General features: G+C 33.7%; 6 protein-coding genes and 1 long non-coding RNA gene across 9 annotated transcripts; 4 read left to right on the top strand and 3 right to left on the bottom strand.

The window, feature by feature from the left end:
- Positions 1–18,495: 18,495 nt before the first annotated feature.
- On the bottom strand, positions 18,496–22,446 carry LOC112765868 (RNA polymerase sigma factor sigC). The gene is made up of 7 exons (XM_025811728.3): positions 21,963–22,446; positions 21,475–21,638; positions 20,620–21,180; positions 20,029–20,259; positions 19,525–19,665; positions 19,210–19,410; positions 18,496–19,010 (listed from the first exon to the last, which is right to left on the bottom strand). The coding sequence occupies exons 1-7, from the start codon at positions 22,060–22,062 to the stop codon at positions 18,720–18,722; spliced, it is 1,689 nt and encodes a 562-aa protein (XP_025667513.1). The 5' UTR covers positions 22,063–22,446; the 3' UTR covers positions 18,496–18,719.
- A 3,377-nt stretch (positions 22,447–25,823) lies between these two features.
- On the bottom strand, positions 25,824–26,945 carry LOC140180782 (uncharacterized). The gene is made up of 2 exons (XM_072222078.1): positions 26,478–26,945; positions 25,824–26,378 (listed from the first exon to the last, which is right to left on the bottom strand). Exons 1-2 carry the CDS (start codon positions 26,943–26,945, stop codon positions 25,824–25,826), a joined length of 1,023 nt encoding a protein of 340 aa, XP_072078179.1.
- Positions 26,946–31,481: 4,536 nt separating this feature from the next.
- On the top strand, positions 31,482–35,391 carry LOC112764983 (putative lipase YDR444W). 2 transcript variants are annotated; one of them, XM_025810842.2, is made up of 10 exons: positions 31,482–32,001; positions 32,099–32,166; positions 32,473–32,543; positions 32,652–32,879; positions 33,141–33,301; positions 33,378–33,433; positions 33,757–33,809; positions 33,918–34,053; positions 34,642–34,739; positions 35,032–35,391. In XM_025810842.2, exons 1-10 carry the CDS (start codon positions 31,727–31,729, stop codon positions 35,101–35,103), a joined length of 1,218 nt encoding a protein of 405 aa, XP_025666627.1. In that variant the 5' UTR covers positions 31,482–31,726; the 3' UTR covers positions 35,104–35,391. The 2 variants fall into 2 exon arrangements, with proteins under 2 accessions (XP_025666627.1, XP_025666628.1); XM_025810843.2 differs by having other exon boundaries at positions 31,488–32,001; positions 34,642–34,789.
- A 3,546-nt stretch (positions 35,392–38,937) lies between these two features.
- Positions 38,938–40,928, bottom strand: LOC140180781 (serine/threonine-protein phosphatase 7 long form homolog). Its single transcript, XM_072222077.1, has 4 exons — positions 40,863–40,928; positions 39,581–40,323; positions 39,414–39,501; positions 38,938–39,300 (listed from the first exon to the last, which is right to left on the bottom strand). Exons 1-4 carry the CDS (start codon positions 40,926–40,928, stop codon positions 38,938–38,940), a joined length of 1,260 nt encoding a protein of 419 aa, XP_072078178.1.
- Positions 40,929–42,696: 1,768 nt separating this feature from the next.
- LOC112764982 (putative lipase YDR444W) lies at positions 42,697–46,073 on the top strand. Its single transcript, XM_025810841.2, has 10 exons — positions 42,697–43,040; positions 43,190–43,257; positions 43,604–43,674; positions 43,763–44,041; positions 44,181–44,341; positions 44,445–44,500; positions 44,624–44,676; positions 44,800–44,923; positions 45,190–45,287; positions 45,609–46,073. The coding sequence occupies exons 1-10, from the start codon at positions 42,763–42,765 to the stop codon at positions 45,678–45,680; spliced, it is 1,260 nt and encodes a 419-aa protein (XP_025666626.1). The 5' UTR covers positions 42,697–42,762; the 3' UTR covers positions 45,681–46,073.
- A 3,256-nt stretch (positions 46,074–49,329) lies between these two features.
- LOC112765092 (EPIDERMAL PATTERNING FACTOR-like protein 2) lies at positions 49,330–50,396 on the top strand. 2 transcript variants are annotated; one of them, XM_025810960.2, is made up of 3 exons: positions 49,330–49,859; positions 49,930–49,964; positions 50,044–50,396. In XM_025810960.2, the coding sequence occupies exons 1-3, from the start codon at positions 49,754–49,756 to the stop codon at positions 50,251–50,253; spliced, it is 351 nt and encodes a 116-aa protein (XP_025666745.1). In that variant the 5' UTR covers positions 49,330–49,753; the 3' UTR covers positions 50,254–50,396. The 2 variants fall into 2 exon arrangements, with proteins under 2 accessions (XP_025666745.1, XP_025666744.1); XM_025810959.2 differs by having other exon boundaries at positions 49,340–49,859; positions 50,038–50,396.
- Positions 50,397–68,940: 18,544 nt separating this feature from the next.
- Positions 68,941–69,736, top strand: LOC112765317 (uncharacterized). Its single transcript, XR_003183637.2, has 3 exons — positions 68,941–69,109; positions 69,217–69,285; positions 69,386–69,736. It is a non-coding gene; the product is annotated as an uncharacterized lncRNA (long non-coding RNA).
- The last annotated feature ends 1,761 nt before the right edge of the window (positions 69,737–71,497 follow it).

The following is a 71,497-nucleotide window of genomic DNA, read 5'->3' as shown; positions in this document are numbered from 1 at the left end:
TTAAATAATGTCGACAAGAGGGGAGACTGTACTCTTTTTTCCTTGGTCAGGTTTTTTTCCATTGGGTTTTTCTTGACAAGATTTTTGATGAGGCAGTTCCCATCAAAAGATATTGTACTCTTTTTCCTTCACTAAAGTTTTTTTTCCATTGGATTTTTCTTTAGTAAGGTTTTAACGAGACATAATCCTGAATGAGCATCTAAAGGGGAGTGTTGTGATAAGATCAAAATGGTCAAGATGGATGCCCATTAATATGGACGGCTAATTTTTTCTCAATACTTAACTTCTCTAGGCAAACCAAATTAATGAAGTTGAAAAATGTAAAACTTCCTTACCTATAAATAGAGAAGCAACTGAGTAACACGATACACAACAATAAACAAATTAATTCTTTCTCTTTCTTTACGTTGTAATTTTACTGAATACTTCTCTCTCTTTATATATATATATATATATATATATATATATATATATATATATATATATATATATAATATTAGTAAATAAATATATGAATTATTATTATTGAGCTAATTATATTAATACTAGAGTCTTCTATTTACACATCTTTATTTTATATTTAGTATATCTTTATTTATTTTATTTCTATTATTATTAATTTGTTACCATCTTAATGTAACATTTTACAATAACCTATTTCACTTAAAATAAATAAAAAATAAAATAACCCATATACTATAGAAAAATTCAAGTACTGAACAAATTCTGATGTTCCAATAATTTTAGTTGTGAATATCATTATCACTGTTCTTATACTATATAATTTGTGACTAAAATTTGTTACATACGAATAATTTTAGTGTGAAACATGAGAATATTTGATTATTTAATTCTAATATTTTAACTTATTATGATGATAAAAAAATTAAATTATCAAAAGATAAAATTTTACTGATGTCTTGTAAAAAAATATTATTTTAATTATTAAAAATAAAATATCGCTGATATTTTGTAAAAAAATATTATTTTAATTATGAAAAGATAAAACATCATTTACATTTCGTAAAAACCCACAACTTATAACACATAATTAAGGTCATTTTTAAAAAATTCATCACTTATAATCCAATATACAAAAATAAAAATTCGTTGATTGTTTTTACTTACTAGCAATGGCTAATTATTAATAAGGGGGAAGAGCTCTTAACTACTAACAATATTCTTGTTCTTGTGAAGGTGAAGGTTGGCCGCTGTATAATTTGTCTATCAATGAGTAACTACAAATTTTTTTCGTCAGAATGAGTTATATTTTGGCAATGAGAGAACAAAGGATGGGTACCTGCAAAAGACACTCCGACGCTTAAATTAGTAAGTGAATAATAAGCTTTACAAATTGCAATATATCAAAATGATTTTTTTATCTTCCTTTTATATTTGAAATGAGATGTATTCTGTTACTCACTTGAATGAGGAATAATAATGTTTTAGAACATTATTATACGTTTTGATATTTTCATAACCGAGTTATAACGTTTTAACCGAGTTATAACGGTCATATCATAACCCCCAACATTGGCCTGGTGATATTTTGATAAACCAGATTGAGCTTTTTAAGTTATAACTCGGCGATATGAGTTATAAGTATGGAGTCCCCAAATCAATTTACTTTATTAAAATAAAATAATTTAAAAACGAGAGATGATTGAAGTTAACGTGTATGAGAAAGTGTAGTAGTCTTTTCATTGATTGTACTGTTTGCATTTTCCAATGCAATCTAATTTGTTGATGTAGAAGGGAAGTAACGGTCAAGAATTTTTTATGGAACTGAATAGTTTCATTAAATATGGTATTTTGAGTTGTTATTGGAATCCTGAAGGGATTCATAAAGACAATTTTACTTTCTTTGAAGTAGTTTGTAAAGTCATAAAATCATGAGTAAAAGAGGTTAGTTTGCTTTATTTATTTCTCTGTTCTATCGTGTCTTCTTTTTCTCCATTTTTCTTTCGAAAAAATTATGGTGAGAAAAAGAAAAATGAGAAACTAAAAGATGATGATGATGGATCTTACAAATGGGTTAGCGAGGATATTAAAATTCGAGGTTCTCTTTTTGTGGATACGGATAGTGTGGGTGAGATTGACGTTTCAAAAATAGTTAGGAGAGATTATGGAGTGAGGGTTGAGTTCCTGCCACGCGCCAGGGCTAATAGTGTTTTTCATAGAAAATTAGATTTTGAGTATTTTTACATGCATAGCCATGTTCTTAAAGAGTTTCGCATAAAATTGTTATTTACTGTTCTTGAATGTGATGTGTTGAAACAATTAAACTGTACGTCTTCTCAACTTCACCCAAATGGTTGGGCTTTTTTTAGATGTTTTGAAATTTTGATGGAGTTTTTGGAAATAAAGCCCTCTATTGAGTTGTTCTTTTTTGTTTCAAGCTAAAAGGGTTTGGAATGGAGTTTGGGTTAATCTGAATAGTGCTCTAGATTTTGCTGTTTTCAAACTCTATAAGTTATCATTTAAATATTTCAAGGAAATGTTTTTGAAAGTAAAGTCGGTCGACGAAGATTTTTCCTTCTATTTGGACGAGCACTTAGGTGAGAAGTTCTCTCTGTTTTGGTGTTCACAGTCACAACATATTTTGGGTCCAGAAGAGATAACTCCTTGGAATGAGTGTATAATAGGGTATTTGGTTGAGGTTGTTGATAGAGAAAACTTAATATCTATCTTTGATTTGCTTCCATGGGAGGAAGATAGAACGTCAGTGGTAAACTATCTCGGTGAGAGTTGATAAATTGTTTTTGAAGATGTGATAGTTGGCTATATTTTTGAAATTATTTAATTGTTTTATAGGTGAAAAGTATATAGGTGTATCTGCGGCGAGATTGAAAGCTCGTCTGAAGACGAGAAATTTTGAGAAAGAGGGGTCATCTTCAAATCCTGAAAAAAATTGATGGAGAGGGAGAGGTAAATCAACCGGCCACAAGAAGAAAAGCTTCATTTTCAAGAAAAGGAAGGTCGATATTATCAACTTAGGTGACGATATTGCTGAGAAAGAGAGGAAGATTCTTTTGGAAGAGATAACTATGTTTGTGAGCAAGCAGGAGAAGCTGCATAGTTTTTTCGAGGATGGGGACGGTTCCTCAGTGTGGGATAAAAAGTTTCCATTTATGGTCGTGGCGGACAAGGTATTGCAGGCGTCTTCTGACGTTTTACTGATTGATGAGGTTGGAGATATTGCGGTTGACCAGTATCTACAAGTATTAGATTGTATTTGTTTGTAGATGTTTGATAGTAATGAGTTATATATTGTATAACTTTGATGATTGTGTAGGTTTTGGGATTCCGTTTGGCTAGTATTAGTCGGAGCCAGGAGAGGAGGCATAAGAAACTACTACAGAAGAATGTAGGAAGATCTTGATTTAAAAGAAATTGTAATTGATGATTTGAGAAAGAAGTTGGCTGCAAATGAAGAAGAGTTGAAATCAGAGAAGAATAATCATGACAAAGTTATAGAATTGTTGAAGAAAAAGGAAAGTGATCTTTCTAATATGAATAATCAAATTGGGAAGTGACTATGAAGTTGAAGAATATGGAGAAGAGTCGGGAGACTGAAATTCTCAATGCTTTTGCTAAAGACTTTGAGCGTGCTATTACCCAATCAAAGCTATTAACTTCGGATAGTGACCTTTCGGCGATGGACCCAGGTAAAGTTGTTCGAGATGGAGTGTTAGTGGATGATGATGAAGCGAGGATAATGATGACAATCTGACAGATTAATATTTATTTATAATTTGGTTTTAGTACTTTTGATCATCAATGATTTGATAAATTTGAACTTAACTTTTGCCAATCTATTTTGGCTATTTTAGATTGTAATAAGTAGTTTTTTGAACTTATTTTGTTTGGATAATATCTAATGAGTGTTTGATATGTCATGAACTTTTGATTTGTGGATTGATTACTAGGAAATGACTATTTTAGATGGCAGGGAGTTGGTATCATATTATACCGAACTTTTAGTCCCTATTTATCATAGGTTTGATGTAAGTGCACTTAGATTTGACAAGAATATCTTGTTCGTTGAACTTTGTTTGATAATTGAGTATGATCGAGTTTGATTGCGCATGTTTAATCATTGCAATTTTGAATTTGAAGAGTTATCATTAGTGGATAAATCTTTTGGTATTTATTCAGTATGTGATTGAATGGTTTAGTTGACTGCAAATAGTCATAGGTCAGATTGATAGAGATCGGATGAAAGAAGATAATTGATATAGATCGGCCTTTCTTGAGCCATAATGGATTATCATATAACTTTTGTTTACAAAGGTTCAGGTAGGCTTGCCTCATTAAAACCTCTCCAAGCAAAACCCTCTTTGGGAAAAATCTTATGAGTAGAAAAAAGAGTGCAAACTTGTCCCTGTCTTTTAACTGTAGTATTGCTTTAAAGATGAAATATTCCAACTGTTAGGTAAAATTGTACCATCTAAAGATTGGAGTTTATATGCTCCATTTCCTAGGACATAGGCAATTTGCAATGGGCCATCCCATTTGGCTGCAAGTTTTCCATGAGATGGAGGTCGTCTGGCTTGCTCAGTTTTCCTGAGTACCAGGTCGCCGACTTGAAATGAGCGAAGATTGACCTTGAGGTTATATCGCCGAGCTATGTTGAGCTGCATTGTTCGATGACGAAGAGTGGCTATATCTCAGATCTCTTCAATTGAATCTAACTCAAGCCTCCGAACATCATTGTGATTGATTGCTTGCGTTCTTAGCAAGAATTCAGAGATCTCTAGAAGAATCATAGTATCAGATCCATAGACTAAACAGAACAAGGTTTCCTTAGTAGTAGAATGTGTAGTGGTGTTGTATCCCCAAAGGATCTCAGGAATCAGCTCAACCCAAAGTCCTTTTGCATCATCCAATTTATTTCAGAAAGCATGTAAGACGACTTTATTTGTGGCTTCAGCTAATCTGTTACTCTGCGGATGCTCCACTGAAGAGAAGTGTTGCTGGATTTTTAACTTCTGTAAAAACAATGTGAAATTATGATCGATAAACAAGCGATTATTGTCAGTGATAATATGTTGAGGTATACCAAATTTTCATATAATGTGTTTCTAACAAAGGAAATCATTTGTTGTGATGTGATTTTAGCTAATAGTTGTGCTTCAATCCATTTTAAAAAATAGTCAATAGCTACAACTAAAAAGTTTATCTGACCTGGTCCAATGGGGAATGGACCAAGAATATCAATTCCCCATTGATAGAAGGCCCAACTTACTTCAAAGTTATGTAATAATTTGGCTGGTACATGTATTATTGGAGCATGTTTTTAACAGTTTGTGCAGTCTTTCACCTTTTGATAATACTCTCTCTGTAAGCTTGGCCAAAAGAAGCTGGCACGGAGAATTTTTTAGGATAGACTTCGTGCCCCTACATGTGTACCACATATTCTTTCATGGGCCTCGGCTAGGGCGAGATCAGCCTCTGACCTGTTTAGACATTTTAATAAGGGATGAGTATATCCTTGCCTATATAAGTTATCATTTAACAATGTAAATAATGAAACTTGTCTCCTGAACTTCTTCAAATTATTAATTTCAGGCGAAATGTTTCCAGTTTTCAGATACTGGATATCAGGCCATCGTCACTCATTGTCTTTATGAATGTTGCAAATATCAATGAAATGGATGTTTGGTGTAATCAGAGTGGATTGCAAGAGAGTGGCAGTGTGTGATTGTGTATTGACAAGTTTTGACAGAATGTCAGCTCGGTGATTTTGTTCCCTTGGAATATGATAAATTTCAAATTTTAAAAAATAATATATGAGTGATTTGACAACATCTAAGTATTTTGTTAAGAGAGGATCTTTGACTTGAAAAGATTGATTTACCTGTTGTACTACTAATAAAGAGTCACGGTGTCTCTTTATTTCAAAAATATTTAACTCAATGGCTAACTTTAAGCCTGCAATTAGTACTTCATATTCGGCCTGATTGCTGTTGGCCTTGAAGGAGAAATGTAAAGAGTGTTCCAAAACAATTCCACTATCATCTTTAAGAAGAATTTCAGCTCCTGACCATTGGGAGTTAGAGGTGCCGTCAACGTATAGTGTCCATTCTGCTGGCATATCATCGAAATTGGGAGCAGTAAACTCGGCAAGGTATTGTGATTTGATGGATCCTCGGACTCGATATCTGATATCAAATTCGGATAGTTTGATGGACCATTTTATTAATCGCACAGCTAATTCTAGTTTTGTCAGTACTTGTCGTAGCGGTTGCTCAGTTCTAACATTAATGATATGACTCTGGAAATAAGGTCGGAGACGCCTAGCTGAGAATACTAAGGTAAGGGCGAGCTTTTCTATCTTTGGATAGCGAAGCTCAGTATTTTGCAAAGATTTGCTAATGAAGTAAATAGGCTTTTGCATATTTTCCCTTTCTATAACAAGAATAGAACTAATTGCCCAGTTAGTAATGGATAGATAAAGATAAAGTTCTTTTCCAATTTCATATTTTTGCAAAATGGTAGGTTTTGAAAGAATAGTTTTTTGATTTGAAAATCAGTTTCATATTTATCATCCCATTTGAAGTTATTTTTCTTTTTGAGTGATTGAAAAAAGCAAAAAGAGTTGGAAGCCAAATAAGGTAAAAATCTTGATAAAGCAGCAAGTCTCCCTATTGATCATTGGACCTCTTTTACTGTTTGAGGACTTTGCATTTCCATAACAGCTCGGCATTTTTTAGGATTTGCCTTTATACCTCGGCTCATAAGCAAAAAGTCGAGAAATTTACCTTCTTGAACACTAAAGACACATTTCTCAGGATTTAATCTCATGTTGTATTTTTTTACTTGTGTGAAAATCTCCATAAGGTCGTCTACGTGAGACTTGCCGATTTTGATTTTTGCGACCATGTCATCAACATAGACTTCCATCTTCCGACCAATTTGCTTGGCAAACATTTTATCATAAGTCGTTGGTAAGTAGCCCCTGTATTTTTAAGGCTAAAAGGCATAACTTTTTAGCAAAAATTACCATATTCAGCTATGAAAGTAGTTTTATCTTGGTCCGATTGATGCATTAGGATCTGGTTATAACCAGAATATGTATCCATAAAACTTAAAGTGCCAAAGCTAGATGAATTATCAACTAAAGCATCAATAAATGGTAAAGGGTATGCATCTTTAGGACATGCTTTATTTAAATCAGTGAAGTCAACGCACATGCGGCATTTAGCATTATGTTTCTTTATCATGACAACATTAGCTAACCATGTTGTGAACCTTATTTCTCAAATGAAATTGGCATCAATGAGCTTTTTTATCTCCTCCAAGGATGCTTGTTTCTTTTCCAAGCCGAGGTTGTACTTTTTCTGTGCTATAGGTTTGATTGATGAGTTAATTGCTAACTTATGAGATATTACAGAAAGATCGATGCCGGGCATGTCGACGGAAGTCCAAGTGAAGAGGTCGGCATTTTGTTGAAGAAATCGGTTGAGCTTCTCTTTCTCGTCTTCCTACATAGCTGAACCTACAAAAGTGAACTTGTTTGGATCGTTAGTTAAAGGCATTTTTCGTAACTCCTCCATTAGGGTGGGACGATTTTGAAACTCAGCTCGTGGGTCTAACTCGGCTAAGGATGGAAGCTCGAGTGAGTTGTAGACGACATCAATTTGTGCACCTATAATTCGGTTAGATATAGGCATTTTGAGACTAAAAACGTGAGATAGAATCTGTAGGCAAAGAGAAAAACTAATCAAGTGCAGAATATTTTAATATGCTTTTTTGGATCTCCCATGCCGTCATAAGGAGTTAGTGTCATCGGTAACGTAAAGTTCCTGGGCAATTTAAAATCCATGACCTCGGCGAATGGTCCAACTGCGTTGTCCGATTCATTGCCTTCATTGTTTTGTTAATCTTCCTCTGGTTGTTGAGTTTCAGAGCATCGTTGGATCAGAGTTTTCTTCCTCGTCATCTTATCATTCATTGTGATTATCATTATGAGCAATCCGAGCATTGGTTAGCTCTGAGCATTGGTTAGCTCGGCTATCTGATTTGCCATTCTTTGGTTTTCTTCTGCCATGTGCTTATTAGCCTGTTGTAACTCTGTTACCATCTGAAGAAGCTCGAAAGGTGTGGGAGGAGGTTAGTCAGCCATAGGCAGATCTGAAAATTTTAGGACCTAAAGGAAAAAAGGACTTTTGTTTCTGGTCCCCATGGTGGGCACCAATTATTCTTGTGGAGGTTGGCTGCTGTATAGCTTGTCCGCCGATGAGTAACTATATGCTTTTCGTCAAGATGATTTATACTTCGGTAATGAGAGAACAGAGGGGTGAGTTATACTTCGTTAGCTATAACATTTTCCAATTATACCTATAAATCAAAATCCGAATACAGTAAATAAAGTGTGACCTAATTTTTTTTTTAAATAAGATAGGATTGCAGTCATTGGGAAAATGAGTACAAAGAAGTCCTTACAGGACACGCACAAGGAATAGAAAGGGTCATCCCAAAAATCAGATAATAAAACAAACATTAAGAGAAAAAAGAAAACTTTAGTGCTACTGTATTAGCTTGGTTTTGAAACGATATTCTTCATTGAGTTCCACTTCTTCTTTCCATACTTCTTGATGTGCCATTTTTCTTTCTTCAAAAATTCATTTGTTTCTTGCTGCCCATATTCTCCATAGCAGAGTTGCTACTAAACTACTCCTCATCCGAGTATTAGATCTTCTGTTCGCCCCCTTATAACCTCCATCCACCATGTGCGAAAAGCCTCATTATCTTCCTCCCCAATTCCTCCATGCATGTCAGCAAGCTACCAAATAACCTTCGAGTGTGGGTAAGAGACGAAGCAGTGCATAATTAACTTTGGAGCTTGGTTGCAGCGAGGACATATTTCAGAGATTGTAGCTATTCTTCTGTGCAGTTTCAATCGGACAGAGCCCTCCATGGAGTGTTTTTCACATATGAACTTTCACCTTTTCTGGCGTCTCTAAGTCCCATACAGAATTCCATAGATCTTTGTTCTTAAATCTATCAGCAAGAAATTCAATTGGAGGATGGTATAACTGGAAAGCAATTCCATAACCTCCCTTTCTTTCCTTGCTCCATATCAATTTATCACCGTCTTCATATATGACTCTGTGAATTGACTGTGCAATTTCTAATGGGAAACAATTATTAATTAATTGAGAATTCCATTCTCATGAGTTTATCATCAATTGAGAAACCCAAATGAGGTTTGGCTGAATTTGAATGTGTAGTTTGCCTATTAAGGGCCCTTCGTTGTTAACCCAGTTTGCTTCCTAAATGTGTATTGAGCTCTGTCTCCCTACTTTCCAAATTGCTCATTGTTCAATGATTTTTCTCCCTTTCAGTAGACTTCTCCACACCTAAGAAGGATTATTCCCAACACCAGCTTTCAAGAAATCACAGTGTCTAAAATACTTGCTTTTAAAGACTCTTGCAACCAGTGAATAAGGTTTTGTAAGAAATCGCCACCCTTGCTTTCCCAACATCGCAAGATTGAAAGATTTGAGATCTTTAAAACACATACCTCCTTGACATTTTAGTCTACACAATGTGTCCCAACTGATCCACTATAATTTCCATTCATCATGTTTTTGACCCCACCAAAACTGCATTAATTGTCTTTGAATATCCTCTATGAGTTTTTCAGGCAGTTTAAAACATCCAAAGGTGTAGACTAGGATAGTAGCTCCAACAGCCTTTATCAGCACCTCCCGACCGCTTATTGATAGTCATGATCTTTTTCACTGTTGTAGTTTTTTTGTCACTTTCTCTTTTACATAACTAAATGTGGATGTTTTGGATCTTTGTACAGTTGTAGGCAGACCTAGATACTTGTCTTGTGCTCCCACATTTGGAACTTGTATCAAATTCGCCAGTCGTATCCTCTCTTGTTGCGGTGTGTTACGGCTAAAGAAAACTGCCGACTTGGCCAGGTTAATTTCTTGACCACTTAATCCTCCATATATCTGCAAAGTATTTAGTACATTCTGACAAGAAGTAGAATTTGCCTTTGTGAATATGATTGAGTCATCAGGAAAAAATAAGTGGCTTATAATAGGGCAATTACTGTTGATTTTTAAACCAACTAACTCATGATTCTATTCTCCTCTGTGGAGCAGATGGCTTAGCCCCTCTGTGCAAAGTATAAAAAGATAAGGAGAAAGAGGATCCCTTGGCGAAGACCTCTTGTAGGTTTAAACAAACCTTTAGATTGTCCATCCACAGTAACAGAATAGAAAACAGTCATCACACACTCTTTAAGCCAATTAATCCACCGGTTACAAAAACTCAGTTGTTCCATTACCTTCCACAAAAAACTCCATTCCACTTTGTCATAAGCTTTACTCATGTCTAGTTTAAGTGTCATATCCTAATCCCCATTTCTTTTATTCTTCAAAAAATGCATATATTCATGGAAAATTAGTACATTATCTGTAATAAGTCTGCCTTTAATGAAGGCACTTTGATTGTCACTAATCGCTTTATTCATAAGAAATTGCATACGATTCACCAATATCTTCAAAATAATTTTGTAAAGGACCAAACTTAGGCTAATCGATCGTACCTGGGTCATTGTCGTAGCATTTGGAATTTTTGAAATTAGATATATATGAGTATAATTGAAGGATTTGAGCATTCTTCCACCTGAGAAAAAACTTTGCACTGCTCTAACTGTCTATTCTCTAATAACACACCAGAAAAATTGAAAAAATTTTGCTGTAAATCCATCTTCTCCTGGAGCTGAAAATGGATTTATTGAGAATACTGCTTTCTTGATTTCAATTTCAATTACTGGTCTTATAAGCAACTGGTTATTTTGCCTTGTTACTTTTCTTCTCATAGTGGAAATAGCTGTTGTAGGATCATGTACACCTTACAAATTGAAAAGAGACTCAAAATAATGTTGAGCTACCTGTCTAATTCCTTCTGGGTCTGAATGCATTGCTCCATCTTCACCCTCCAGTTGCTGAATTCTATTATATCGGTTTCTGATATGCGCTTTTGAGTGGAAAAATGTTGTATTTTGATCTCCATAATTGAGCCATTGAACCCTTGCCTTTTCCCGCCAGAACCTTTCTTCTTTTAAGTATGCTTCTGCCAATTCCTCTTCTAAAACCAGAATCTGATGCTTGTCCGCCTGATTGCCTTTACCTTTCTCTTCATCAATTCACTATTTTAGATCATTAATTTGTTGCAGCGAGTTGCTGCCCTTAATCCGCTGCCACTCAACCAAGTGATGACAACATCTCTTGAGTTTGGTGAATAACTGAAACATTGGAGACCCTTGCACTGCTTCTTTCCATCATTCTCTAACTATCCATCCAACCTCTTCCTCCTTACACCATCTCTTCTGAAATCTAAATCATCTTTTGATCCTCCTCTACTCCTCCTCCGTAATCAACAGAATAGGCCTATGATCTGAACCTTGATAATTTAGGTGTACCACGGCAGATCTAGGGTAGGCCTCGCACCAATTTGGTGTAGCCAAACACCGATCAAGCCGCTCTCGGACAAGGTTGCCTCCATATTGCCTATTACTCCATATGAATCTACACCCTTCAAACCCCAAATCCACCATACCACCTGTGTTGATATAATTATTGAAACCTTCAATCGATGAGGTTGATTTTGATCTGCCCCCTTCCTTTTCATAATATGCCGTTATAGCATTAAAATCTCCGATTATCACATAATCACCTTCCAACATTGCTACTAGATTTATCAGCTCCTCATATTACTGATTTCATTGATTTTCATCACTATGAAGGTGAACTCCCACTATATGCCACTTCAAATTTCTTATTGAATCCTCCCACCTCCAATGAATGAAGTATTCTCCATTATTCATCACTGTAATATCAACAGTACTTTTCCAAGACAATGCCAAACCTCCTGCTATCCCTTATGGTTCTACACAATATACCTTTTCAAAGCCAAACTTCTTACAGTGCATAGTTACCATCGAGAAATTGTTTTTAGTTTCACACAAAAACAAAACCTCAGGGGAATGAGATCTTTGGATCTCTTGTATGTTGTGAACTATTAGGGGGTTCTCCAAACCCCGATAGTTCCACATTACTGTCTTCATTGTCCGTGGGGTGCCATTTTTGGGGTTGGCACCCACCCCGTATTCAGCATTCATTCTTCATCATTGCTCTGCTTCCTCGTTGTTACTCCTTTTCCTTCCTCCTCTTGCTTTCTTTTTTCTCCACTCAATCTGTTGCTACCTCCCTCTCCCATCTTTCTCGCCATATGTTTAATTTTAACAGTTTTGTGTTTCTAGTTTTCCACACCGGATGGTTTGCCAATGTGAAACCATGTTTGACAGCCTCTTCTATCTCTGGCCATTTATCCACTTGTTGTCCCTCTTTCTCTTCATAAAGCACGACTTCTTTACTGGTTATCTCCTTTTGAACACTAACTCTATCACATGTAACCCGCCTATCCCCATCCTCCGAGTTGCCTTTATCTTTCTCATTTTCCATCCCCCTTATTCGACCAGTTGATATATAATTATCTAACTCCTTTTCTCGACTACTCTCTTGCACGGACAGATTAGCAAATCCTTTGAGCAAACTCACTGGAGTTGGTTTGTGTGATTTTTCCCTCAGGCTTGTTTCAACTTTAGGCATATTGGGGTTACAGTTCTCCTTTTGCTCCAAGTTTTTCATTAGATCTGCTCTGCCTTTAGCCAATTTCCCCACCTTTCCTCCATAACATCTCTTGTCATCGAGTCCTCCAAAAAACGTCCACAGCTTCTAACCTCATGACCTAGGTGTCCGCAGTAGTTACAGAAGCACCCAATCTTTTCATATTTGATAGAGAGTTCAATGATCTTTTTGTTAGGACCAGCGATTCTCAATTATCTCCTTAGAGGCTTTGTGACATCCAATCTGATCTTCACTTTCAAAATATGATTCTCTTTGCTTTTCATCGAGAAAAAGTTCACATTAATCACTTCTCCCATATTACCTCCTATTTTTCTCTCAAGCTCCTTAGTTTTATAGTGTTCAGGAATCCCCCATAATTGCATCCATATCGAAACCAGATACAATTCATTATGTTCAGCATCAAAATCTTTAGACCACCTCTGTAGGTTGATTAAGTAGTTTTTAAACAACCAGGAAGCCCCTCTTTCAATTCTTATCAACTCAGTTTCTTTCTCAAAAAAAGAATTGGAAGACATTTCCTCCCAAATCTAACACCTTAAAGCCATCAGGTTGAGACCAAATTGATCTCAATGCTCCTTCCACTGTACCTTAGCTGAACGATCTGTCAGCAAGGATTCTGCCAACTAGACTTTTTGCACAGGTCTGCAAACTCTCTGCCACTACAGTTTTCATCAAAGAAAATAACTCCTTCCTCATCTTCTCTCCTAACCTCCTCTTCCCTCACATTCCTTTCTTCGCCTGGAGTATCCATTACTCTCTGATGGAGTACAATGCAACTTGAATTTTATTAGCCAATGTGAGATCAGCTGTGATAAGAGAATTCTGCCAAGCAAAAATTCTAGTAGAACAGTTTTAAAAATAGTTATTTGATTTGATGTGTTAGAGAGAATCTCGACTATAACATAATTATTTTAAAATAGATTGAAATTAGTTATTTGATTTGATGTGTTATATTTATTATTAATTTTAAAAAATGACATGATATATATTAATTGATGAAACAATGTCTAATATTAAATTATTCTTGGCTTGGTTTTCTGTTTTCATGTATTATATTAGGTTTATTTATGTGTTTTTTTTTATATTAAAATTAAATGCGATAATTATGAATTAATTAGGTTTTGTTTATAATTTTTATACGTATATAAAAATTAATGTTATTTGAATTTGGATCCTCTAAATTTTAAATTTGTATTTTAGAGGATAAAGTATAGTCTTTTATCCTTGAATGGTAGGGGTAAGCACGGATAGTGGTACCCGATTACCCGTCCAAATCCGAACCGAACCAATTAAATTGGTTCTGAAACCAACGGGTGATCGGGTACAACCCGATAGTTTTTGTTAGTGATTGGTTCGGATATCAGTTTTGGGGGTGCGGAACCGAACCAATCCGCAAACCCGATTATATATTAATTAAATAAAAAAAATATGACTTTTCCATTAGACAATGATTATTTATTATTAATATGTTTGGATTTTAATGAGTTTAATTTTTAATGTATTTGGTGTTTAATATGTTTGGATTATTTCTATTGATGTTACATGTTTATTGTACTTGTTGAATTTTTAAGATAAAAATTTGGTTTTTTTTTTATGAATTTCAAAGTCATCGGGTACCCAATTATCCAAATCGAACTAATCCATTCTTAATCGGTTTGGTTTGGTTCGGGTACATGTACAAAAAAATGTTAATCCGAACCAATTACATTTTGATAAGTTCGGTTCTAATTTTACCATAAATCCGAACCAAACCGACCCGTACTCACCCCTATTGAATGGTTTCTCTCTCATATTTATTCTTGGTCCTGCCTATAAAATAAATAGTAAGAGATCACACTTTATTTTCTAAAGTGAAATTCAAACTTTAGAGAATCCAAATCTACGTTATTTTATATCAAGTTTAATAACCATTAATTTCATATACAGTTAAGATCGGATTTCTACCATTAATTTCATGATGATATAGCATGTTCTTGGTAATGTTTCTTGATTAATCTAACTTAATTAATTAGGAATATATAATTAATTCTAGCAATAAATTCTAAAGATTATTTAATTTAATATAAATTAAAGGGACATACTAATAATAATACAAATTATTTTTAATTATATTAGATGTGATATTTTAGTGTAATTATTAAAAAAAATTAAAATTATTTTTATTGTTCATCAATCTCATTATTTTCTCTTTTGATATAAAATTGATTTGTTACATATTTTATTTTTAATTAAATTTCTCATTTTTCATTAAGTTTTTTATTTTAATTCATTATGCATTTTCTTAAATTTATTGTCAAATTATTTTCATCTTATTGATTGCACGTTATCTTTTGTTATTGCAGGTTAATGTGTATTTCTTTAATTCGAATAAAGACACATGCATCATTTGAAGTTATACTATGAGAAAATTAAACTTCCATTTTGATGAGTTCTATTATTTTATTAGAGGCCAAAAGACATTTTGTCTGAGAAATATACATTTAGGCCTTAGTTTTATAGAAATATGATGAAATTAGGAATGAATGAGGTAGAAATAATTATATGACTCTTATGTGTTAGCCAAAGAGAGAGGTTGGGCAGAGGTCATGATACCTGTTAACCTCTCTGATAAATAAGGTAATATTATTCTAATAAATAAGTCATTGTCAAATTGTCTGCTTTATAATTATTTTATAATATTTTTAAATTAAATCCTAGCTGATAGTAAAATAAATAGTAATAGTTATATCATATAATGGTAAAATACACATATTAGTTTTTTAGAAAAATAGTTATATAATGGTATGCAAAGCATAATGGAAATTTTGTCCTGAAAAAAAAAATTATATATGTATTCTTTTAGAGGATAACTTTGATATGCAAAAGTTAAATTATTAATAGTTAAAGAAAAAAAGTTAAATTAACAACAAAATTTAATTTGATTGTCATAAAAATTAATGTATGGAATGCATATGTAGGTACACGTGAGAAAATTAAAATAGCTGACCAATGAGAATGAAGATTAAGTGTGTTATAAGTTATTAATTACTAATAATTTTGAACCAACTTGAGTCATTTGAGTGGTTGATTCACTCATTTGTTTAAATAAATGTTAGAGGTTGGAATTTTATTTTGTGTATGCAGTAATTTATTAGCCAACGACAAATCCTTAAATGGAGCTAAGATCTACATCAGATTAGTTCTTTGCCTGTCGGGCTAAAAAATACAATGGATAACCATAGTTCAAATTTGTCTCTAAAGTTCAACTTAATTTTAAAATTGTCTTTTGGATCAAAATACCATTCTTTAATAACCCTTATCCAATAACATTCTTTACCAAACAGCAAACTGGAGGAGCCACCTACGCGACTCTGACTCCGCTATCTGATCTGCTTGCGTCGACGCCATCTCCACCACATTCACTCATGGATGTGCTGGTGCAGGAGCAAAAACGGCAACAGCAGCGCACGCTATCTCCCTCACCGACATCGTCGTCACCTTCCCCTTCTCTTATATCTCTCGCAAGCAAGAGCTCTCTCTCTCTTCATTCCTCTATCTCTCATCTTGGTCTCTCTCTCCATCGCTCTCTTGTTCCACGATGAGCATAACGAAAAGAGTGATAAGGAGGCTGCAGTGTCAGGAGATGCCTTTTTTTCTTCTTGTTCTTCTCCCATGCTTTTCTCTTTTCGGCTTCTCTCTTTTTCTTTGTTCTTTTTCTTCTTTTTTTTTTGTAATTTTATAATTTTTTGTTATGAGTAATTTGGTCTAAAATTTTAAGATTTAGGTAAAAAGAATAATTTTAAAATTAAGTTAAATTTTAGGGACAAATAAATTTAAATACAAAAAAAAATGAAAATGAATAAAATTTTCGATTTAAACCATAAGAACAAAAAAACGTACTTAATCCTATTTATTCAGTTATATTTTATTGATCATAAAAAAAATTATTTTTAAAAAGTTGTGTCTAAATAATTCTAAATTTGATGTCAATATGTATCAAACATAATTAAATAATAAAAGTTTATATACAGTGAATAAATATCAATACATTTATTTTACGAAATTTCTTATGCTAATAATGCATAAAATACAAAAGATTAAATAATAATTGAAGCAGCAAAAGAAAATGGCAACATGATTAGATAATTTTTAATTATAGGAGTAATAAAAGAACCACTTACTTCTTCTCGATCATTGTTATTATTTTATACTATTCAATTTTTTAGCCTCAATCTATTGCAACTAACTTTTAGTTTATCACTTGCATTTGATTCTAACAGGGACTCATTTTAATATGTCTACTCCTCTTTGTTAAATAATGGCGTAATTACTTCTGGTCTTACCTAAATTTTATATTTTTACTTTTTATTGATCATTATTATTATATTTTTTTTGGTGTACTTTAATTATTATTTATTTGTACGGTAGATTTATGTAACAACTATCACTTATAAAATTTGAACAAAAAATATATTATTTTTTTGGGTACAAAATTTATGGTTATTTTAGCCTTTTTTTTCTCTTTTAAAGCGAATATAAAGTGATTAAGAAAAATTAATTGCAATATTAAAAATTAATTATTTACATTGTCAAAATTGAATTATGTAATAGTAGCATTTCTGTTTCTTAAAGTTAATTATATTAAAAAGATGAGTTTATAAATTTGTAATACTTTAATAAAGGAAATCTATATAATTATGAATATGTATATGTACATAATTCTGTTAATGACTGAAATTATCCATTTATATTTATGCAACTTAAAATTTTGGAGAAGATTTACAATATATTATTAGATAGTGTTAGTCAAAAAACTTAATAATTTGGGATGATTTGATGTGGGTATTTGAACTGGATTTTTACTATTTGCGTCCTATTTAAAACAAAATTAGTAATTTTATCTATAGAAAGAATCAATTAGAGAATCAAATTGAGATATAATGGAAATCGAATCACGAGAATTGAAAAATTGAATAATAAGTAGGGTGGGACGAAAAATTTGATGATGTTTTTAAATTGATTTCCTCATATTTATCTTTTTAAAGGAATAATAATATAGGTATTTATTCTATTTATATTTATAGCATTACAATATAACATGTTAATTTTTATTAATCATATATGAATATTTAATATAACTTTATATATTTTTAGTAATTATTGAAGAATATTTATACAAAAATGTAATATAGAATAATAAAATATGAGTAATAATTAAGAGATATAATTCATCTTTTTAATTATCCTCCTAAGACAAATGAGTAAGAAGTTAAATATATTTTAAAAAAAAACCATTAAAAAGATAAAAGAATGAAAAAATTTCTTTATTTAAAAATTAGGAGGATAATTAGAACGATGAGTTAGAACTCTGAATTATTTTTATATAAGTTAAAAAGATTAATAAAAGTAAAATTAAAAAGTACTAATATAACATAAATTGAATAGACATTTTTTGTATATCGCACGAGTACACATACCAGTTTTTTTAACAATACTTAATTTGTCTATATTTTTAAATTATACGGGTTATTTCTTTCTACAATGAATATCTACTTTTATATAAATACATTTATTAACAAAGGGGATATAAAGCCAACGAGTTATAGCTCAAACAGTCTCTTCGTCCTCATCTAAAGGACTTGGGTTTAAATCTCACTCTTAACTTTAAGGAAAAAAAACACAAAGGGGATATAAAGTTTACATAAAAGATAAAATGTACACCAAGAATTTCTGATTGATTACCACCTCATGTTGTAGTTTAAGCTCAAGTACAAGAGCAGTACAAGAGCAGCACAAAATTTTACAAGAACAGATTGGAACAATCTTTGAACACATAAGGTAACTAGAAAAGGCATTATACTATTTATTTCCATGTCCAATAAGAAGAAACAATACATACAAACATTATCACATGCTTTATCGTTTACACTGTTTTATATGATATAAAATACTTTTATATATACAGTAAAAAATTTTCTTTAAAATGGTATGATGTTGCACTAGGGACAACTAAAAGTGATAGACAAGCCAAAACTATTGAAACTCCACCAAAGCCAATGACATCTAAGAATCTAAATCCAATAAATAAAAATTGAAATTTGATGTAGCTGCTTTGTTCCTTAATTTTGTTAGAGCTTTCCTTTCTATCTTCCTCACACATTCTTTGCTAACTTTGAAATATCTCCCTATTTCTTCAAGTGACTTTGAATGATGATCTCTAAGACCAAAACGGAGGGTTAATATTTCTCTTTCTCTTGAATCCAAGCCTTTCAAGAGATCATATAAGTCCTTTCTCATGTGTTGCTTCATCACAGCTTCTTCAGGATTCTCTATTGACATATCAGGCATAAATTCCTGCATAACATTGATGCAAAAAACAACTTATGACTTAACAAACAAGTAACAACAATGTTTAAGGATATATTTCTTGAGATTATAATGCTCTACTCTACATGAGAAATATTTTGTACTCGTACATTGAACTGATACACACCTGTCGATAGAGAATATGATGATTAGCTAAACAGTTTAGTCAAATATATCAAATTCTTACCGTATACTTTACACTAAGAGAGTCTCCCATCTTCTGATTGGTCGAAGCAACAACTCTCAGACAATTTCCAGCTGATCTAATTTTTTCCAAAGACAGACCTGTCGCCTTTGCGATTTCATGATCATCTGGGCTTTTCATGGAGGTAATTTTCAGGGATTTTTGTGCTTTCTGTATCTGATTCATGGCCCTGCTCAATGACCACTAAAAAGAATAACAAATATGAAAAAATAAACAAGGATCAAATCAAGGTTTCACATAACATTGACATTGGTATAAGGAAACAAAACAAACCAGCTATGCAGAAGAGGAACATACAGGAACTACGATTTCTCGAGCATATCGTTCCACCATTCTGGAAATTGATTTCCTTATCCAATACTGCACATAAGTTGAGAATCTATAACCCCTTGTATAGTCAAATCTCACAGCTCCCTGGAGAACACCTATATATCCTGCCTAAGAAATACAGTGCAAAAGTTATAAATTTAGTGAAAAGCTAAATGAAAGAAGCAAAATTTCAAATAAGTATCTTCCCTGTCTATTCCAAAGTTTGATTTTATTCATACTTCTACTTTTGGGGTAGCACCTTACAAATCAATTTGTTATACACAGAATTCAAAGCCCCCTTCAATTAAAGTTCTTTGTTTGCACTTTACCCGCAAAACAAAATTTCTCCCAAGTTTATCTAGTTTCTTCTGATTCATTTTGGTAAGATTTGTGTGTCTTATGACTATCAATTAAAGATCCAGCACAAAACTCTTGCTCAGGCCATAAAAATGATTAAATAAAACGGCATATACAATAACCATTGGAACAGACCTGAAGTAGATCTTCCAGTGCTATTCCCATACCCCTGTACTTCCTTGCAAGGTAAACAACCAAGGAACGAGTACTTCGTATAAGCTCGTCACGACAACGTTGGCAGTAATGCAACTTCTGCTGTAGCACCTTCTCATGAACTCCAGCTGCTTCTGCCCAGCTTTTCAAGCTTGCTACTTGATTTGTACTCTCTTCTATTCCTTCTCGAATTTTCTCCAACTCTGCGAGAACCTAGAATGGCACACAATTCCAATATTTAACCAAAAGATTCGAATCATGATATTGGTTGAATCTATTCTACTTGACAATAACATACTCCTTTTAGTTTATAATATCTTTCACTTTAGTCATTTTACAGTCTAACCTAAACCCAAAATAAAAAATTGGCTGTTTTCCTCCAGAATACCTTCTATTTCATTACTAATTTGTATGATAAACCTTTCATTCTTTATTGTGCTTAAGATTGAAAAGTGGTTAAAGGTCGATGATTTAGTAAGTGTTACCTTGAAATATGAGAATGACAGATATATGTAAATGTAATCAAGAAAGTCTCTGTAAAGTAATCAAAGATAGTATAAAGTATAAACTAACCTTTACTCCTTTTGACATTTCTGCCTCCCTTCTAGCAACCATTATTCTTGTATTTTTACGATTTGAAGCTTTCTTTACAGAAGCAGGAAGGGAATGCAATCTATATTCCTTATCATCAGCTTTTGAAGTCGACGGCTGCAGCCGAACTTCCATAGCAGTAAATGCTTTCTGAGTTCTTCTTTTATGCTGTTTTTTCCTGGTAGACTTAACAAACACTTTATCTATCTTCTCATCTATTTTCCTGTTTTCCTTCTGGTGCTCTCCGAGTTCAACGGCATGTGACGACAGTTCAAGAGACCTCGACAGACAGACATTGAACAATTCCAGAGCTCCAAGCTTTCCAAGTTGCAATACAATGTCACTTTTCAATTTAATCGCCTCAGAATCAGCGAAAGTTTGTTCCAAAGTGCCTAGATTTTCCATTAACAAACGATAATGTATCGCTCTAAAAGACTGAAATTTGAGGGAGGCTGTTGATATCTCCTTTTCAAAATGCCTTTGTCTTTGTGTATTATTAAGCATTTCTTGCACACTACTAATAGACCTCTTACCCTTCTTCACCTGGGAAATATAAACCTTGTAAGATTTTACAATAACACACACACTATGTGTCTATTTCTATGCATAGAAACCAAAATATAATTATTAAAGGAAAAAAAAAGGCAGCTAAGTGCACAAACATCCCGTGTCGCAGCCGCACCCAAAGGGGGTAATGTACGCAGTTCAAGCTGATAGTTACATCCGTGACTGTTTTCATGGCTTAAACTCACATGGAGACAACTCAACCATTGCTCTAAGGCTTCCCTTCATACCAGAATATAATTATATGGCTTGATTAAAAGGCCTATGGTGTACCTTGATTTCTTCTATGTATAAAGAATCATTGTCCAAGGTTTCCAATTCAGATGACAAACAACTGAATGCTGTTGGAAAGCTTCTCTGGGATGCTTCTCCTTCTTCATTTACGGTCGAAAGCGAAGATAGCCTCGCTGAGTTGAAAGTTGCTTCCGTTCCTCCAGCTGATCAAATTGTAAACCAAAATTCAGAGCACAGCAATTGAGAGAAAGGCTTCAATATTTTTGTTTATTTTTCTTTCTTTTTTGTGTATTTTTTATTTTGTGCTAGAAACTTGAAATTGCATTCCCCTACTTCTGGCTAGAAAAACCATACATAAATAATCATAATTAGACCATGAGTTAATTCTAACAATAAAACCTAAAGCTTGAATAAACAGACTTTGTCATAATTCATAACAGCTATTAAGTATGCAAATTGTAAATTACTATTCAAGGAATAAAAACAGAGCAATTAATAATGAAAAAGGGAAGGAAAATTGAGCTGACCAGAAGAAAGTGTGATACATGAGTGATTGTTGAAAGAGAAAGGAGACTGAATAGCAGCAGAAGAAGCGTTATAATTGAGCCTCAGGTTAAGCAAACCCATGATGCTGTTTCCAGAATTCAAGAGAAAGAGGAGATTCCATTAAATGAAGTTAGTTAAATTGCTTCTGTTACAACCACCACTAGTTATTCATCTTCCCCCTGCAATGCAATGGCTGCCAAGTTTTTGCGTCTATTTTCCACTCTTTATCCTATTTCACTATTTATTCTTACTTACAAAAATACTTAAATTGCCAATTAGCATAAAAATGAGAAAAAAAAAGGAAATAATTTTTTTTTTGTTATCTACGGTATTTCTTATTTCAACAGATCAAGAACTAATTCATTATGAATCGGAGTTCTATTTAAAAGTTTGTTGCTAACTAATAAATTAACTGCATACATAAAATAAAACTCGAATTCCGAACACTTATAAACTAACCAACCCAATTTAATATTCTTTTCTTTCCTTTGTTTTTCCAGTAAAGGAATACTTTCGTGAGTGAAACCGTTCAAACATGAAAAGTAAGTTTATTGGGCCCAAGTATAGTGATCAGGCCCAATCTATTATTAGAGCTTAAATAACATTTTTTGTGGCTGAGACTTGTCCCAAATGACAAATACATTTGCCTCTTAAAAGTGTTACATAGGCTCGAATCTCTTTTGATGAAAAAAAAAAATTTAATGGGTGTGTTTTATGTAGGGCTTGCAATATATATCCTATTTGCGGATATCCAACTCGAACCAATCCATTCGAGTAGGGTTGCCTATCTTACCTATAGCGAATAAGGTAGGATAGGGTACAAATTTGCTTGCAGATAGGGTAGGGTACGGATTTAGAGTATACCAAACTCTATCCGTACCCCTAAGATATTATATGTAGGGCTGGTAATATATACCCTATTCGCGGATATTCAACCCGAACCAACCCATTCAAGTAGGGTTGCCTATCCTACCCATAGCGAATAAGGTAGGATAGGGTACAAATTTGCTTGCAGATAGGGTAGGGTACGGATTTAGAGTATACCCAACTCTACCCGTACCCTTAAGATATTATATGTAGGGCTGGCAATATATACCCTATTCACGGATATCCAACCCGAACCAACCCATTCGAGTAGGGTTGCCTATCCTACCCATAGCGAATAAGGTAGGATAGGGTACAAATTTGCTTGCAGACAGGGTAGGGTACAGATTTAGAGTATACCCAACTCTACCCGTACCCTCTATATATATATATATAATGAAGAAAGTGAGTGTTGAACTCACAATCTTCTTCTTATAAAAACTTGAAAAAACTATTAAGTTAGTTGATAATCAAATTATTTGTAATTTTATGTTGGATCTCTTTAAGATTTTATTATTTTTAATTTTAATTTGAACTTAATTTTTTATTTTTTATTTTATTAATATGTATGAAATTTGGAATGGTTGAATTTTATATTTGCTTGAAAATTTTTTATTTTTCTACGGGTAGGGTAGGGTTTAGAACTTTAGGGTTAGGGTTGAGAGATTCTCAACTCGCGGGTAGGATAGGTTAGAATTTTAAGAAAGTTTTCAACCTACAGGTAGAATTAGGATAAAGTCCAAACCCTACCCTACCCTATCCATTGCCAGCCCTAGTTCTGTTGTATTGACTAAAAAAAATATATTTTTTTAATAAAAAATATTTTTAAATTTTCTTATTCTCATATTAGAGCTTAAATAATAAGAAAATAGAACCACCAAATATGTATGTACGAACCTAACAAAAAATAAAAGGTCTAAATTTTCTGTTGGTTTGGAGATCTTTTGTGTTATTTAAAAAAAAAAAATTATCTGCTATTATTTAATATATATATATATATATATATATTTTTTTTAAAAAGTATTTGTATTTTTAACTTTATTGGAACGGTTATTATTGATCATTATTTCTCCTTTATAATTAGGCTAATGTTACAATGTTGAGAGCTTTTTCCTTACATATGTGATGAAAAGACATAAAGTAATTTTTTTTATGACGCGTGTTTATCTTGTCTACACACATGCGGACATTATTGCAAGTTTAAAGCTGGAGGTGCAGAAGGTGCAGGTTGTATCAGCATAAATTTAAATTAAATAGATTGAATCAATTAACGTATGATTAATGATATTGATTAAGTTGTTGGACTTTTTTAAAATATATGTAAATTACCTTTCTTTTGATATAAAAAATTTATCTTTCATTATCAAAAAATTTATCTTTTATGTTATTCCATTAATTAGAATGATAGGCATCTTTGTTTTTGTGATCTAGTATTTTTTTTGGCATAACTAACATCATTATTTATTTTTGAAAAAGTGTGATATCCGAAATTAGGAGAGAATATAGGACTCTTTTAGGGTGTGTTTGAATGAATCTGAGTTTTGTAAATTATTTTGTATTGTGTTAATGAGAATCTGCTACTATGAGTGGACATGGTCTGTGTTAATGAGTTTAGTTTAGGGTGTTGGTGATTAGTTATGTAAGTGCGTTGCTGTATCTATAATTTGAGAAGAAATTGGCAATGAAAATGGATCTGTTAGCCTGAAATTGATACTGAAGAATTGTGTAAACAAACTTGCCTAAATGAACTGACATCAGAAAGTACCACAAGCACATTTGACAGAACACAACTATGTCAAATTCATTAAGCATAGCAAAAAATAACAAAATGTGAAAATTTCAGTCACCATCAAATTCACCGGTGCAAAATATTATCCAGTTAAAGAAAAATAACAAGAAAAGATGGAAATCTTTGAATCCACAAACCTAGAGCAACTCAGTTGCTATTTAAGAAACAATAAGCAGTAACTTTATTACATAAGTTTCGGACAAAATAGAGAGTCACAAACATTAAATGTACTCAACTCAGCAATACATTAATAACATAACACATCTGAAATGATCATAATTCTCTAAAGTTTTCTCCAAGCTCTTGTTGGAAGTTTTGCCATGAGCCTCAACTTTCTTGGAGAGACATGAAGTTGAATGTTGTGACTGAGTGAGACAGTCCTAGCTGGTTGGCTAGAGCTAGATGCATCATTCTCCTTTGGTACAGGTGGGTGTTGTGTGGAGCTTCTGATGGGCTTCATCTTAGACTTTCGGTGGAGAGTACCTGTTGGTAGTGTGTTGGGCCTAGCTGATCGTTCTGTGGGCTTGGACCTAGGCTGGAATGAGTTGGGCCTAGATGAGTTGGTGGGTGGTTGGGGCTGTGATGATGATCTCGGTTGCCTATTGGACCTCTTCCTCCCTCTAGTTGCAGATTGCATAGTAGGCTGTGATGATGCCTTAGACCTGGTTATGGGCGTTGCAGATGAAGTCTTTCTCCCTCCATTGGTTCTCTTCACAGCAGATTGCTTAGGTGGTTGGGCCTGAAACACAAAAAAAAATTACTGTTAGTCGACCATTCACATGAAACCCTAACATAAGAAATTGGTAAATACACTTACAGAGAGGGGTGGCTTCTTGCATCCTTCCCTCTTGTGACCTGATTCACCACAGTTTGAACACCTCTGAATCTGCTCCCTCTTAGACAAGTGGGACTGGCTTCTGTCCTCAGCTTCAGCAGGTCCTCTCTTCCTCTTCTTCACTGGTCTGTGGCTAGTCTTCTGATAGGGAGGTGGCATCACATCATCAAAGTTTGTCTTCTCCCACAAATCTGGGTCATTTAGAGGGTTGATTACTGATTCATAGCATTTGACATAGGCAGGCCTCTTGTAGCAGTCATCAACATATGCATCCATATCAAGACCCTTAAAATTGATGCAGCTGATGGCATGTGTGCATGGAATACCACTGGGTTGCCACTTCCTACAAGAACACTAATGAGCAGACAAATCAATAGCAAATTTGGTCAACCCATTCACAACCTCATATGTATGTGCATCAGACCAATAAGGCCTCCATTCACCAACTGATCTACACCTTCTCTCTATCTTCTTCCTAATGCGAGGTAAAACTGTGCCATTAAAATTTTGAATTCTTTCTCTATTAACAGCCCATCTGCTTATCAAATAAACCCTAATTTCTTCCAACATTGTAACTATAGGCTTTTCCCTAGACTCTATTATTGCACCATTAAAGCTTTCACATATATTGTTTACAAGAGTGTCGCATTTAGAATGAAAGTTAAACATGGACCTGCTCCAAAATCTAGGTGGAATCGCATTCAGATGCCTATGAGCCTCCACATTGATCTGTCGGATGACTGCCATCTCTCTCTCCCATTCCTTCCAGTGTGTAGCTTTTGCACACCCCCACATCAATTGCTTCAAGTGTAGCCCAGAAAATTTTTTTCTGAAGTTGCTGTATAGATGACGGACACAGAACCTGTGGTCTACACCTGGGATTACTTCATTGAAAGTAGGCAGCAGCCCCTAACAAAGGAGGTAAAAAATTGTGTTATAACAATAGTTGTTTGAATATAAGTTAAATGATTCAATAAATAGATGTTAAATGATTCAATGACTGTTTACCTTCTGCTGATTAGACATGAAGGTTGATCTACCAATTGTCTCAGCACCAAAATCATCAATCAGCAGCCGGAGAAACCACTTCCAGGTGTCTTTAGTCTCTGACTCCACAATGGCATACGCGATTAGAAGCATTTGATCATTAGGGTCCCAACCTATCACGGTCAACAGCTGTCCCCCTTGAGGTGTCTTGAGAAAACAGCCATCCAACCCAATAAACCTCCTACACTGCAGAAAGCTCTTCTTGCAAGCAGCTAGACACACGTATATTCTTTGAAATATGCAGAAATTGTTTAACCCATTGTGCTGTTCCTCAACCTCGAAATCAGGGGACCTTTGTACCTTGAGCGTCACTGATGACCATGGATTAGTCCGTAGCAGCTCTGAGCAGTAGTCAACAATCCTCTTATACTGCTTCCAGTAAGTTCCTTGTACTTCATCCAATGCAGCTTGTCTTGACCTAGCTGCCATTGATGTTGTCACAGTCAGATTTCACTTCCTTTGTGCCTTGTTCACCAGGTCCTTTATCTTGACCTTTAGGTTATGTTCCACCTTCTTCTTAAAGGCTTTACTCAGCTAAACAGTATGTTATCCCAACCCTATGTGACTGGCTACAAGTATGCTTAAGGTTCATCGACCTAAGCTGCCAAGTCTCTTCCTCACTCATTTTTGCTGCATATAACCAAAACAGACAACCCTCTTGACAAACAGCCCTTTATCTTTGAATTCTTCTCTTGAAGCATATACAGTTCCAACCTCCCATTTATAACTCGTCATGTCTTTAACATCTTTATGAGTTGGATACAAAGTAGCTTCATCGTTATCATCATCCTGTCTGTCCTCCTTATCTGAACCACCACCAACTTCATAATCCAAATCCAATTCATCACTATTGAAGCCTTCCTCATCACTGAAATCACTATTCACAACCCCTTTGTCTTTATCAACCCGATCACCATCCGTAGCACCTATCAGATCCTCAAACCCACTTTCATCATCATACTCCTCTTCACTATCTGTAAACTAAATATCATCTGCACTGTCAATCTCAAGATCAGACGGAATAAACTCCTCATCATCGCTGTCATCATCACTGTTCGATTCAACCCGTGCATTTTCAGCAGCCACGTCCAGGTACAAGTTATCTCTTTCATTAACTTGCTCCGCATTGTCATTTTCCACATGTTGACCTGTTCACCCTCAAAAACCACCAACTGATTCTGAGGATTTTCCTCTGATTGCCCTGTTTACCCTATCCTCCAACATCAATATACCTTACTGCAGAAAATTCTTCAGCATCCTCAATCTTATGCACAACAAACAGCTCAACATGACTCCTCAGTTCCGCTATTCTACACATCTCAAGTGCATCTATGTCACCTGCAAATAACTTCAGATCCTTCTCTAACCATTCAGAACTTGGATCCTTATACCACATGGCCGAAACATTTTTCTTTGTGTACCCAAACTGTCTCAACTCGGCAAATGCCTCAAATACAGACTAGCAATCACTCTCAACATCTTCGATGAATGTCTTTTGTCCCCCTATATACTGCAACATCCCATTGTCATATCCAAATCGACCCCTATGGTAGACACTCAGATTAAAGCTTCCCATCCCCTAAAACGAAAAAACAAAACTTTAAATCAAACCCTACCAGTTTTTGGAAACTAACGAAATTCATTACACATTATTAAGGTCAAGCTCCACAAAATCGAAACCAATGGTGCATACATACCTGATTTGAGATGACAATAGCAGAACAAACTTCTGCCACACTCTTGCCAACGCAATCCAAATGTAGTAACGCTACTCCTCAGGTGATGATGAACCTCTGTTAGGGCATCATTGAAGGTGAAAGATCAGTTTTCAAGTGTGTAATGTAAATGAGACACTGGGGCCCTTTTGCGGGAATGAAAACGAAGCATCAAAGACTTCAGGGGCAAAAGTGTCCAAAAATTTTGTTTAATGGAGGGGAGGATGATTTTAAAGAGTTTTTGAGCGTTGGGGATGATTTTAATAACAAAAAAAGATTGGGGACAAATTTGATTTTCGCCCCAGACCTTAGCAACGAAAAAAGTACTTATCCCTTAAACTTATGTCATCAAAATAATAGGAAAGAAGTTCTAATAGATGTTTAGGGTTTTAAAATTAATTAGTTAAGATCTTAAGAAGAAATTGATGTTGAAGAGGAAAAAATAATGGAGAAGACGAAGTTATGAAGAGTAAACCGTATAGTTGTTCATTGTTAAAATAATAAATGCAGTTAAATGATGAAAATATTGGCGCAAGGATTTTTTTTTGTTATTTTGGTTGAACTACGGTTGAACTGGTTGAACCAATAAACTAATGAACTAGTAACTAGAGCGATTCGATGACCGGTTTGGTTTTCAGAACTTTAGTTATATCCACAACTAGCATTCACAAAAATAATAGCCCAAGTCGAAAATGTGTATGTCAAAGTAGCAAAACGTGCATGAACAATAAAAAAGTCCAGCACCATAATTATCATCATTAACAACACATTAATCCCTGGTAATTAAACCACATGCTTGCGACAAAGTTTGCATTCTCTGCGCTTCCACAGATGTCCCAACAAATGCTGTCTGCGCATGCCATACAATTTCGTATCCAAACAATTTTAACACACGTCAAACTAGGGCTGCACGCGGATCGGATCGGATCGGATATGGCCAAAATTTCGATCTGATCCGCACTAAAATCATCGGATCGGATCCAATATCCGCAGCTTTTAAGGTTGGATCCGATCCGATCCGATCCGCACGTTTGCGGATCGGATATCGGATATATCCGCAAAACACAAAAATATTTTTAAAAGTTTATTTTTATTAAAAAAATATCAATAAAATTCCTTTTTTCTATTCTTTTAAATATGTTTACTCTTAAAATAATATTAAACATACTTTTCTTAATAATAAATTAAAATAATACAACATATATGATAATTATTAGTTGAAATAAAACATAAAAAAATATTTATTTTTTTATTTTTTTATTTTTGCGGATACGCAGATATGCGGATCGGATATATGGATACCAACACAAAATCCGCAATCCGATTCGATTAGTGTGTGGATCCGATCCGATCCGATCCGAAAGACTTGCGGATCGGATCCATATCCGTAATTTTCGGATTGGATTCAGATAAATACTGCGAATATGCGGATCAGATCCGATCCATGAACACCCATACGTCAAACTCCAATTACGCCACGTCTTTTTAGCGCCTACTAAAACAAGGCTCTTCCACACTATAGTACTACCCTTATAATGATTGTTATTTGCTAAACTGAAAACGGGTGCGACAAACTAGAAAAGTGAACCCAATTTTTCAGTAGAAGAATTTTATATACATTATCTGTATATATTTTGTTTCTATATTCTTAATTTTTGTGTTGAAATTAATTGGTAAAAAGGTATAATACACAAATACTGATACGGACACAAGACACGATACGATATGGAATACGTCGACTCACAAATTTTAAATTCTTATAAGACACGAGAACACACATATATATATAAAATATGATGCATTTTTTAGAAAAATTGTAATGATATTTTGATATTTTATTAATATTAAAATTTAATTTTTTAATTATTTTTAATATCTTATTTTAATTATATAAAATATTTAAAATATTTTTTTAATATATACTATTTCTAAATTTATTTTAAGAATACATGTTAAGAATAAGGTTGGACATACTGACATGTGATAGTATTTAGGTGTACTTAAGCGTGTCCGGAGATTTTTTTTATGTTTTATAAAGACATGGTTGGACATAGCAGACACGCGTGTCGGACGAGTGTCGATGAGTATCGTATCCAAAATGTATTCGATACGCATACACAGTAACTCACAGCGAAGTGTCTATACTTCATTGGTAAAAAGTAAAAAAATAAAAAAATTATCTTTAATATCACAAAAAATAAATATCAAAATAAATGTATAAAAAATAGTACACATTTTTATTTTTTAAATATATTTCGGGTAAGTTTGCCAAAAAATAATTGTATTTAATGTAAACAATGGCGAAGACTTACGTGTCAACTGTTTTCTTTCTAGATGCTGCTTTCATAAATTCTAACTAACATAAATAAATAAATACTAGTGTTACAATAGTATATGGTTTCTAGAAGGCACGTTGAAAATGGTATGATAAGACCTGTGGTAAAATATGTTTTCCAATAACATGTGACTCTTCTAGACTCTAGTGTTACATCATATAAAATATCATCCGGGGTTAATTTTTAAGATTTTGTTAACAAAAATTATAAAAGTACTTATTAAAGTTACTAATATGATAAGTTTTGTAGGAGGAATCAAAAGCTATTATCATTAGATAAAAATTATTTAATAATTAAGATAGAGTAGTGTTTTAATAGGTGTATGATGCTATGAGACTAAATTATTTTACACAAAATTAGACAACTAAGAAACAAATATTCTCAATAGTTGCATATATGAATTAGGATTTATTTTCAGTAGAGTTTGTTTGAAAATTATTTAACATAAAAAAAATTTTCTGTTTCCTTAAAAAAATATTTTTATTTAAAATTTAATTTTATAATTTGAAATAATTATAATATATTAATAGAATAAAATTTAAAGAGTATAAATAAATTTGAAAATCAAACTTTTTTTATTTAATTTATAAATGAATAAAAATTAAAATTAAAATTTTTAAAAGAATTTAAATTATTCTAAAACAAAAAAAATTTCAACTCTTAAATAAATTATAATTCTTAACCTTCTAAATAAGTTCTTAATAATTAAAAATAGGTGGAAACTCAGGTACAGTTCACTTTACATGAAGTTGATAGTTGAGAACCGTTAGATGATTTGACTGATTTGATTAAATTTTTATCTAACGACTTTCAACTGTCAATTTCACGTGAAGTCGACTGAAACCGAGTTTCCATCTTAAAAACAAAGAAAGTAGACAGAGCTGTGATATCTTAGAGAGAAGACGGAAATTGAAGAAGTCAGAGTCAAGTGGTTTGACCACAACACACACAAAGTCATTGATGAAAGGCAGCTTCTTCGTCTTTGTATCCTCATTCTCCAAGTCTCATTCATTTTAAATGCAACAACTTTGGTTTCTACATACCAAAACACTATAATCTAAGCACTTACATGTTTATGAGTTTTAACTTGCTTTAAGTTTCAAAGCTCCTACACAGTTCCATTGTTTTTATCTTAGTTTGTTTGTTGTTCTACAACACCATGGCTTCTGAGGATTCCAAACAGAAACCCCATGTTCTAGAACAAGACAAAGGTGTGGTGGTGGTAGAGGAGGAGGAGGAGAAGAAGCTCAACAATGAAACAAAGAACAGGAACAAGAGCAAGAAGAGGAGTAGTTCTTACTTGCCTAAGTTTTGTTTTAGAATCGAATATGGTGCTAAAGGGGAGGGTTTTGATATGGAAATGGTGGATGCTTCTGATTCTCAGCGTCCCAAACCCACTCATTTGATCATCATGGTTAATGGTCTCATTGGAAGGTTTGATTTGGTTCCTTAATCATTCATTATTTTAGCTTAATTAAGTTAAACCCTTCTGGTTTAATATGATGAAAACATGTGTTTAATATGTTTGCAGTGCTAAGAATTGGAAATTTGCTGCAAAACAGTTTCTGAAAAAGTATCCACATGATGCTGTTGTACATTGTAAGTCATGACCATTAACCTCTTAGCTTCCAATTTTTTTTGTTCTTTCTGTGATCTGCTATCCTTCAAGAATAATGGAAAGTTTCTATTTTTTGCCTAATGTTTGTTTTTGAGTTTGATCCCAATTTTCTAAAGTGTGAATAGTTTAGTCCTGATAAATTAACTTTGGATTAAGTGAATAGTCTATGTAAATTGATAGTCGAGAATTATTAGACGATAAATTTAGACAAATTGTCAAATTATCTAACAGTCTCAACTATTAATTTCACGTAAAGATAACTGTACTTAAGTCTTCGTCTTATGCAGGCAGTGAATGTAACCCTCCAAGGTTGACATTTGATGGCGTCGACGTAATGGGAGACAGATTAGCGAAGGAGGTATGTCATAAATCGCCAATTTGGCTTTGGCTTTGGCTTTGGCTTCGGCTTTTGGTTGCATCGAATTCAAATCCAGAAACATAACCATTTTGTTTCCCCTTTTTACAGGTGATTGCAGTTATAAAACGTCACCCAAGTGTTAAGAAGATTTCATTTGTAGGTCACTCTCTGGGTGGATTGGTTGCAAGATATGCAATTGCCAAGCTTTATGAGAGAGACATTTCAACGGAATTTTCTCATGAGAGCAAGAATTGTGAAGGAAAAATTGCAGGATTGGAGCCTGTAAATTTCATTACCTCAGCAACACCACATCTTGGTTCTTGTGGTCATAAACAGGCACGAATGATGGCATTTTTATCCATTACTTTTTATCTGACATTGTGAAAATTTCTTGCATTCTTGAATCAATGTATTTGGAAGTTACTCAAGGTGATTTGAATTCAGGTGCAGTTAATTTTACGTTGATAACTAAGAGCCGTTAGATAAAAATTTAGTCAAATCATTTAACAGTTCTCAACTATTAACTTCACGTGAAGTTAACTGCACCTGAGTTGACTAGCAGTGTGACACATGGTTTTGCAATGTTGCATACTTCAGTGTCCAATGTTTTTCGGATCGCGCCACGCCGAGAAAGCAGCAATTCGGGCTTCGGGGCTTCTTCGTAGAACAGGAAAACATCTCTTTTTAACAGATGGTACCAATGGAAAGCCTCCTCTTCTTCTCCAAATGGTTCGAGACTCTGAAGATCTTAAATTCATGTAAGGTTCTTACTGTGGCTAACTTCATGTTTATGTGACAATTAATTGATGTTACTCTGCATCTCTTTCTTTGCAGCTCTGCCTTGCGATCCTTCAAACGCCGTGTTGCCTATGCAAATGTTCGCTATGACAGTATCCTTTGTTTTCTTGGACTATCTAAAGACACTTGTTAAGTTCTCAACTATTATCTTTTTACGAAGACATCTTCATATTAATAGTAATGTAATAATTATAATAAGCTGAAAACTCAATGAAGTCGACTTCATGTGAAGTTGATATCTGAGAGCCGTTAGATGAAAATTTAGTCAAATCAGTTAAATCATCTAATGGCTCTCAGATATCAACTTCTCATGAAGCCGACTGCATCTGAGTTTCCACCTTATAATAATCACAAGTTATTATCTTATTTGTATCTTTTGTTATTACAATGCATGAAGGACTTAACTATTAACTAGAGCTTGTTGGATGGAGTACATCATCTATAAGGCGAAGAAATGAGCTTCCAAAGGTGATGATTAAGTTCTCAACTTTGGTGTCATCATCTAAAATTACTTAATAAAAAATACTTAATTGTTATTGTGGTTGAATTGTATCTAAATAATTTTTTTTTATTCAGCGCCAGAATCTTTCGAGCCACGAGAGCTATCGACATATAGTAAATGTCGAGACAGTAACACCCTCTTCGGATCCCAATCAAGTTCCTACAGAATCCCAAGTGAATAATAGTGGATCTCGTAGACTTGACATGGAAGGTACTTTCACCCATTTTGAACTAATATGCGTTTCATAAATCAGACATTGCAACATGACATAAGCATTTATGATAACATGCTTATGCTTCTAATTTAAGACAGAGCATTGATATGTCTCAAAAAGAAGATGGAGCATTGATTATTTGTAGTTTCACAAATCATCTTTTTTCCTTGGTTTTTACTTTATAATAATCATTTTTCATAACTGCTTGAACTATTGGATAGAGATACGTAAATAGTTTTAGAGATAATGTCAGTTTAGTCTCTAAAATTTTCGGCGTTTATCAAGATCAATATAAATTCAATTAATCAAAATGAAATTAATAATTAATTAGAACACCTATTTGATTATACTGAAATCTTAATTATGTTAGTGTGTTATCTTATTATTAAAAAGGTCACATTGATATTTTAATGTTTTATATCAGCACTATATTAATAGCAATTAAATTAAGAATAAAATAGATTCACAATCTGTAAATTTAAAGACTAATTTGATCATTTTTAAAAATGGACTATTTTGATGAATGTTGAGAATTTCAAAGGCCAAATCATTTTATATCTAATGCATATAACAACATTTGACAGAGGAAATGATAAGGGGGTTAACAAGAATGAGTTGGGAACGCATTGATGTGCGGTTCAAGGGTACCATGCAGAAATTTCTGGCTCATAGTACCATTCAGGCAAGTTATCAAAAGCTGCTTCAATGTTCAATCACATGATACATTATTTGGTAAATTTTATAATATTTCTTTATTGTAATATTTAAATTGTTTAACTTATTTTTATAAATAAAAAATAAAATATATAAAATAAAAATAAAATATTTAAAATTTATTAAATATTTTTTATTTATCTTTTTTAGTAAGCTAGATAGTAGACACAATATCTTAGGCACTATAATATTCACTATATTATTTTGAATTGAACACTTTGAGATGCCAATGTTATTTGTACACGAATGAACTCTTGCAGGTGACACATCACCTCATCAATTCTGCTGGAGCAGACGTGATCCAACATATGGTTGACAATTTTCAGTTGTAGAATTATTCACAAATTTGCCCAAATTTTTTCATTTTTTAATTTAATTATTGAGAAGGGTGGTGAAGGTGTTTGTGGACTTCTTCACCTTTTGCGGCTACAAATACACAAGAATTTGGGGGTTCCATGATATTTTTGCAGAAATTGTAAAATGATTTTTGCAAAACTTATTAGGATTATTAGAGATATGAGTAATATGTGTTTGAAATTGATGTAAAATCTTAATAAGTGTAATAGAATGAGGTGACTAGAAAAAATTGAAATTGTCTATAAAAAAGTTAAGTTCCTATATTTCTTAATTTTGATATATTGATATTATATAAAAATTTTATACCGATATTTAGTTATGGACTTAATTTTATAGTTATGGAAGTCTTGTATGTGATGTGTCCGGATATAGATTCATGGAATACAAGACAAATTTGTGGGACAACTTTTTGTGAGTGTCAGGATGTAGAATTTGGACCCTACAAATTATTTAATTTAAAAATTTTGCAGAACAAATCGAATGGTTCGATTTGGAATTGAAAAAATTTGAATTTCGGAAGAAAGAAATTGGACTCTCCGTGTTCATTGCCTTTAACAACTCGGACCGTCTGTTTACCATAGAAAAACTCATATGGTCCGAATTCTGTTACTCTAACACCACACAGATATAAAACACCTATGTTCTCCATATCCCAATCCAACCCAATTGTTATCTTCATATTCAAATTAAAAAGCGTTTAGTTATGTTCACGTGTTTAATTTGTGAATTTAGAAATTAATTATTTATAATTTTATTATTTAGTCATTTTCGTTCAAGAAATCAAATTTGAATTTCAAATTGGAGATATCTGATTAAAAATTTAAAATACTTATCACTTTTTACCCATTAAAATGTTTGTTTGATGCAACATCAGCACTAGTGTCACAACTCACAAGCGTGTTAGATTGTATATTATATTAAAGATTAGAGAACCATCAATTAACTTCATTCCAAAATTTCCAAGGAAACGTGGTGAATACTTTAGTTTTTTTCATTAACAGGTTAATATTCATAAAAATACAAAATATAATAATGGGTAAAGTACTATTTGGGTGAAATTCTATTTTGATTCTTAAGGTTTAAATGTCCTGTTTAAATCTAAAAAAATTTCATTTGGCATCAATTTAGTCCCACAATGAGGTTAAAGTTAAATAATTAATGGAATGTCCTACATAACAACAGTACAAAAACAAAATCGATAATCTGGATAACAAGTACAAGTTCCAAAGGCACAAAATCAATCGTTGATGCATCAATACATTTATTTATCATTTTCTTTAGTTATATAGAAAATATTTTATTTATATTATAAGAAAAATAATAATAAATATATTGATGCATCCACTGTTGATTTTGTGCCTCTTGAGCTTGTACTTGTTCTTCAGATTATCGATTTTGTTCTTGTACTGTTGTTACGTAGGACATTCCATTAATTATTTAACTTTGACCTCATTGTCGGACTAAATTGATGCTAAATGAAACTTTTTGAATTCAAATAAGACACTTTAAATCTTAAAAACTAAAATAGAATTATGCCCAAACATAGAAACCAATTTACTACTTTACCCTATAATAATTTATATGTATATATTCTCTATTATTAAACCTCAGGAATTTTGCATTTGCGTATTAGGTGGTCCATCTTGAAAACAATAAATTTAGCATAATTGTTAAGATTGTGTTTGCGAATACGCCACAATGGAGATGGAAAATGTTAAGATGTTATTGGTAATGTTTTATAAATAATGAAAAAATTTTAAGTTATCGGAGAACAGTGTGTTTTATTTGTTGATTTTAATTAATATATATTATATATATTTTTTATAATTCAAATTAACGATTAAAATAATTGAAATACCAATATTTTTAGTATACTTGAAATTCTTCCGTAATAAATTAATAATCAATAATGAATGGCCACTATCTACATGACTTTAGTGACCGATTGAAAAAGAATCATGAAACATGAAACGAGAGGCAGTTTCATTTGACAAATCATGCCACGTGAATGAGACATACATCATAGATCATTAGATCCAATATTTATTTGAGGTTAGGACATCGATGGACACAATATGACACAAGATATATAGACACATAAATTTAAATAGGGACAGTATATATATAAAAATATAAAAGATTTTTAAAATAAATTATAATAATTTTTTAATTATATAAAATATTTAAAATATTTTTTACTTTAATAATTAATAATATATACTATTTTAAATTTATTTTAAAAATATATATTAAGAATAAGATTAGATATGCTGATACATGATAGTATTTAAGTATGTTTAAGTGTGTCTAGAAAATAATTTTTTATTTTTTTATGTCGAATGATTGTTAATCAGTATGGTGTTTCAATTTTCAACTAGGTTTAATTACTCTATTGGTCTATATAGTTTTACCAAATTTTTAGGGCAATTTACGCATCTAAATTGTTTGATCTCCAATATTACGCAAATACATTGTTTCAGTTTTTAATACGTAAATGCATTGTTTCTATATTTTATGTAAACCGCTACTGCCAGTAGCGGTTTACGTGTGAGTGTGTGTGTGTGTAAACCGCTACTGGCAGTAGCGGTTTACGTGTAAGTGAGTGTGTGTAAACCGCTGCTGGCAGCAGCGGTTTACGTGAGTGTGTGCGTGTGTGTAAACCGCTACTGCCAGTAGCGGTTTACGTGTGTGTGTCTGAATGGGGCTGCCTATATAAACCATAGAGGGACCAAATGTGAAGAAGTAGAGTGTTATTCACAAATGGAGGGAGAGGATAGTTTTGTGGCTCTGGTTCACTGCTCTGGAAAAATTCAAAAGAGCAAAAGGCATGGTGTAAAATTCACAGATAGAGAACCGCTTAGTGTTTTTATTCGATCTTCGAATACGTTGGCGGAGATTAAGCAAAGCATATTACGGAAGCTCGGTGTGTGTGGGACGAAGTGGGTAAAAAAATTATTTTACAAGATTCCCATTGATGTTGTCTCAACTGGTGTGAGATATGAGACCTTCGTGATCGGGTCGGATGAAGACTTGCATGTCTTGTTTCACTGCAGGCGTAGTTTTCCGGAGGTGAGGGTAACTGAGCTGTTTGCAAAGTTGGAAGATGGTGTGGATAGCTCAGGGGCATCGGCCCCTAATCCTCAGTCGATCCCAGCCGGTGGTGCCTCAACATCGATGCCTGTGGTAGCAGTGGCAGTTCCGAATCCGGAGCCCGAACGTGCTGGGGCTGTTCATGCATATGTTGGTCCTGTTGTTCCTGATTTTGAATGCGATGCCGGACCGGATCGGGTTGAGAATGCACTGTTTGACGATGATTTGGATGAGGAGCCTGTCGATATTGGTGGGGACAGTGATGATGATATTCCAAGAGGCGGACGTTCAGCCCATGGATGTTCCGGTTCTGCAACACAGGAGTACCCTCCCCACCTCTCTTCTTTGAACTTGGAAGCCATCGGCCAACAGCAGAATGCTGATGCAACATTCGAGGGGCAGGGGATGCATGATGGGACAAATATGTCTGAATTTCAGATTGGCCAATCCTTCCAGAGTAAAGAGGAAGCCGTGTTGAGTGTGAAGGATTACAGTATTCGGCGTGGAGTTGAGTACAAGGTTATGGAGTCCGACAACCTGAAATACCAAGGGAGATGCAAGGAGTTTGGTAACGGGTGCACGTGGTTGATTCGGATAGTCATGCGGAAAAGGAAGGGCACATGGGAGGTTAGGAGGTACAACGGTCCGCACACGTGTATGGCCACATCGATATCAAGCGACCACAAGCAGCTTGATTATCATGTTATCTGTGCGAGGATCTATCCATTGGTTCGAGCTGATGCGTCGGTGTCTAGGTAATCTGCAGATGGGCCAGGATCTGCCACTCGCTCAATGGAAATGACGGCATCAAGTCGGTTCTCCCAATGCTCATGCCATTTCTGATAGTAGTGGGGAAACCACCTATCGCCACCCCTACCGTCCTTAGCATGCAGCCAGTCTACGTTCAAAGCATCCTCGGGGATATGTTGTACTCCACCCAGCTGTGGAACAACCCTGTCAACCTGATGCCACTCGATGACCGCAAAGTATATCAAGGCAGTCACGGCTCGCCACATGCGACTGTGCTCCTCTGTAAGTATCTCTGGATGGACCACGGCAAGTACATCAAGCGCGGAGTAGGGCTCTCACACAATCTGAAATTTAAGAACTCATCAAGGACTACAATAACAAGTATATATCTAGTCACGAATAGAGATCAAACAAAAAGTAAAACTCTTGCTGCTATAAAACTTACATCACGAGCGGTCAGTCGATCCAATGCAAGCCGATACCTAATGACCCTCTGCTCCTTTCCATCATTAGGAGGTAAGTAGGCAGACCACCTAAATTTAAGTCATATGAGACACCAAATTTAAAATATGCCCAATAAATTTGTTAAACTTAAAAAAGCATAACCCATACCTTGATGCCAGCGGGAAAGAGAAAACCTCAAACCCGGCCGGCCTAAGAGACGGAAACCGCCAGAATATCCAACTCTGAAGTAACTGGAGCGGGCCCGCAAGATTAGTCACATTTTTGTTTGCTACCCGACACATACATCGGTACAGCCACGCCAAAGCGGCCGAACCCCAGCTATACCTCCCCATGCCATCAAGGTTTGCCACAAATGGCAACCATCGTATATGAACCCGGTTCGCACTCTTGTCCCCAAATAACTGAGTCGATAACAGCATCATGATGTAGGCCCGTGCGTATATGCGGACAGTCTCCTCGCTCGCATCTGGTGGTAGCACCCTAAACCTCTCATGGAACCATGTAAAGTGTACTGTCATCTGCTTGACCTTATTCGGTGGGGGCCGCTCACCGAATAGGTCCTCAAACCACTCCCAAGCTGGTCGGCCACCCTCCATGTATGTCTCAAACTCACCAAGGCAACCACTCACAGTCTCCCCATCCACAGGAAGCCCTAGCTGAAATGCCACATCCTGCAATGTCACTGTGCATTCTCTGAAAGGCATGTGGAACGTATGCGTCTCAGGACGCCACCTCTCAACGAACGCACTAACGAGTGGCTCATCCAACCAGAACCATTGGCTATTTAGCCTAGCCAAATGGTACAATCCAGCCCGCTCTAAATACGGGATGATCCTTTCATGCATGGGCATATTCTGTTGCCGCCTCACACTGTATATACACCTATTGGGCTGCACAGAACAACAAACGAAAACAGAGACCAATTAAATTCTCCTATCCTTAAACAGATTTCCATATCTAACCGAATACGAATACCTTAAACCATCAGCAAATTCTCCTATATAACATTTAAAAAAAATTTCCTACTCACGATAGGGAAAATGACAACACAAATAATTTAGTTATTAACATCCAGAAATTTTAAAATATTGTAAAGATTTTAAATTTAAAACTTCATATCATACAAATATCCTAAACAAACTATAATAATTCACTAATGTCAACTATCCCGTTCCCTAAACTAAACCAACATTAATTAGTGGGCATAACATTCATTGAATGGAATTAAATTTCAGGTAACTAGGCATATCTATAACTAACCAAGAAAAACTAAAAACACTAAACCAAGATTAGTGAACTAACATCCTAGCATGCGAACCCTAAATTCAGGATACAACGACTAATCTATAAATTCTAATTCCTCTACCTAACCTACCGTTTTTCTAACTAAGATATGCAAAGACTAGAAAAAAAATAAATATTAACTAACCTCGTCACCAATAGAACCGGCAATATGCGCAACGCCGTTCAGTCGGTACAGGTTCCTGCCTGCCATGATAACTCGCCAGAAGTCGCCGCTGAGGAACCTCGGACCCGCTCACAACTTGCTCTGACTTCTCTCTACAATTTCCTCTCTCTAGAAAACTCCTCAAACCTTCTAAACACATAATCCGCGGTTGCAACCACGGTTTATATAGGCAAACCATCACACGTAAACCGCTACTGACAGTAGCGGTTTACACACACGCACACACACACACGTAAACCGCTACTGCCAGTAGCGGTTTACACACACGCACACACTCACGTAAACCGCTGCTGCCAGCAGCGGTTTACACACACTCACTTACACGTAAACCGCTACTGCCAGTAGCGGTTTACACACACACACACTCACACGTAAACCGCTACTGGCAGTAGCGGTTTACATAAAATATAGAAACAATGCATTTGCGTATTAAAAACTGAAACAATGTATTTGCGTAATATTGAGGATCAAACAATTTAGTTGCGTAAATTGCCCAAATTTTTAATTAGGTCTTTATTTTTTTTTTCTTTCAATTGGTCCCTATACTATTTTTAATTTTGTAATTACGTTATTTTCATGTTAAAAATGTTAAAATTAACATAATATTTTTACTAAAATATATGCGGTCAAAGATTTAATTAAATTTTTAGTTATAAATACCATTAATTTGCGAAAAAATGTTCAGTTAAGTCTAATATTTTTTACACTAAGAAAGACTTAATTACAAAATTAAAGCAGTGTAAAGACTCAATTAAAAGAAAAAAAATATAAAAACCTAACTAAAAATTTGATGAAATTATAAGAACTAATAAAGTAATTAAATTTTTAAAATATATCTGACAAAAAGTGTCTGTACTTCATAAATTTAAAAAAAAAATAAAAAAAAGTTAAATCATTTAGGACGTGCTTTGGCCTTGATGTCATTAAGATAATCATAGGATTTTTTTTATTTAATAAATAGGAATATACTAATTATTACACAGATTTGTTTTACGCCAAAAAAGTAGTTGGGATGCACCTTCGTGTTCTGTCCCTATTTATTTATTTATTTATTTATTTATTTTTTTGGACATATTTCTGTCCCTATTTAAGTACCACTTTAAAACCTGTTGAAGGAAAGACCCACTAACATTTAAGGACACGTTATATTAACATGATTATTATATAAAAATATTCAATAAATCTAACAATGAACTACCAATAAGAATATATTTATATTGGTTTAATTATATATTTTTTACATAGTTTTTAAACAAAACAATAAAAATAAATTTTATAACTTAATAATTTAAAATTTTTACAATTATTTAATCAAATTTTAATCAATACAGAAGATCAATTACTACGATATTTTTATTTTTTATTCATATTTTTATTACAAATAAAAATTAAATTGTATTGTATTATCTAAATAATTGGATATTTTAATATATTAGTTTAATTAATTAGTGACTCATTTTTACTATTCATATAATATAACTGTTATTATATAAGTAAATTAGTTATAACTTTGTCAATGAATTATACCTCAAATGGTATAGTCTCTTCATACTCAATTAAGAGGTTGCGTGTTCGAGTCTTCTATCTTTGATAAAAAAAAAAAATTATTATAACTTTAACTAAAAATAATTATAATTGTAATTAATTAAAACGAAATAATAAAGATAAAATCTTTTTTTGGTGACAATAAATATAAAATCTAATCCTAAATGAAATCAAATGTAGGATTCACTCCATTTAATTTTCATTAATTAATAATTAATTAAGTAATTAACTACTTAAACTGCCGGCTCCCGAGTCCCTACACTACAACACTAATCACTAATCCTTCGATCGAGTTTCGAGCTTCTTTAAAGCTTCCATGGCTTCCGGGGAACAACGCCAACAAGGTCTCCGTGACAGTGGGGGAGAGGGAGAGAGAGGGACGCACAAGGAAGAGATGGCGGTGCAGCTCAACAACAGTGAAATTAAGAAGAAGAATAATAAGAAGAAAAAGAGTTATTATTTGCCTAAATTTTGTTTTAGGATTGAGTATGATGCAACTGGAGAGGGCTTTGATATGGAGATCGTTGATGCTTCTGCTTCTCGGCCTCCCAAACCCTCCCACTTGATCATCATGGTTAATGGTCTTATAGGCAGGTTTGATTCCTTTCAATATCTAACTCAATTAACTTTAATTTTATGATTATGATAATTAATCATGCATTAATTAATATCTCAATTATTTGCATAAACTTGTGTAGTTATGGTTAATTAATGTGCTTAGTAATGTGGCTCTTTTTTCTCAGTGCTCAGAATTGGAAATTTGCTGCAAAACAGTTTCTCAAGAAGTATCCACATGATGCAGTTGTACATTGTAAGCTCCTAATTACTATGATAATCATGACATTTATATTCTCCATTGATTTAGTTTGATTGTTTGAGTGTAGAATAATAGTCTAGTAACAAACTTGGTTGGCTGAGTGGTCAGCTCACTTGTCCGCTTAAGCAAGTGTTAGGGGGGTTGAATCCTGCCTTGGGTATGCAGTAACCCATTGGCCAATAGTAGATCTTAAATGGAGTTCAGATCCGCGATGGATTAATCCTTATATTCTTTTGGGGATACCATGGGGAACAGAAAAAATAGTCTAGTTGATTAACTTATGATACCATCAATTGAATTTGAATATTTAGAACAACATAATGGGAATTGTGCAATGCAGGTAGTCAGTGTAATTCTGCAATGTTGACATTCGATGGCGTCGACGTAATGGGAGACAGATTAGCCAAAGAGGTATGTGAATGTTCATTGTCATAACTTCTTTGCCTCTGTATTCAATTTTGGGAAATTGATTTGGCTTTAGCTCCAATTGCATTAACAGGTAATATCAGTTATAAAGCGTCATCCAAGTGTTGAGAAAATTTCATTTGTAGGTCACTCGTTGGGTGGCTTGATTGCAAGGTATGCAATTGCCAAGCTTTATGAGAGAGACATTTCAATGGAATTTTCTTATGAGAATGGAAAAAGTGAAGGCCAAAGTTCTTTAGTTCAAGAGTTTCATGATAGGAAGAAGAATTATGAAGGAAAAATTGCAGGATTGGAGCCTATAAATTTTATTACCTCTGCAACACCACATCTTGGTGCTAGTGGCCATAAACACGTGATTCCTTTCTACCTTCTAAAAATTATTAACCTGTTTATCCATTAATTTCTGCACTGTTTTGGAAATGATCTATTTTGGTGATTTAATTAGTACTAGCATTGTGTGACATGGTTTTTTTCAATTCTGCTCATTTCAGTGTCCAATGTTTTTCGGATTTCGCTATGCGGAGAAAGTGGCAACTCGAGCTTCAGGGCTTCTTGGTAAAACAGGAAAACATTTGTTTTTAGCAGATGGTAGCAATGGAAAGCCTCCTCTTCTTCTCCAAATGGCTCGCGACTCTGAAGATCTTAAATTCATGTGAGGTTCAGCTTTGGTTGGCTACATAATTTTCTTGGTGACACTAAACTGTAGACTTTCAACAAAGAAGAATTTAGAACAATCTGCACCTCTTTCTCTGCAGGTCTGCTTTGAGGTCGTTTAAACGTCGTGTTGCCTATGCGAATGTTCGTTATGATAGTATCCTTTGTTTTCTGAATTTATTTTAAGGCATTCGTTAACAAAATGTTCTAATTACAATCATTACAAGATACAGCTGCTCTTATCTTCAGTTCTTACATGAACAACTTGACTATTAAACAGAGCTTGTTGGTTGGAGTACTTCGTCTATAAGGCATAGGAACGAGCTTCCAAAGGTAACTATTAACTTCCTTAGAAACAATATTCTTAATTGTATCTAACTTTTGTATCATCAGACCCTGTTTTAGCTTGTGGAAGTTATTGTTGTTTAACTGGGTCTAACTTGTTTTCTAATTCAGCGCCGGAATCTTTCCGGTCACGAGAGGTACCCGCATATTGTAAATGTTGAGACAGCAAGATCCTCTTGTGTTCCTACCGAACATGGAACGAAGAATAGTGGTTTGCATAGACTTGACATGGAAGGTCTCTTCACCTTTTTGAAACTATGAAAGTTTTCTTGAGTAATTGCTAATGCATTAGAACTCAGACATTTCAAAAACACATTACTATGATATAAGTGACAAGTTTTTGGTATCATGTCCTTGGCTGAATCTCAAAAATAGTGGCATTATTTTAGATACTAGACCTTGTTTTGAGACTCAATTGTTGCATGCATATATTTCTGCTTCTCATTGAAGATGAAGAAACTGATGAATTATGTTTTGGATGTTTACTAAAATACATTGCAGAGGAAATGATCAGAAGCTTAACAACAATAAGCTGGGAACGTGTCGATGTCCGATTCAGTGGTACCATGCAGAAGTTCCTTGCTCATAGCACCATTCAGGCAAGACTAATCACATTCCATACATACAAATACAATTCTGTTATTTGAACACCAAACTCAATTGCAATTCAAATCACTTTGAATTCCTTAACATAAATTATTTTCTCTTAGTCTATCAGTTTATGTCTCCATCCTTAACACAAGGTGGACCATGATGGGGTCTTCCAAGTTCCAACATAAATTATTTAATCTTTATACAACTTTATAGTAGTGAATTATTGATATTATATATTATAGTCTGCTATACTGTACATACATTGTATCATTTGTCTTAAGTCTCAACAACATTAAGCATGCTTGAATTTCGTTTTATATATGCAGGTCAAGACTTATTCTATCAATTCTGCTGGAACAGACGTGGTCCAACATATGGTTGACAATTTCCAACTATAGATTTATTTTTTTTTACCATATTGCCCCCTTCCAACATGAAGGTTGATAATGTGAAGGAGGATGAGGGATGAGGGTGTTATGATCTTTTCAACCTGCCTCAATCTTTTGCAAGTGATGCAGGAAAATGGTTAGATCACAGAAGTAGCAAAATCAAAGGGTAGAATGAGAGGTGTATCTAAGCATACTATCATTGTTATTTCTAAACTTGAAAAATAACAACTTACATAACATTTTTATATAAGAGTTTAATTTTGATGCACTGGGGTGACCATTCACGCGGTCAATGTAAAAGGTAGTTATTGAATGTACGTTTTTACATTGACAGTGCATCAAAATTAATTTTTTTTATATAATAGTATATAAAAAAGTAATATTAGATATTAATTTGGCCAATTTTTTAGTACCTATTATTTGTGTGCCCAATTTGTTGAACTTACTTTTTAAATATATTAATTTTTATACTTTTAAATTAAACATTAATTATTTAACGTTTTTTAACAAATAAATTAGACACCAAAATTTTATACACTATAGCAAAAACTATTAATTTATCCTATGGTATCTAATACTACATGGGTTTGGGTTTGAAATATCTGATACTCCATTTAAGTCACTGTAAATATATGTCTGAAATATTTTTATTATTGCACGAATTCAAATGATCACCAAGAAGTAAATTTTGAGGAGTGAGGAATGAGGACACATGAAACATTTGAGTGAAAAAAAAAGGGGCCCTAGGTGGGTCACAAAATCAAATTATATATTCTTATCTCTTCATGAAAATAGCCAAGCCATGGGATATAGTAATTCAGTAGGGTCCATGATAGTTATTACTATTTCTTTAGACAAACCAATGCAAACATTTTAATAAGCTACCTTGAACTGACCCACCATTCCAACATCTTTTCATGGACTTAATGACTAACAACACATTATTATTGGAAGGAAGGAGATGCATTTATGTTTTTGTCCAAGTAAAAATTTTACCCTTTTTTATTATTTTGTTTAATTTCATTTTATTTTTAAGAGTTTTGCTAACAGCTAGTGTCATAGGAATATAGGATCATTTGTTGACAATACAAAAATAAAAATTATTTTTCTGAAGCACCTGACAGAAAGAAAGTAGTGAAAGGCTAAAAACACCAAACAAAGTTCTTCCCAAAACCCAGTTATGAAAGACAAGTTAGCCAACTTTAACAAGAAGATCCAGAACTACATGGTTGAAAAAGTCGATCTTTCTACAACTTATCGAAAGCAAAAAATGGAAATGCATACTTTTTATTTTTCCAGATTATATCTCATTATTATACCTTTTTAAATGAGACTAATAAAAAATATGTGAGAGATGTTATATAATACTTTATAACATTAATTGAGAGGGAAAAAAAATTAAAAGAAGTCATTTTCTATTACAAACTAGTCACCAGCTATTTTTTTGTCTACTAGTTGAAATAGTCATTGGACAACTTTTCTCGAGGCATAAACTAATAAAAATAGACATATAAATGATTATATTTTTAATATGTTCATTCAAATCACTACAAAAAAAAGTCTATAGTAACCATGATCATAGCTAATGAAAAGGGTGATCATAAGTCTATAGTCACGGTTTTTGACCTATAGTTATGGTTTTTTTACCGTAGCCTATTTTCTTGTGGCTATAAATTTATAGTCACGGTTTTTTTATCTATGGTCATAGCTTTAGTATTTAAATTCTGACACTTTAGGTCACATTTTTTTACTGTGACTATAACTTTATCTATGGTCACGGTCTTGACCGTGACCATAACCTCTAAGGTCACCCCTTCCGAAAACCGTAGTAAGAGCATCTCTTAAAGGTGAATTTTTACATTGACTTTCTTTCTTTTTTTTTTTTTTAAATGCTGAAATTCATTTTTCTTTTAGGGTTCAATAAAAATCGAATTCTACATCTTTCGATTATAAAAACTCTAATATTATACCATGAAATTACTCCTCTCAAAAATTACATATCAAAAACAAAAAATATTATGTGCACTAAAAACCAATGATTTATATATAGTTTAATATATTTAAATATAATAAACTTTTTTTATACACGTAATATAATTGATTTAGATTCGCATACCCAATTAGCCGGATAAAAATTACCAAAGACAAATAGTTTTTGTTAGCAAAACCCTATTTTTAAGACAACATGTTAATGGCTAATTAGGTATATAATACAATTAACACAAACATGTATATGTTTTAGTTTCTACTTTCTAGTGGCCTTTTCCAGTTCCGTGACTTCCTTGGAAAAATATAGACATATTTGGCGTGTTCGAATGAAGCTGATGATAATTTTCCACCCTAAAAAAATGAATGTTAGAAAACCAATGAATTTGTACCAAAATGCAAAAAAGAAGACATGCAAGAAGAAAATAAAAAGGAAAGCAAGCAATAATTTAATATACTAGTTGTCATTTGTTCTTTTTCCCTATTAGTATTTGTTTTTTCCTTTGTATCTTGGCATTTGTAACTTTGCTACAACTTTAACACACATGCACTTATGCTCATATTTTAGTTAAGGATCATATAAAGTTATAAACTAAGAGTTCTCTATGGTTCACATAACGAGGTAGCTAGCTATGCAACAAGAACAACACATATATGTCTGAATTTGTGAGGGTCCATCTCTTAACATCCAACAGAATTCATAATCTCCTTTTGCAGTTCATGTTTTATAAATTCATGGGAAAAATTAAATGACAAATAATTCAGTAATACCAAAATTTACATAAATATGTATTTAAAAATTTTTTTTTCAAGGTTAGAAATGAGACTTGAACTCGAAACCTCTAAATGAAGATAAAAAGATTATGCTATTTGAACTATAACTCGTTAGCATATATTTAAACTACTTGTTATATAAGATTTATAGTATATAATTGTATATAATTGTCAAAATTAATTTTTCATCTAACAATTTTTGTAAGATTAACCACTAATGTTGATAAAATGTAATTTATATAAGAAATTAATTTTCATGCACCAATAATATAAAAATAGTTTTATATAAATATCTAATGGTATATTATCACATTATTAAAAATAACTAATTTTTAAAGTTATTATTTTTAATTTTTTATGATATTTCTTAATTCCAACCGACCAAAAAATAATTATGTGACAAATTAAAATTTTATTTAAAAATTTATTATTAATTAATAAATTATTACATACACAAAATAATATTTAAACAGATAAATAAGTTGACTCATTTTAGTTTTCAAATTTATTACTTAAGAATAATGATCTAAATAGGCTAATTTTTTTATATGAGGTTGATATGTGAGTTATGCTGAGTTATGGAGTATTGGGGAGATATACACGATTGTGACGGCGTTCAATTTTTTGTTTTAGTGGAAAAAAATCGGACCGTCTGATTTCATTGCAGAAAGAGAGTGGATACACAAATCGGACCTAGAGTTTTCTTTCAGTACACAAATCGGACCTAAGATTTTTTGCCAATACACAAATCGGACCCAGGGTTTTCAGTACCTCCAATCAGACGGTCCGATTTATCTTGCACAATCCTCATACCCTAGTAAAACACCATATACCTTCATAATTCTGCTATACACCAACTCTCTCTCCATATTAAAATAAAAAGTTTGATCTAAATACATATATATTTAAATTAAATTATCCATATAAAGTAAATTAAAAGTAGAGAATTTTGTTTTCTTGTTTTGTGAAAAATAATTTCTCTGAGAATCAATAAATGAGGGGTTACATGACCTTACCATTACATAGGGTACACGCATTAAATAAGGTGACCCATCTTAGGACACCTTTTCAGAATTTCACCCTTCTATACTGCCACATGCACATATATCCTCCTCTCTCTCTCTCTCTCTCTCTCTCTCTACTATTCTAGGGTGACTACCATTCATTTACCATACCATTCATTTATCATCACAATAAGGTTAGTGGGAGTGGCAATAATAGAAGAAGGTAGTAGTGACTAGTGAGAATATATATATATATTGGTTTATTTGTTGTTGTGTGCAGCAGTCTCTTTCAATTGAATTGTGCCCCTTCCTTAGAAGATGGGAATGAATGGATCCTCATGTTGGCACAAATATAGACAAACCACCTTCATCAGCATCTTCATTCTCTTTGCAGCTTCTTCTACTTCCTTATTCATGGCTCAAGGTTAGTAATTAACTTATTAGCTTAATTATTAGCTTCTAAGTTAGTTAATTAATATAATATGTGCATGCAGGAAGAGCAATGTCCAATGTAATTGAAGTTTCCCAGGTACAAATTAAAATAATCAAACTTATTAGCTAATTAATGTTTTAATAATTAATGGCATCATGTTGTTGTGAAGAATAAGGTAAGAGTGATAGGGTCAAGGCCACCAAGGTGTGAAAGTAGATGCAGCAATTGTGGACATTGTGAAGCAGTTCAAGTCCCCATTGTACCTACCTTTCATCATCATCATGAAGCAGCCATTGTTGCATTCTCATCAAGAGGGGATGCACTTTCCAACTACAAACCCATGAGTTGGAAGTGCAAATGTGGGGACTACTTTTTCAACCCATGATTTATTCTTCCTTCTTCAATCAAATTCTATCAAATTATTTTGCTAATAATAAATAGTATAAATATATTATATATGTATATTCATCCATGCATGTACCTCCTTGTATTTTGTCAACTTTTATATATATATATTTGTTTGTTTAATTTGATGGTATGAACTATGAAATGAAATTGAGAAATGGGAGTGTAAAAAGGAGTGTGTCAGATAGTGCTGTTTTCGTATGAAACAAGATTAAGATTTTGTGTGATGATGTGATGAGATCATATGTCATGCATATATGATATGATATGATATGATATGATATATAACCTCGAAATGATGGACCATTCCTTTCATTCTTCAATTCAAATTCATATACCAATCAGTTACAAAGTCTCATCTTAGTATAATTAATTGCTTTTGTTTAACCTAACATAGTGAAATTAACTAACACGTACAAAAGTATTTACAAAACAATCACCAAAGCAATGCTTACATTAACTCTGAATCAAACTACTTTTTAGAATATTTGTCCTAGCATTATAAATATTATGGCAGAAAAGATTTTTAGAATCAAACTACTTTTACAAAAAGGTCATAGGGGAGGGACAAAAGTTTCTGTCGACTATAAAAATCAGAGTTTTTGTAGATAAAAAAATTAAATAATAAATTCTTTAGTTATTATTTTTATGTGAAAGAGTTTAATTTTTTATTAATAATTAATTTTAACATTCATTATCTAAAACTTGAAAGAATTTAACGTGTATACTTTTATATTTGATTAGATATTAAGTCCGTTGCACAAATAAAAATAATTAATTTTTATGTTTATTATTTAAAAATAATATTTTTTGTCTCTGTATGTGTGTGTATATATATGTAAAATTAGATATTAGTATAAAAAAATTATATTGACAGTTATAAAATTAACTAAAAATTAAATTTTTAAACAATTAAATTTTATTCTAATTATTAATCAGAACATTAGTATTCTCTCCAAATCATATGTAATAAATATTTGAACAAAAAAATGATGAAAATATAAATTAAAAAGATAAGCGTAAAAATTTGAAACTAAATAAAAAGCAAAAAAAAAGTATGCATGTAATAATAATGATAATATATTTTTTTATATGAACAATATTATATTAGAGAATTATTTTTTAATTATATTTAATTATAAATTTAAGGTATTTCTTATAATTTTACGAATTTATTTAAATTATATTATTTTATTAATTTTATCTTTTGAGAACAGAAAGATAGAGAGATAGAGAATGAGAGAGAAAAGAAAGAGAAAGATAAATAAAAAAGAGCGAGAGTGTTTCTTAATTTTGGAGGAAAATATTTTATTTTAATCGTAATAAAAGAATATCTCATAATATATTTTGATTTGTCAAATTAGTAATATAAAATATAAATTATAAGTTATATATAGAGTGGGAATGGTAGAGAGAAATAGAGAATGAGAGAGAAGTAGATAAGAGAATGGAAGAGCGAGAGTTTATTAATTTTGGAAGAAAATATTTTATCTCAATTTTAACGAGAATGTATCATGTGACACATTTTGGTGATTAAATTAGTAATATAATATATTTATACAATTTTAATTTTAATATTTTAATTTCAACTTTAATTTAGTTTTAATTGTAATTAGAGAATGTCATGTTGCACATTTTAATTATCAAATTTATAATTAGTCATTGATAATAATATATAAGAGAGATAAAGTGGGTGAAAAAATGAGAGAGATAGAAAAAATGAGAGAGAGAAAGAGAGAGCTCTTTCATTTTATTTGGAGGAAAAAATTTAATTTTAATTATAATAAGAGAGTGATATGTGGTACATTTTAATTATAAAATTAAAAATATATAATATAGTTATATTTCAATTTTAAATTTAGTATTTTGATTTTGATTTTAATTTAATTTGAATGTAATTAGAAAATGTTATATTGCACATTTTGATTGTTAAATTTATAATTAGTCATTGATAATGATATATAAGAGAAATAAAGTGGATGAAAGAATGAGAGAGACAGAAAAAGAGAAAGAGAGAAGGAAGAGAGAAAAACTCTTTAATTTTAGAAGAAAAAATTTAATTTCAATTACAATAAAAATGACATATGACACATTTTAGTTATAAAATTAGTAATATATAATAGATTTGCAAAACTTAACGAATTTTTAACAGTTCTATGGATTTCAAATGGTACAAAATCCTTTTCAAGTTTTTATTTATTCTGAAAGTAATATAATTTCTTAAAAAATATAAAACTTATCATTATTTTAGATATCCTACGAGTTTCAAATTATTTGAATTACGCTAATTCTAATGATGCGATTTTATATTTTTTAGATCACTTGTAAAGTTACAAGCTCAATTCAAAACAAAAAAGGAAAAATAAAAATGTCCTATATTATACTAATTATCTTTTTTGATATTACCATCAAGAATAGTTAGTTTTTATAAGCTAACCTAGTAAAATATAACACGTATCAATAATCTACAACTAATCTAATTCACCTATTAAATAATCAAATTAAAGCAGACACATCCTTTAAGCAATAACTTTTTTGGTTCTACTATATCTCATTTTGGCTCTAAATTTTAATATGCACGTATTAAAACAAGACTTCAAGACATAAAAGATAAACACTTAAATCTAGATTTTTAGCGCCTACGATATAGGAATGGAAAAATAATCTGCACCTACAGATATCTGTGACAAGTCTAATAAAGACTCGTAAAAGGAGGCTGGCAGATTCAATACCGCAGAAGCTTTCAACGCCATAAACCAAGACCACCAGTGAACAATATCGATGGGAGAAACAGAACAAAAATGTGGGAAGAGATGGAGAGGTCCACGCACTCAGTCTTCGTTGACAACTTGCCTAATGATATTAGTAAAAGGGCGCTTTACCGTGGTTTTGGATGGGCAGGCGAGATCAAAGATGTGTATATCTCAAGGAAGAAGAGAAAAGGTCACACAGGAGTGTTTGCTTTTGTTAGGTTTGACTCTCGTGGAGGAGCTCAAAGGACTTTAGAGCGCATAAATGGTGTGTCAATCAGGAGGAAGAGGATTACAGTGTCGACTGCAAGGTTCATGCGAGACGGTAAGTACAATCAGAACGGAAATCCCACACAGAGAGGTGCATGAGATGGTGACAAGTATAATGCCCCGAGTAACAGAAGGAGCAATGACAATCATAACGATAGAGCAGCCACTTGGGCCCAGGTTGTGACCAGAGCTGATGAAGTTAGTAATAATGCGGGTTCAGACAGGGAAGGAGCGAAGTTTGGCGAGAGTTGTAGAAAAGGCATGAAAGTAGTGGAAAAGGTGGTTTCTGAACTGCAAACTGATATATTGCGTAGAAGCATTGTGGCATCCAAAATCGAACCCATCAAATTTAGTTTGTTGATGAACAAGCTAAGGGAGGAGTGGAGGGGGCTAGGGAGGATAGAATGTAGAGACTTAGGACCACGCAAGTGTCTGATTACTCTTAAAAATATAGAATATAGAGATAAAGCCCTTGATAATACACTGCTTAATGAATTCTTTGATAATCTTAATCCTCACGGGGGATTTACATGGAACTCATCTAGAAGGATTTGGGTGGAGCTTATGGGTCTTCCAGTGCATTTGTGGTATAAGAAAATATTCTGGAATTTTGGGAGAATATGGGACGACTATGTTATGATGGATGACTTAACAGAAAGCAATAGCTCTTATTGTGCAGCAAGAATTCTGATAGACTCATACCAATGGGAACCAATCTAAGAGTGGGTCATGGCGAAGGATGGAGATAGGGATTTCGAAGTGTTTTTCAAGGAGTTTGGGCAAGAAATCTATAGTGCGCAGGTCCACCCAGGCAGCACAATTTTTTATAGATAATTTGGAGTTGAGCGTAGTCCTGGTACTAGCAAAATCTTGGGGAGCAAAGAGGTCGCGGAGGTTGCATCCATGGAGTTGGCAGTCCAAGAGTCCAATCTCTTTGAGAAAGAAGGGGAGTTACATGAAGTTTGGGATCCATTAATTATGGATTTAATGCAAAGACGGCTTGATGGTGCACATACCAACGTGAGATATAGTGCTTGGTGGGGTCATGATTATTTTTTCGAGGAAGACTCTAACGGATATAGCAATAGGAGATTAAAGAATGCTAAAGAGGCTAGAGATGTTAATTCAAACTTAGATTTGATGATTGTCCAATTCATAGGCCTAAGTGGGGGGAGGCCCATTGTGACTATGTTCAGGTCTTGAATCTAGTGACTTTGGATTGGGAGAGACAAGAGGCTAATAGTGGAAGAATTGGTTCGGATGGGTCATGTCCATACTCGCCTGGGTTTGGGCCTTGTAGCCCTAATTATCATGTACAACAGGAAGCCCCTACGCAAGGGTATAGTAAGGAGGGTGAGTTGCGTGACATTAGTGAAAAAAAAGTAAGGGAGTGAAACTGATTTTAGGTGCCAGATTAGTGACCCAAAAGAGGATTTTATCAACTCCCTTGAAGAGGCAGTGGCCACAAACATATGCAAAGAAGCGGGTATGGTGTTTGATGGAGTGGATGATGATGTGCTACTGGCGTCTCTCATGGACAAGAGACAGCAAAAGTGCCGAAGAATGTATGGTCTTAGAAAACGGGAAAAGAAGGGAACGACATCTCTAGTTGCTCCAAGACGGGCTGATCGAAGCGTACACAGTACGGGAGTAAATTTTTCTCTTAAATGAAGATTATTTTTTGGAACATCAGGAGGTTGGGGGAAAAAAGAAAAGTAGGGATGGTTAGAAGGAGTTGTTCAAAGTACAAATCTGATTTTATTGGATTGATGAAAATAAAGAAGGAAAGTTATGATAGAAGCTTGGCTCTGAGATTATGGGGCCAAAACTCCATTGTGTGGACAGGTGTAAATGCAATGGGAAATTCTGGGGGTCTGCTTTGTATTTGGAGGCCTGATTTTTTGATAAATATAAGGTCTTCAAAGGAGATAGATGGCTGGCTATTCTGGATTTTGTTAATGAAATAAAAAGGATGAGGTTGATTTGTGTGGTGCATGGAGCCCATGATAAAGCGGAGAAATTGAAGCTATGGTATGAGTTATCCGATTTGAGAACAACGTGTCGTGCTGCTATGGTGATTGGAGGAGACTTCAATGATATTTTGAAACCTAAGGAAAGATTGGGGTGTAAAGTGCTGTCACAGAGTGGTTGTAAGTTTAAAGCGTGGGTTGAAAATATGGAGTTAGTGGAGTTAGAGCTAAGTGGAAGGAAGTATACATGGTATGGGGGTAGAAGGTGCAGCAGGATTGATAGGGTGTTTGTTGATAATGAATGGTAAGAGGCCTATAATTCTCTAACGTTGAAGGAGTTGCCTCGATCTCTGTCGGATCATTGTGGCCTTCTATTTGACTTAGGGGAAGTGGATTGGGGTCCAAAGCTTTTTCGTTCTTTAGATGCTTGTTGTCTCATGGTAGCTTTGTTTCAGTGGTTAAAGGTGAGTGGTGCAGTATGAACGGGTCTGATGTATTGCAAAAAATGAAGGCTTTGAGGAAACCTTTAAGACAATGGAATAAGGAATGCTCTGGGAGTATTGAGAGTAACTTGGTGAAATTAGAAGAGGAAATGAAAAAGGTGGATGAAGAGAAAGAGAAGGGTGGGGATGATGAATGTCTTTTGGCAAGGGCGATGGCAATTAGAAACGTGATTGAAGTATGGTATGGGAGGAGGGAGGATTATTGGAAGCAGTTGTCTCGGTTGCGTTTTGCCTCGCAAATGGATAAAAACACTAAATTCTATCATTCAGTTGCTAAAACCAGGAGGAGGAGTAAAGTTATAGAGGAGATCCACATTAATGGGAATTGTTATAGAGGTGTTGGTAGAGTAAAAAATGAGGTGCGACAGTTTTATAAGGAGTTGTATAAGGAGGAGCAAATACTTAACATTCTTTTCAATAAGTCGTTGGTGAAGTCTATTAGTGCAGCGGAAGCAAGTAGTATGGAATTGATCCCGTCAAAGGAAGAGATCAAGTCAGCTGTGTGGCATTGTCCTCCAAGTCGTGCTGCGGAACCTGATGGGTTTAATTTCAAGTTCATTAGGAGACTGTGGGAGGTAATTGGGGATGAGTTTTGTAGTTCAGTGAGAAAGTTCTTCGTTGATTGTAGTCTCCCGAAAGAAGCGAACTTGACGTGGGTGACCTTGGCGCATAAGGAGGGGGGAACAAATGAGCTGAAGGATTCGGCCTATAAGCATGGTGGGGTGCTTATACAAGGTGATTTCAAAAATCTTGGCTAGCCGTCTTCAACCTCTGATGCTGGGGTTGGTTGGGGAGGTACAATCGGCGTTCGTAAGTGGAAGAAAGATTTATGATGGTGCCTTGATAGTTTACGAAATAGTACACTGGCTAAAGAGGTCAAGGAAGGCGGCTTGGTTGATCAAATTAGATTTTCAAAAGGCGTACGACAGGGTTCGATGGGACTTTGTTGACTTGGTTTTGGAGGGTATGGGCTTCGGGTGCATTTGGCGAAGGTGGATCTGGGAGTGCTTGACAACAGCATCGATGGCTATTCTCATCAACAGAACAACGACAAAGCCATTCAATATACAATGGGGTCTCCGTCAAGGTGACTCACTATCCTCTTTTCTCTTTGTTCTTGTTGGTGAAGTTTTGAATAAAATGCTTGAGAGATTATGTTAAAAAGGTGTTTTACGAATGCTTGAGGTAGGTAAGGGTAAAGTTGAATTATCGCATCTACAATTTGCAGATGATACAATTCTCTTTTGCCCTTGCGATTTTAAGACAATTTCGAATTATAGGAGGGTTCTACTTGGTTTTGAGCTGCTGTCCGGCCTGAGAATTAATTATGATAAATCTGTCTTGATTGGATTAAATGTGGTAGATGGGGAGACACAAAAAGCCTGTGAGGTGTTGGGGTGTAAGGAAGGATATTTATCGATTAAGTACTTAGGTGTACCCTTGGGAGCTAATCTTAAGCGGATTCATATGTGAGATCCAGTTATTAGGAAAGTCGAAAAGATGTTGAAGGGGTGGAAGGGTAAATATTTATCTAAAGTTGGAAAACTTGTCTTAATTAAGTCGGTTCTAAATAATCTATCAATGTATTACCTAAGTATTTTTAAGATGCCAAGCTCAGTTGCGAAGAAGATTGTTTCTCTTCAAACTCATTTCTTTTGGGAAAATGGTGAGGGTGGGATTGGTTTAGCCACGATTAGTTGGAAGGTTGTTCAACATCTGAAATGCCAAGGAGATTTGGGGGGTAGGGGATGTGGTGCTTAAGAACATGGCGTTCTTATTTCAATGGTGGTGGAGGTTTGATAAGGAAGGTTTCCCTTTATGTAAAAGAATTGCGTGTTCTTGCAACAACCTTAACCTTGATCAAAGGCTTATAGATCAGAATAAGAAGGACTATGGAAGTGTTTGGGGGTCAATTGGTAGTTTACAACAATTTAATCCTAGATTGACAAACATTTTTGAGGAAGGAATGCAATTGGTGATTGGGAGTGGTACAAAAACCCAGTTTTTGCATGATCTTTGGTTACAAGAAGGAAGGTTGCGGGAGGTTTTTCCGAAGCTATATAGTATCTCAAGTAATAGAGAGTCTTGCATTTGTGATTGTGATTTTTGGGATGGCTACAATTGGTTTGGAGTTTATCTTGGAGAAGGTCGTTGCGTGATTGGGAGGAGCAAAAATTGAATAACATGATGCAAATCTTATCAAAGATTACCATAAAAGTAGATGAAGTGGATAGATTGATGCGAAAATTCGACAAAAATGAGGATTTTTTTGTTAAATCTTTCCTTAATGTTACTTATAAGGACAAGAATAGAGAGACGAATTTCAACATGTATAATTTTGCTAAAAAGTTGTGGGTTGACTTTGTTCCTCCTAGAGTGGAGCTTCTCACTTGGTTTATAATTCTAAGAAGACTAAATACAAAGGACAGGCTGTGCAATTTGAAGATGCTTCGGAGTGAGGATGTGGAGTGCATGCTTTGTGGTTCTAGACCGGAGTCTGTCTACCACATTTTCTTTGCATGTGTCTGGTCTTGTAATTTATCGGGTGTGATCCTTCAAAGGTGAGGTCTATCTTGGGTGTGGCCGAATTTAGCAAAAGATTGCTTTGACTGATGGGTGGATTTAAGGCTTGGTAATATACAAAAGCGTGAATGAATTATTTGCTTCTTTGCAACGGTATGGGTTATATGGAAGGAGCGCAACTGCAAAATTTTTTGCAAGAAGGAAAGATCCTTTGAGGCATGTGTAAGAGACATTCAATTCCTGGCTAACCAATGGGGTAACTATAGGCACAGTAATTATGGTTGAAACTGCTTGTTTATGATTTTTAGTGGTGTAGGTTTGTTTCTCAGGGTCTCGTTGTTCGTGTTGTTTTTTTGTTCTGTTGGCGGTCCTAGGCTTCTTAGTGCCTTCGAGGTTTTTGACATTCGTGTAATAGTCTAGATCTTTAGCTTACGTCTTTGTTGTTTTATGTTTGGTTCTTGTTTTGTTTAGTTTAAGTTTCATTTTTTCTTGTTGTCTGTAGCTTGCTCTCACTTCCCTCTTTGGGATTTAAGTGAGTTCTAAAACTATAAAAAAAATCTCTATGGAGGCGGAACTCGCTCCCACAAATAAATAGGAATGAGGACGAAATTGAAGTACTCACTTTATAGAGCTTTATAAAATTTTCGCGAAAGAGAATTTACTTAAATGCTATTATATATTTTTATTTTAATTTTTATTGTTAGAGTATAATTAGGATCAATTAAGATTAATTAGTATCAATTATATTTATTTAGCATATCTGTATATTTATTATAGGATATTACGCTTTTATTATTTTGATTTTTCTAGAACCTATATATGCCCTTGTATATTGTATCATTCCAATACACTCAATAATACATAATCATTTTCTTCAAATTACTCTCTTGTTTCTAACATGCTATCAAGAGTATAGGTTTTTTTTTCATGGAATGTTTTCTTCTTCTGACAGCCTTTTTGTACCTGTTTTCGATCCCTTTTCTGACATTTTCCTTCGTCAATGACCATACTATTGTCTTCGTCTCATCTTTCTGGTTCCAACCACGTCGCTGGAATCCTTCAGACGCGTCGCCGGAAGATCGTTGCCTGCTTTTCTTTTCTTCTCCTTCCAGACGCATCCAGCACCGTTGATCAACATCCACGATCAACGGTCCAGACTCCTCCATATGTCACAGACCGTTCTCCCTGCCGACCCGCATCCATCCTGCTTGTCAACACTGCACGACCTGCTTCCTGACCTGCGCGCCAGCTTCTCATCGCGTCAACGTTGACGTGCCTTCTTCTTCCTCTCATGCGTCGCCACGTGTCCTCTTCTGCTGACATAGCACATAGTGGGACCCATCTTAAGATTTATTGGTGAGATCTTTTCGATTTTGACTTCCGTTTTCTCATTTTTTGCTCTGATCTTACAGTTTTCTTTTCTCTCTTTCATCTTTGTATCTACTATTATGAAAAAATCAGATGTCTTTGCTGACACAGACAGGGAGGATAAATTCTGTCAAAACTATAACTGTTCTGGGAACCTCTTCTCAGACTGTCCTTCTATTGAATGTTGCAAATGCAAATAGAAAGGTTGCATTAGCTACAATTGTCCAAACCTGTTCTGCCATTATTGCAAGCTCTTGAGATATTTGATTACTACCTTTCCTACTCGCCCACTACGTTCAGATAAGAACAAGTATCATTCTCGTCCCAACTACTCTAAGAATGTGCCTGCTTTTACTGCTGCTGCTGCTAATGAATCCACCAACTCTACTTCTCTCAACCTACCTTCTGTCTCTCCATCCGGAATTGAGTCTCTTCTTAAGCAATTTTTCTCCTTTTCTAGTAATACCTCTGCCGCTTTTTCCACTCTTTCAGGTAATTATAAATGGTATTTTGATTCTAGTTGCTTTAATTACATGTCTTCTTTGCGTCATCTTTTCTCATCTTTGTTTACTACCTTCTGTCAACATTGCTGATGGTTCCCTCTTGCATACAACACATAAGGGTTTTATTTCACAGTCAAATCTTACTCTACCTGGCACTTATTTTATTCCCAAATTAAACTTTAATCTTATCTCTATTGGCCAACTTGTTGATCTCAATTTTGATATCAATTTTTCTATTTCTGGTTGTCGTGTGCAAAATTGTTAAACGGGACAGATCATCGGGACTGGACATAGGTTAGAAGTTTGTTGGAGCTCGAGAATCTTCATATTCCTTCTACGTAAAATTTCTATGCTATTTTTTCTCTATCTATACTTCACTTGTGGCATTGCCGTCTTGCCCACAGGTCCTTAAGAAAATTGCGTCCTCTTATATCTAAAGTTGTTTTAGGTCAAGTTAATCATGAGTCTTTTGATTGCATTTCTTGTCAAACTACAAAACAACGAGCATTATCCTTTCGTAATAATACATCTCTTACTTGCTCTCTTTTTGATCTTATTAACTTTGATGTTTGGGGCCCCGCTTTCACCGCTTCTATGGAAGGGGCTCGATAATTTGTAGTATTTATTGATGATTATTCACATTTTACTTGGATTTATTTGATAACTAATCATCATGAGTTGCTTTAACTTTATATTAACTTTGCTACTATGATTAAAACTCACTTTTCCAAGGTCATTAAAGTCTTTCGACGCGATAATACTATGGAATATCGTGACTCCAAACTTTTATGTGATAGAAGATGTTATATAATACTTTATAACATTAATTGAGAGGGGAAAAAATTAAAAGAAGTCATTCTCTATTACAAACTAGTCACCAGCTATTTTTTTTTCTACTAGTTGAAATAGTCATTGTACAACTTCTCTAAAGGCATAAACTAATAGAAAGAGACCTATAAATAGTTATATATCTAATATATTTATTTAAGTAAGAGCATCTCTTAAAGTTTACTTGAATTTTTGTATAGACTTTCTTTCTATTTTTTTATTTTTTATGCTGAAATTCGTTTTTCTTTTAGGGTTCAATAAGAATTGAATTCTACATCTTTTAATTATAGAAACTCTAATATCATACCATGAAATCACTCTTCTCAAAAATTACATTTAAATTTTCTCGCTGAACAGGTTAATTTGTCTGAGTTTCCTTTTCCTGGTACCTCTCAACAAGCTGAACGCAAATACCGTCACATTTTTTACTCTGTTCGTGATATGCTTATTTTTTCTTCGTGTCCTGAGCGTACTTGGGGTGAAGCTATTCTCACTATTGTCCATGCTATCAATAAACTTCTTTCTTCTATCCTCAGTGACACTACTCCCTTTGAGCATCTTTATCATACCTCTTCAGATTATAGCTCTCTTCGTATTTTTGGTTGTGTCTATTTTATCCTTCTTCAGCCTTATGAGCATAATAAACTTGAACCTCGGGCTTGCATGTATTTTTTTTTTGTTATGGCAATGAACACAGGGGTTATCGTTGTTGGAATCCTATCTCTCAACGTATTTGTATATTTCGTCATGTTGTATTCTGAGAGCATCACATGTTCTCTAGTTTTTTCTCTTTTGGGTTCATTCCTTCTACTCAGTCACCGTTTTTTACTAACTCCCATATTGAACTTTTTCCTATAGTGACGATACTACATGTTCTATCTCCAATCAACCTCTCGAGCCTCCTACACTTTTGCCTTCTCTATATCCCGATGATTCCAGACCAGACGATAACACTACTCCTGCTGTCATGCCTCCTTCCTCCACTAATTCTTCTAGGATAAGAAATTCACCTCCTCATCTTTTTTATTTTCATTATTTTTTTACTATTCTTCATCACCATGAACCTAAGTTATTCCGAGAAGCCTCAACAAATCCAAATTGACAGCAAGCAATGTAGGAAGAAATCCAGGCACTTGAAGAAGCACACACTTGGGATTTGGTTGATCCTCCTTCTGATCAAGAAGTTGTGGGTAGTAGATGGGTATACAAGATGAGGACTCGCTCTGATAATTCTATTGACCGTTATAAGGCACGATTAGTTGCTCAAGGATGTTTGCAAGAATATGGTATTGATTATTAAGAGACTTTTGCTCCTGTTGCTCATCTCACATCTGTTTGCACTCTCCTTGCCATTGCTGTGGTAAAAAAATGGGCTCTCAATCAGATGGATATGAAGAATGCATTTCTTAATAAGATTTGAAGAAGAAGGTTTATATGAAACCACCCCCGAGATATCTTTGTCCTTCTACCAAAGTCTGTCTCTTTCGTAAGGCATTTTATGGTCTTAAGCATTCCTCGTGAATAGTTTGAAAAGTTCAGCACTACTATATGCAATCTCGGTTTCACTTGCAGTCTTCATGAGAATGCTCTCTTTATCTGTAAAAGTGAACGTGGAGTTGTTCTTCTACTTTTGTATGTCAAAGACATTATCATTACTGGAGATGACGTTGATGACATGCTCTCAAGTTAAGTATGCTTTTGATCTTCTTGCTCGAGTCGGAATTATAGATAGTTGCATTGAGTCTAATGTTCGGTTTACTCCTATGGTTGACACTATTTTGGATAATCCTACTCTTTATCGACAATTAGCTAGAGGTCTCGTCTGACTATCGCATGACCAAACATCGCCTATCCAGTTCATGTTCTTAGCGAGTTCTTGTCACCTCCTCGTACTACTCACTATGCGGCAGTTCTTCGCATTCTTCGCTACATCAAAGACACTTTGTTTCATGGCCTTTATTTTTCTGTCCGTTCATCTTTAACCTTTCAAGTGTACTCTGATGCTGATTGGGCTAGTGATCCCACTGATCGTCGTTCTACTATTGGTTATTGTCTGTTTCTTGGTGACTCTCTCATTTTCTGGCGAGCCAAGAAGCAAAAGTTCACTGCTCGATCAAGCACTGAAGCTGAATTCCATGCTCTCGCTGACAGTACTGCTAAGATTGTCTTGATTTATTGGCTTCTCGAAGACTTGGGTGCTCCTCAGTCGTCCCCAACTGATATTTTTTGTGACATCACCAGTGCTATTCAGATTGTCCATAATGATCTTTTTTATGAATGCATTAAACACATTGAAATTGATTGTCACTTTATCTGACAATGTCTCCTTATTGATGTTATTCGTCTTATAGCTGTTGGAACTCTGGATCAGATTGCTGATCTTTGCACGAAGGTTTATCACTCTACTCGTTTTTGGATTCTAGTATCCAAACTCAAGATGGTATTCTTAACTCCCACTTGAGTTTGAAGGGGGATGTTAAAGTATAATTAGGATCAATTAAGATCAGTTAGTATCAATTATATTTATTTAACATATCTGTATATTTATTATAGGATATTACACTTTTATTGCTTTGATTTTTCTAGTACCTATATATACCCTTGTATATTATATCATTTCAACACACTCAATAATACACAATCACTTTGTTTAAATTACTCTCTTGTTTCTAACATGTATGTTACAGATTTTGTGTATATGTTGGTTATGTTAAATTTATATTTTGATTGTGTTTAATTTAATACATTTTATTGAATTGTATTAAATTTTATTATGATTATGTTAATTTTAATTTTTTTTAATTTAATATCTACTAACACGTCTCTTTTGCGTTGCTACCAAGACGGATAACATCTAACTGTCAACAAGCATCACAAAAAAACACCACTTTCAAGATAAAAGAAAAATAACATATATCCATATATTGTCTCACCATCTTTAATAGATGCAATTTTTAGTTTTACTAATTTTTAAGATAAAATATGATGTCTCACTGTTATGACTAGCATGTGATATTATATATGACCAATCATATTATATGGAACATTTAAAAATCATTGTTTTTAGTGTAAGTAAATTGCAGCACAGGTTTAAATTTTGTAAATTAGCAAGCAAATTATAACAGTTTTTGAGGGATTTATTTTTGGCCCAAATAAGAGTAAATCATATATACCAAAGAACTTAAAACGAAATGTAAACCCTCCTTATCTCCTGCGATTTAAGCTCAAATTTCACAGAAATAAATGAGCTTAAATCACACTAATAGTGCGAGTTAAGAACAAATGGCGAGACTTCTCAAGAATCAAGGTGATTTATTGCGAAAATAATTAGTATGACAAATTAGAGATAATATTCAATTTGATCCCTAAACTTTTATGTGAGTCTCAATTTAGTCCTTAAAGTTTCAATTGTCTCTATTTAGTCTCTAAACTTTGTGAACATAACTCATGTTAGTCCTTGAAACAATTTTCAACGTACAAACGTTAATGAAACACTGTCGTGACAGCTGGATGCCACACTAAACTTTGTAAAATGACGTCGTTTTGGTTTTGACACTCAAATGACCTAAAAACAACATCCTAAATGGTGTTTATTAAAATTTTACCTAACAAAATAAGTAATACAATGCCGTTTTTTGAGCTATTTAAATGTCAAAATTAAAACTGCATCATTTTACAAGTTTTAACGTGACATGTGATAGTCTACAACAGCGCTCTATTAACGTTTTTATACTAAAAATGGTCTCAGGGACTAATATGAGGCACATTTATAAATTTTGGGGACTAAATAAAAACAATTGAAATCTCAAAGACTAAATTGAAACTCGCGTGTAAGTTCAGGGACAAAATTGAGTATTATCTCGATAAATTATTCTGTTAAAGCCCATGTTAAGTAGACGAAATAAATATAAGTCAAGTAAACATTCTCACGAATAAATAATCTATTTTTAGTTAGATAGATTCTTTTTTGTAATCACAATCAATGAAAAATATTAATTGATTGATGTTATTATATAGCTAAGTAATAGTTCACGTTTTAAGGTTACAATAAATAATATTGCTACCAAGATTTGAATTGATTCATCATGTTGCAGCGAATCTACCTATTAATTTTTTATTATTATTATTATTATTATTATTATTATTATTATTATTATTATTATTATGATTATTATTATTATAAACTTACATGTTTATACTCTCAGAATATGTTGGCTGTTGCAGGCTTTTGTAAGGTTTTTAGAATTTTTTCTACCACTTTGCATGATTGTGAAAGTTAATTAGTATATGAATAGGCTGTCGGTGATGTGATGTTAGAACGGTTGGAGGCAAAGTGGTAGCTCAAAGATTAATGTAAACAATAAGCATTAGACATTTTATAACGCAAGGGGAAAAATTCAATATATCCAATTCTTCATTCTATGTACCCAGGCCCAGGACCAGACGGACACGTATGTGTCCTACACGTAATGATCTAGTTATATAATTTACAGGATTAAATACGATTTTGTTCTCTAACGTAGAAGTTAAAAATTTATTTTGTTTTTGACCTTTTTTTCGCTACAAAATAGTTCCGAAGGTTTTAATTTATTTTCAAATCGTCCTTTTATCAAATTTTTTATTTTTATTCCAAAAATACCCCTAACTATAAAAAAAACGTTGAATAAGGGAAAAACAGGGAAGGGGAAAAGGGGGAAAGGGGGAAGGGATTCGCGGGGGATAAATGGGGAAGAATCTCGCCGCTTCAATCTGCCGCCACTATTCGTCGTCGTTCGGTGGCTGGATCTCACTGCTGCTCCTCTGCGTTAGGCGGAGGTGCTCGATGGCGGTGGGTTCTGGTTCGAGGCAAGAACAAGGGGAGGCTTCGGTGGTGAGTCGAAGGAGGAGAAGAGGTCGCGTTGTGACGGTGGCGCTAGGGTAGCACGAAGAGAGAAAAGGGTTGCGGCGCTGTGATGGCGGTTTCGGGTGGCTCGTCGGCTTCTGCTTCCATTCTGCTTTTGCTTCTATTATGTTGTTGATTTTTTATTATTATTGCTTCTGGTTGCTTCTAATTGATTATATTGTTTCATTGTTGTTGTTGTTGTTGTCCTGCTCCTGCTCCGATTTCTTCTTGATTCCATTGTTGATTCACTGTTGTTGTTGTTGTTGTTGTCGTCCTGCTCCTACTTCTGCTTGATTACATTGTTGATTCATTGTTGGTGCTGCTTCTTGTTATGTTTCTGTTTGTTCTTGTGCTTGTGCTTGATTTTGGGGAAGACGAGGAAGGGGCATTTTGGTCCGAAGGACGGTTTTAAAACTAAGTTAAAACTTTGGGGCCATTTTGTAGCGAAAAAAAGATCAGGGAAGAAATAAATTTTCGACCTCTACGTTAGAGACCAAAATCATACTTAACCCCAATTTATAAGTTTTCCATATGGTTTTATTTAATGTTTTTTAAGTGAGAATAACAAGAATATATGTGTTTCGGAGGTTATTTGAAATAGTAATTTAGGTCCGAATGTGAAGTCCAACTCCCTTTAGGAGTTGTGTCCGGCGTCTTCAGAGAGAAGGAAGTCTCGCCGCGCCTGACCATCGCCATCACGACTCACCATCGCCTTCGCAGTGCCGCGATTCACCGTCGCCCTTGCAGCGCGGCAATTCCCGCTCGCCAGCCCCGCGACTCGCCCTTACTTCTGATTCGGCTTTTACTTCTGCTTCTGCTTCCGATTCTGTTTTTGCTTCTGCGTTTGCTTCGGCTTCTGCTTCTGCATCTGCTTCTGTTATTTTTCTGATTTTATTGTTGTTATGTGTTGATTTTGTTGTTGAATTGATATTGTTGTTTTTGAATTTGAATAATGTGTTATTGTTGGTGTTGAATATTGTATTCTTGAATCTGACTATTGGTATTTGGTGGGAGTAAGGGAGATGGTGGTGGTGGTGGAGGGTATTTTTGTCCGTAAAAAGTCAAAAGGACGATTTTAATACAAAAAATAACGTTGGGGACGATTTTAAATCCAAAATAACGTTGGGGACGAATTTGATTTTGACACTAAACTTTAGGGACCAAAACAATACTTATCCCTATAATTTATAAGTTTTGCATATGGTTTTATTTAATGTTTTTTTAAGTGAGCACAACTAGAATATATGTGTTTCGGAGGTTATTTGAAACAGTAATTTAGGTCTGAATGTGAGGTCCAACTCCCTTTAGGAGTTGTGTCCAGCGTCTTCTAGTGCTAAGGTGCTGTCGTTCAACGTCTGGGTGAAGGAGGTGGGGGGTACCTGCAAGAGATTCTGATACTTAAGTTAATAAAGATTTTAGGCAAGTTTTTAGTAGATTGGAGTTCAAAAAATACTTAAGAATGTCAAGGTATTTATTTATAAGTGTAGAGGTGGGGTCAATAACCACCTTTTGAGTAGTTCCACATTTTTTTTTATAAAAAAGGAGGGCTAATGCCCCAAAAGAGAAAACCAAGAGTTTACATCTCAGAAACTAAACGGGAACTATTTACCCCTCTTACATCATCAACTAAAAGAGTTCTTATCCCTATTGAAAGAATATTAATAAAGTGATACCAAATTTCATCTTCAAGCTTTTTATTGTCAACCAGTCCACATTTTTCTTACCTTCTTTGTAAGTGTGTGTGATTTTGACGTCTTAATCTTTTTGAAACCATCTTTCAATTCTCCTTATGCTAGCATTAGGGTGTTTTTTTTTTCTTTTTGACAAAATCCTATAAATGATCATGGAGTCCGTTAACAGTATCAAATGTCTAACTTCCAAATCCCAGGTTGTTCTCAACGCGTTGCAAACTCCCTAAATCTCTGCCTAAAAAGTGGTGCAGCATCCCAAATTCACCATGAACCCCACCAGCCATCTTCTATGGCTATTTCTCAGCAGACTTCCACATCCTGTCAACCCTGGATTTCCATTCGATGACCCATTTGTCATGTGTACGTGCAAATTGGGATTCATGCAAAAGATGCATACGCGCAAGGGATGCGTGCGCGCAGCTTGGGATTCATGCTTACGTATAAGGCATGCGTGCGCATGACCATGAGAAACTCCACACTTCATTAAAGTGAATTAAATTTAGTAATTTAAGAGCCTAAAAAGAATGTTTTTAATCATTAAGCATAATTAGGAGAAATTCACAAAACTATGTTATTTCAATGAATAAACGTAAAAAAAGTCGACAGATTCTACTCATTTAAAGCAAATAAATACCATAAAATGTGAATTTATCAGTGAGTTAATACTCAATTTAGTCCTTGAATTTGCATGCAAGCCTTAATTTAGTCTTTGAAGTTTCAATTGCATTTCTTTAATTTCAAAACTTTGCAAACATGATTCATATTAATCCTAAAAATTTTCTAGCATAAAAACGTGAAGCGTTGACATGGACAACCAAATATCATGTCAGAATTTGTAAAACGATGTCATTTGATTTTGACGCTCAAATAGCTCAAAAATAACGCCGAATTACTTGTTTTAGGAAAAAAAAGTTTTAATAAATACATAAAGAAAAAGTTTAGGGGCAGTAACTTTTGTATTTTGTGGCCAGCATTTAACCATTAAAGAAAGAGTGAGTGATCTCCCACCATTAAATGTAATCTCACACCATTAAATATACTATTGATGGCCAATTGATACTTACAAAACACAAAAATTACTGGCCCCTAACAATCCTCAATACAGAATTCAACGTGATATTCGATTATCTACGTTAATATTCTGTTAATGTTTGTGTATTGAAAATGATCTCAATGACTAATGTAAATCATATTCGTAAAGTTTAAAAATTAAATAGAGGCAATTCAAATATTAGAGATTAAATTAAAATTTATATACAAATTAAAACACCAAATTGAATATTATCCAGAGACGAGATGTAAGAATAGAAGAATGAAATCATGACTGCAAGTATGGCGCGGCACATGCATTAAATATTGAAAATCTTGGTTAACAACCTGTAATAAATAGCCTCTCTCATGAGAAGGAGGCAAAACGACGCCGTATTGCCACGTTGAAGCAAGCAGCACGTACATACATGTGTGGCTGCCCCGTGACTCTCATGTCACTCACGAGCTTTCCACATCTTCTTTTCATCCACTCACTCACTCACTCACTCCCTCATTGAGGCATGTATTCTATTTCTATCATTCTTCCTCATTTTCTTCGGTTAGTTATTATGTTTCATTTCCAATTATATTTTTCATAATCTATCTGCCTTATGTTTCGCACACAGATTCTAAAGTTAAAAACCATGTTGAAGCAATCACCAAGTAGCAGAAATCAAAGGACTAAAAGCTTCAAGGTAAAGCAGGGTTTTCAAATATTTACTTTGATTGTTGTTGCTATCTGGTTGATTTACCAACTCCACCACTCGCATGATGATTCTCCTCGTCATGATGAAGTCGCAAAGCTTGGAAGAAAAGTTTTGAATCCGTACGAACTGATCGATGATACAGAAGAGAGCAAACCCCAAAGACTTGAAGAGGAAGAACATGAGGAAGTAGAAGACCTCATTGACGAAGAAGATAAAGAGAAGGAGGAGGAAATCCAAGATGAAGAAGAAATCATTGAAAAACAAAACTTGTTGCAAGATCAAGGTCAAAGTCAAAGAGAAAAAAACACAGGTGTTTAATGTTACCTGTGGAAATAGAATACTCTTCTTTTTCAAATTCATGGATTATTACTAAAACAGAACATGCTGTGCTTAGCTCTAATCATTCTAGAAATGGATTAAATTCTAATTCTTTACTTCATTGACAAGGCATTATTTGATTTTATCAGAATCAGAATGATACATATATATGGCACTGAAATAGAGGTGAGCGGGTGGGTTTGGTTCGGGTTGATAGTAAAATTAGAATTGAACCGATCAAAATATAATTAATTTGGTTTGATTTAGTTTGGATTTATATTTTTTTGTATATATATTCGAATCAAACCAAATTGATTAAGAATGGATTCGTTCGGTTCGGATAATTGAATTCCGATAACTTTAAAATTCATAAAAAAGATCAAATTTTTATCTTAAAAATTCAACAAGTACAATAAACATGTAACATCAATAGAAAGAATCTAAACATGTTAAACACCAAATATATTAAAAACTAAAATAGTGAATAATCTTTGTCTAATGAAAAAGTCATATATATTTTTTTTATTTAATTAATATATGATCGGGTTCGCGGGTTGGTTCGGATTCTGCACTCTCAAAACCGATACCCGAACTAATTACTAACAAAGATCATTGGTTTGGTTCGAATTGAACCTAATTATCCGTTGGTTCCAGAACTAATTTAATTGATTTGGTTCGAATTTGGATGGATAATCCAGTATCCGCTACCCATAATCACCCCAACACTTAAATTTGACTTGTGTCAAACTAAAGGTAATTCAATATTCATCTTTTGTATATGCAAATAATAACAAAATGAGAATATATAGAAATCATTTTCATGTTTAATGCATGACAATGATTTATGTCATATTGTCCAAAGATATTTACTGAATTTTACTTTAATCTGTCAAGAACATGTTATTGGTAAAAAAGATGATAAATACTTAAAATTTTATTTATTTTAGTATTTTTGTCTTTTTTTGTTTTGGAGATTATATTTTGGAAGAGTATAAGAAAAGTATTATGTCCACATGTTATATGTTAGATATATGGTAGTGATTTAGTGCGGCTGCTGTATTTATGGGATAAAATATGAATCTAATTTAAACTCTCTATACTTCTGTTTAAATGTATATTACTATTTAAGAGATTTAAATATTTTGATTGTATAACAACATAATGAAAATTTAGAAGATGATGTAAATTATAAAATTCAAGTGCCTTGGTCAAAGTGGAGGAGTGTTTCAAATTTCTTATGCAACCAAAAAAGATATACATTAACAAATTTTATCACACTACTATTAAATCAATTGTGTTAAATGTTATGATATTAATGTTATGTGTAATGTTCAAAACCAACTTATAATTTTTGAAAAATCTATTTTATTTATAAAAAAATTTTCATCACTCTTCTTTTAAAATAAATATTTTAGAACTAAAAAATTAAACATAAAATAATTTATTTATAAATTATTTTTTTAAAAATTTAATTAAATTATTTATCCACATTAGATGATAAGAACTGGTGGCAAACACCAGCATAAGATTAATGTGTTTAGAATGTTAATTTTATCGTAATATATATTTGTTGACCAAAATAAAATCACAATATATAGTTGAATAATAATAATAATAAGTTTTCTAGCAAATAGCCTGAAGATATTTGTTACCGCTGCTAAATTGCTTAACAAAGACTAATAGTTTGAAGATTTACCATTTTAGTAACCTAAAGGTGTTTTAGAATTCTCTAGTCATTCACAATAACTATTATTATTATTATTATTATTATTATTGTTATAAACAGAATATAGTAGAAACAATGGCAATATTTATTTTGTGATATATTTATATTGAACAATTATTGAAAAAAAATTGTTTTTTCTTTGGTAAACCACGGGCT

This window comes from Arachis hypogaea, chromosome 17 (genome assembly GCF_003086295.3).
Source record: "Arachis hypogaea cultivar Tifrunner chromosome 17, arahy.Tifrunner.gnm2.J5K5, whole genome shotgun sequence".
Lineage (NCBI taxonomy): Eukaryota > Viridiplantae > Streptophyta > Magnoliopsida > Fabales > Fabaceae > Arachis > Arachis hypogaea.
This window is presented reverse-complemented; position numbering and strand designations above follow the sequence as displayed.

Excerpts from the sequence above, each read along its gene's own strand:
- LOC112765868 (XM_025811728.3), bottom strand. The coding sequence starts at position 22,062 with ATGGGTTTGCTTAACCTGAGGCTCAATTATAACGCTTCTTCTGCTGCT. Across the intron at positions 21,639-21,962 it reads ATGTATCACACTTTCTTCTG|CTGGAGGAACGGAAGCAACT; the intron begins GTCAGCTCAATT and ends CAATTTGATCAG. Across the intron at positions 19,011-19,209 it reads CTCTTAGTGTAAAGTATACG|GAATTTATGCCTGATATGTC; the intron begins GTAAGAATTTGA and ends AATGTTATGCAG.
- LOC140180782 (XM_072222078.1), bottom strand. The coding sequence starts at position 26,945 with ATGGCAGCTAGGTCAAGACAAGCTGCATTGGATGAAGTACAAGGAACT. Across the intron at positions 26,379-26,477 it reads TCATGTCTAATCAGCAGAAG|GGGCTGCTGCCTACTTTCAA; the intron begins GTAAACAGTCAT and ends CTCCTTTGTTAG.
- LOC112764983 (XM_025810842.2), top strand. The coding sequence starts at position 31,727 with ATGGCTTCTGAGGATTCCAAACAGAAACCCCATGTTCTAGAACAAGAC. Across the intron at positions 33,434-33,756 it reads TGCAAATGTTCGCTATGACA|AGCTTGTTGGATGGAGTACA; the intron begins GTATCCTTTGTT and ends ACTATTAACTAG. Across the intron at positions 33,810-33,917 it reads GAAGAAATGAGCTTCCAAAG|CGCCAGAATCTTTCGAGCCA; the intron begins GTGATGATTAAG and ends TTTTTTATTCAG.
- LOC140180781 (XM_072222077.1), bottom strand. The coding sequence starts at position 40,928 with ATGGCAGGCAGGAACCTGTACCGACTGAACGGCGTTGCGCATATTGCC. Across the intron at positions 39,502-39,580 it reads TCTTTCCCGCTGGCATCAAG|GTGGTCTGCCTACTTACCTC; the intron begins GTATGGGTTATG and ends ACTTAAATTTAG. Across the intron at positions 39,301-39,413 it reads ATCGACTGACCGCTCGTGAT|CCCTACTCCGCGCTTGATGT; the intron begins GTAAGTTTTATA and ends ATTGTGTGAGAG.
- LOC112764982 (XM_025810841.2), top strand. The coding sequence starts at position 42,763 with ATGGCTTCCGGGGAACAACGCCAACAAGGTCTCCGTGACAGTGGGGGA. Across the intron at positions 43,258-43,603 it reads ACATGATGCAGTTGTACATT|GTAGTCAGTGTAATTCTGCA; the intron begins GTAAGCTCCTAA and ends TGTGCAATGCAG. Across the intron at positions 43,675-43,762 it reads GAGACAGATTAGCCAAAGAG|GTAATATCAGTTATAAAGCG; the intron begins GTATGTGAATGT and ends TTGCATTAACAG.
- LOC112765092 (XM_025810959.2), top strand. The coding sequence starts at position 49,754 with ATGGGAATGAATGGATCCTCATGTTGGCACAAATATAGACAAACCACC. Across the intron at positions 49,860-49,929 it reads TTCCTTATTCATGGCTCAAG|GAAGAGCAATGTCCAATGTA; the intron begins GTTAGTAATTAA and ends ATGTGCATGCAG. Across the intron at positions 49,965-50,037 it reads ATGTAATTGAAGTTTCCCAG|AATAAGGTAAGAGTGATAGG; the intron begins GTACAAATTAAA and ends GTTGTTGTGAAG.